Source organism: Denticeps clupeoides, chromosome 5 (genome assembly GCF_900700375.1).
Source record: "Denticeps clupeoides chromosome 5, fDenClu1.1, whole genome shotgun sequence".
Lineage (NCBI taxonomy): Eukaryota > Metazoa > Chordata > Actinopteri > Clupeiformes > Denticipitidae > Denticeps > Denticeps clupeoides.
Window position 1 is genome coordinate 32,855,564 of NC_041711.1, and position 72,089 is coordinate 32,927,652.

Sequence of the window (72,089 nt, forward strand, 5' to 3'; positions counted from 1 at the left end):
CCCCAAAACGTGGCGCCGCTCGCGCTTTTTACCGACAAAAAAAAAAAAAGTCGAAACGTGTAAACAGCACAGGCGACAGGTGCTGACGTCACAATGGACGCCCGGGGGGGACAATAATAATAATAATAAAAAAACCAACGATCTGCGCCCTATTATTTCTGTCACAGTGCTGGGCGGCGTGTCTCCTCCAAAACAAAAGCACGCGTCCCTCTCGCTGGTGCTCCTGGCCGGGTGGGAGTGGGAGTGGGAGCGAAATTTACCCACCGTGGATCGTGTTTTCTTGTCCTGTGTGTGCGTGTGTGTGTGGTTTTTTTTTTTTCATTTTCGTTTTCAGTATAAATAATTAAAAATAAAGAGATAGAAACGAAGGGAAAAAAAGGGGGACAGTTCATTGTACCGGCGTCTGGACCCCGTGGTGGGGCGGCGTGTCCCCGTACACATCCTCGGTCCCCGGCAGCGCGCCGCCGGGAGGCGTCATGCGTTTCTCTTTCTGTCTCCTGTTACAAAACCAAACCCGGACCACCTCCTTCTCCAGCTGCAAGCTGTCCGCCAGCGACGTAATCTCCGAGGCGGCGGGTTTGGGACACTTGAGGAAATGGCTCTCCAGAGCCCCCTTGACGGTCACCTCGATGGAGGTGCGCTTTTTCCTCTTCCTCCCCTGCGCCGCGATCTTGTCCAAGCTCGTGGGGCTGCCGGACGTGGAGTCGGCCTCCTCCAGCCACTTGTTCAACAAGGGCTTGAGCTTGCACATGTTCTTGAAGCTGAGCTGCAGGGCCTCGAACCTGCAGATGGTGGTCTGGGAGAAGACGTTTCCGTACAGCGTGCCCAGCGCCAGCCCCACGTCCGCCTGCGTGAAGCCCAGCTTGATCCTCCGCTGCTTGAACTGCTTGGCGAACTGCTCCAGGTCGTCGGAGGTCGGCGTGTCCTCGTCCGAGTGGTCGTGGTGGCCCTGGTGCTGCTGCTGGTGCTGCTGCTGCTGCTGCTGGTGCTGCTGCTGCTGCGTGGACGCCGCGTGTCCGTGGTCGCTGAGGTGCGGGCTGTGGTGCTCCTCGTGCGCCTCGCGCAGGCCGTGGTGGTGCATCCCCTGCCCCCCGCCCGGGACCAGGCCGTTCACGCCGAAGCCGGGCTGCGGGTACACGCCGGACGCCGCCATGCCGCTCCTCCACGCCCGCGCGTCGTGGTGGTTCCCGTGCGCCTGGTGCACCAGGTGCGGCGGCCGCGACGGCGGGTGCTGCAGAGCCCCGGGGCCGTGCATCTCGTCCCGGGCGCCGGCCGGGACCACGGGCTTGATGTCCTGCTCGCCGAGGGGACCGGGCGACCAGGCGGCCGCCTCCCCGTGCGACAGCGCCGTGATCCACTGGTGTGCGTGGCTGAGCGGGTGGCCGCCGCTCTGCAGCGGGTAGTCGCCCTGCAACAGGCTCTGCGCCTCCCGGTACGCCGCGGCTTGCTGCATGCCGCCGCTCTCCGCGCCGGAGCTGAGGATGCTGTAGTGATTGGATGCTGCGGTCGCCATGACTCCCGGAGCCGGACTGATGGCGCTTATTGAAGAAAGCGCGCATTTGACACTTACTCTTTCGCCACGGGCTCTCCGCCAAGCGGACGCGGCGGAGCGCACCTGAGCTCCGCCCCCCGGCGCCGCTGATTGGCCGCGGCGGCTTGACGGACGGCGCCGATTGGCCGCCGCCGCTTCTTAACGGACGCCAGCCCCCCTTCCCCCGAACAGAACCGGGAGTTCTGCGGCACGTCGGAGGCGCGGGGACGCGGCGGGTCGCGCCTCTTTTTTTAATTTTTTTATTCTATTTCTGAGATAGAACGCGGCGTCGGGGTTTGCGCTCGGAAAACGAGATTCGGACGAGGCGCCGGGCCCTCGGGGAACATACTAGAGACTTGGATCCTCTGAGAAAGTAACTAGGTGTCCTGTAAGTACAATTTGGCCCCACAGTTCACCACGTTATCCCGAGAGTGCAGCACAATGGAACTAATACTGCTTTCTAGCAACTAATTACATTTTTATAAACCTAATATGTAATAAACACGAAGGGTTCATCTGAATTATTGTTTTTTGGGGGTCTGTTTTTTTTTTATTGAATACCGAACAATATGAATATGGAAATTAGTTATGCGCTTTCGAAGTGATGAGGTCGTTCGAAACGATATGAGTACACTAAAGACAGTGAAAACTGGGTGTGAAATGTAGCTTTAATTTATAGTAAAATAACCCTGTGATACTTTTAAAATCGTATAATAATCATGTTCTTGTTTTGAATGAAGCATTATATGAAATAGCTCGGAAAAAAGAATCCCTTTTAAAACTAGTGGGCGCGGCGACAGAGCCCGAACTGTGATGACGTCACTGCCCGAGGCTCATTCGAAGTTCATCCTGAGTTAAAACTGCGTGTACGAGTTTATGGGCCTCCGGCCTGTTCACCTCACGTGGCCCGTGACAATTATTATTCTGCGTTTAAAAAACCCACAAAACCCATGATGATCCAGGTCCAGACATTCATCTAGTTTTCGTAGATTGAGTGGCATTAATACATTTTTTTTCATTTTCATATTATTTTTTATTGAATAACATAAAATCTTCACAAACACACACAACCCCAAATTGAATATGATAAAGTAAGATGTAACAGTAGAGTAATGGGGAAGACCGCCACTCCCAGGTCCAGCCGTGCAGGTGTCACAGGCGGCCCAGCTGTCGTCCCTCCCATGGATGTGACATTCCCCCTCAGCACCGCCGGTTGCCATAGCGAGGAGCAGCTCTGCCCCCCCCCACCCCCCGCTCCTTATATCTAAAGAGCCATTTAGAACGGCGCTCACGGCGGACAAAGGCCCGGGGCGCGACTGTGGCCGGGGGGGGGGTCACTCTGTTAAACACTCAGTGCGGTAAATAACAGGAGAAAAAGTTCCGAGTGACACGCCACGGGGTTACAGAAAGGTTTTTATAGATAATCAGAAAAAACCCGAAGACAAAACAGATCATCGTGTGTTCGTGACATGCAAATTAAAAGAACGATTTTATGGGCCGTTTTAACAGCGTGCACGTAAAAAAAAAAGCGCGTTACGTAACGATGCTACTGCGCAGGCCCAACACTACGCCACGTAACTACAGGGCTACAGGAATGACATCTCGAAGAACAAAGTGAAACTTCCAAATGAAGTTTTACCCCCCCCCCCCCCCCTTCCCCCTCTCGTCCAATGTTCCGTAACGAATAACGGTCGCTGCGCCCAGTCACGTGAACAAAGGAAACTGGCCTATCAGAGGCCGGGGGGGGGGCGGCGGTCAGGAAAGCGTCGTTGTGGCGTAACACCGAAACCAGCCAAATCAAAAGAACATTTGCGGCAATTAGGGCCGTAATTCGCGGAATTACCACGTCGCCACAGCGGCTTTATCGAGTCGTGTTGGGGGACGAGGCGCGCGCATTACTTTAATGGCGTAATATGCAAACTACGGCTCGTCCAATTACATGGCTTAACAACGCATAAATGATGCGGGGCTTGTTATTTGGGCCGCGGACCCCCATCCACCTCCGAGCTCCAGGAGCCGCTGCCAAACTACATTTAAGGGAATAAAAATTAATGACGGAGAATCTGAGCGTTAAATTAACAGTAATTATATGACCCGCATGCTGTAAAGATTCCATTTTTTATGCTCTAATTAGGTAACTGTCTCCTCATACATCAGCGCAGTTCCCAGTGCGGGCGGTCATGTTCAAATACTGATGCAAAGTAATTAATTCCATTTCGGAAAGACACGCTTTAAGTAACGGAGCAGCAGAAGGGGGCTCGGATTGAGGAGGCGGCTTCCGGCCTTTCAGCCCTGGAGCCTCGGACCCTGCGCCGTTGGACATGCGCCGTTGTGCTGTAGATCGTCTGTATGTCCGACGCAGCCTTGCTTCATGTTCACGCACATGTTCGCCTCGACAAGCTAGGAGAGGAAACCTACTGCGGGTCGGCCTTAAATGAAAAAAGAGTGACGTCACCACGCGACGTAAACGTAACGTGAGTGTATATGCATGTATATTTGTGTGTGTGTGTGTGTATATATATCTATATCTATCTATCTATCTATCTATCTATCTATCTATCTATCTATCTATCTATCTATATATATATATATACATACACACATACACACTCACGTTACATTTACGTCGTGACGTCACAATATATATATGCACACACACACATACACACACATACTCACGTTACATTTACGTCGTGACGTCACACACACTATATATATATATATATATATATACACACACACACACACACATACACACACACGCACACACAGACATACAGACACATATACTAACTATATAAATAAGTTATATCTAAGCGAAATAAAATGTTATAAAGAAGGAACCCGCACTTTGGTGGACAGGTCCCCTCCTCCATCTGGCTTCTGGAGATCTAAAGAAGTCCTGACACTCCGAGTCGCCTCGCTTTTGTCGGCCTCCGTAATGAGTGTGTATGTGTGTGTGTGTGTGGAGGGTTCGGGGGTGGCTGGGTGGGACGCTTGAGGTACAGGGACACCCCCCTCCCCCCTCTAGATCTGGCCAAGGAGGCCTTGCACTCAGAATGGCGTTTCAATGCAATTAGTCCGCACAAAAGCTTCGTTAAATTTGCACCCCTCTGAAAGTTGGCCGCCATTGTGGCTGAAGAGACCACCCCGGTGAATAAAAAAGGAGAGGTGGGCGTTGGAGGATTACTTTAAATTCCATCGAGCAGAGCTGACCGAAGGGAAGCACTCTGGGGGTGACCCGACAGGTCTCCCCCACACCAGGCGTCTGGTTTCGGGGACCCACTTCGCAGCGCAGCAACAGCGCCGCCTCGGTTACCCCGTGATCCGCGGGGTTCGACCCGGTCGTTCGCTCTCAATAAAAGTCGGAGAATTCGCAGAACACGCCCCGCCCCGCCCCGCCCCGCCCCGCCCCTCTGCGCAGAGCGACGTGCGCGCTCCCGCGGCCCCATCGCTCATGTGCGGCTCGATTAGCCCCACGTGCCTCGTTCCTCAAACGCGGGAGGCGAGCAGATGGCGGGAGACGCGCCGCGTTACGAGTCTGCGGCGGAATGTAACGCGCGTCTAATTGAAACATCAATATTGCTGCGTCGATACGGGGGGGTGGGGTGGGGGTGTGGGGTGTCGGGGTCCTGTGGGGAACTTTATCCAGGACACACACATACACACACAGACATATATATACACACAGACACATGCACACACACAGACACACACACACCCGCACACACACACATACACACAGACCTATATATACACACAGACATATGCACACACGCATACACACACAGACATATATATATATATATATATATATATATATATACACACACACACACACACACACACACAGACAGACAGACATATATATACACAGACACATGCACACACACAGACACACACACACACCCGCACACACACACATACACACAGACCTATATATACACACAGACACATGCACACACACAGACACACACACACACCCGCACACACACATACACACAGACCTATATATACACACAGACACATGCACACACGCATACACACACACAGACATATATATGTGTATATATATATATATATACACACACACACACACACACACACACACACACACACACAGACATATATATATATATATACACAGACACATACATACACATATACACAGACACACTCACACCCGCACACACACACATACACACAGACATATATATACACACAGACACATGCACACACGCACACACACACACACACACACAGACATATATATATATATATATATATATATATACACACACACACACAGACACATACATACACATATACACAGACACACACACACTCACATACACAGACACACACACACACACAGCAATTAAAATGGATCTATACACATTGTCTGACGGAAATAGTCATCATTTTCTTTAATTTTCATTTAGGTTCCCGAAAGTCCTACACAGTTGACCCTCTATGTTTTGTTGTTGTTTGTTTGCTGCTGTGAAAAGTGATGCAGTTTCATGTGTATATCTTTTTTTTTTTTTGTTAATAATTTTTATTGGTAAATTCCAGACACCGTGTGATTTATTTCCTGCTGACTGGTGAGCCAGAGCATGTGAACGCATGTACAATTTACATGAAATTTCAATAAATAGAAGGCAAAACATACATAAAACATACAAATTCAATCTCACGATGTTTAACCCGATAGCAGTTCGGCTGCTTACGTGACATTTCTGGCCAGCATTTGGCTAATTATCTGTGCGCCTGTCTGCGCATGTTTAGTAGCTGAAGGCACATTTTGTGATTGTCCTGCAGGGGTCTGCTGTGATGGGCGAAACTCACGAGAGACGACGGTTGTCGGTCAAATCTGAGCAAAGGCCACAGCGACTGGACAGAATGTCGAATTCACACAGGCTGGCCGAATTTGCGTTAAACGTGGTGATTGAAACGTGGTGAAATCCTAAAGGGGCTGCAGTATGAAGCACATTTTACTCAAATCACTCGGCTGAAAAAAAAAAAAAAAAAAAAAACGTGGCTTCTGTTTACTTTTGCATATTTAATAAATGGACGTTTTGCACTATTGCATAACTTGAATGTGCTACATTTTGCACTGAGGCACTTTACATCATAAAGAAATAGCACGAGAGCACTTGAATTAAATAGCGAAGCCTCCGCCCTGTCCAAGTTGCACCTCGCAGACCTCAGGCCCGTCCTTCCTCTGGAAGCCCTGCAGAGTCCAGGAGAGGAGGGGGAACATGAAGAGGGCCGTTAATCAGAACGAACCAATCGACGCACATCAGTTCTGAGTTCTTGGCATCACCGCAGCATGCCAACACGTAACTGTACCGCAACAGGGAGTGGGACAGAACACACGCTAACTCGCAGGGACCGACTCTCCCACTGAGACCCGTACAGGAGTCAGCCACGTCCCACACTATCCCGGAGATTATTCCAGAGTTTCGGCTTGAGCGAGGCACTAATATGTTGCCCTGATAAAAAAACCACACAGATCTGGGTGAAGTGCTGTGCTCGGTACACGAGTGTAAACACACTCACACACACTCACACACACCCACCAACCGGCCTCTGTTCACTTTCGTCCAGGAAGGACATAAAATATTTCCCCTTTTCCAATTCATCTGAGATGTTTATTTCCCACAGACTCCCCACTGCGAAGGCCCTCCCCCACCCCACGTCTACCCCCCCCCCCCCCCCCACCTCTATACTCCATGACAGCCCCCCATCACCCCTTACTTACAATGGATCAAACAAAGGACATCATTTGTTGGCCAAGTCTTTTCTGAGCCCCTCTCTCAGCTCTGCATACCAATCCAATACAGCCCAAGGAAAAAGAAAGAAAGAAAGGAAGAAAGGAAGGAAGGAAGGAAGAAAAAAACCTGAGCTCTGCGCCTGCACCGGGGTTGGAAGGTCTGTTTGCCTCTCCGTCAAGCATCGATTTATCCTTCTCTCCAATTTATTTCTCCTCCACGCTTCTGCGATCCATACGGATGTGCCTCTGGGGGAGCAGGCGGAGGAGAGACGCGTTCTTCCCGAGCCAACACACCCTAACACTGATAAACCTCCCCTCGAACACAGACCAATATGTACCCAACACATCAGCCGCAGAGGCTACAGCTTCCAGCAACCTCACCCATGCAATGGGCCGTCTCATTGCCCTCAGCGTGGAGGTTGCATGTTCTCTTCATCTTCAAGCTCTGGCCAACCGGTGGACTGAGAGACACTTTCATCCTGTGGTGAGGATGGATGTGTGTTTACATGAATGTTCACCTGATGTTGAAGGTAAAAAAAAACCCTGTTCACCCACAAGTGTCTGTTGAGGTAAGTCTCTATCAATACTATTCTTCTTCACCATCATGGTGGATGGGGCTCATTCAGTCGTTCCCCAGATGATCCACTGAACTGAGGTCTGGGATTTGACTGGCTTGGGCAGAACATTAACCTTTTCCAGCATTGATTTTGTGGGAGTTTCAGGTCACCGTCCTGTTGGAACATGAATCTTCCTTCAACTCCCTTTGCTCTTCCAGATCTCGGCAAGTGTTTTTTTTTTTTTTTTTTTCCAGTTCCATCAGTTTCTCCTCGTCCTTGATTTTCTGCCGTTAAAAAAAAGCATCCGTAAGGCATGATGCCCCTGCTGCCGTGTTCACAGTTGGGACAGGGCTCTCAGTGTTATATGCTGAGTTAGGTCTGCACAAAGCAGACCAGCAAGTTCAATTTTGGACTCATCAGACCGTGGAGTCTTCAAACTGCTGAGTCTCCAATATGCCTGTGGGCACCAGCCAAGGTGTGATATGGTTTTCATTTTTTTTTTATTAAAAACAAAGGCTGCACGTCCATGCAAGTCAGATTTATTTGCTGCGCGTGCTGCTGTTGCCTCATCCACGCTTTTGTCCATTTTGTCCATTGTCCAAGACATCGACCCCCGGCGGCAGATTCCTGTCATGGGCAGATTGAATTGAGCCGATTTTCTTATAACACGACCCTGATTCGACCTTATGTCCTTCTGAAAGGTTCCTCAGTCTTCATGGTGCAGTCTCCGGGTGGTAATTGTGAAATGATGTGAAATGCACCAGCCCCACAAATACATCCCCATAAATTAATTCCATAACGCAATCCCGAAATCAGCACACTTTCTGTCAGATATACTAATATTTCTGAATATTGGCAATGAATCCCAATTATCGTTAATGTCCAGTTTATGTTACTACATGTAATAGATTGAAAACGGTCATTCATTCAAAATTAAGATGCTTTTCAGGAACATAAAAAACATGCCAAAAAACAACTTTACTTTGAGCATATAAGAAGTTTAGGTTTTCTTGAATTAAATAATGCTGTAGTATGTCCATATTGTATTAAGTTTTTTTCAATTGTTCACTCCTATTCATCGCACAGGAGTTGAATGCGAGCGGGTTTTCATTTAGTTCCGGCTGAACCCTGGCCTTGCGTGATCATCATCATTCTTGACAGGCCTGCAAAGCTAAACTGAGGACGGGGACAGAAGGTACCAGCAAGACACTAGGTTGTAATTTCATTTAAAGTTCCCTCGGCTGCCGAAGCGCCTGCGGCGGTGAGATCACTGCCACTGAGGGAGGCTGAGGGCCACATTCATGTCCCTCACATGGCTTAAATAACAGAGCTGTGGTGACTGGTGGCACGTGGGACGTGTGGGACACCTGAAGTTGATCAATGCAGATTTGTCCAGGGGAAATTGAAATCCATAGGAAATTAGACGACGTCAATGATTTATTGGAATACTAAATCACTCAGCGTGATCCGCGCTGTCGCGTGCCTTCCGCGGGCGCGGGGCGGGGATTCCTCGGCCCTTCTCCCTCCATCCGCAAAACCCTCTGGACGGTGTCCTGGGTACCTGTCCCACAGGTATGGCCTGTCGCCCGGGAGACGCTGAGAGGTCCCCATGGAAACGAAACTCTGTGGGGAGGCCCTGTGTGGGGCTCATTGGAGAGGAGAGGCAGGAAACAGAATGGAGGTTGAATGTGTGTGTGTGTGTGTGTGTGTGTATCTTTAAGCAGAAGCAGAACGTCTGTGTCTAAGATAGACAAAAGCTGCAATAGGTAGTTTTGGCAATGTGCTTTCCGTGATAAAGCGAGTGCAAGAGAAAAAAGGACGTGGTGAGAGTTGCAGGGGACTGAAAGGAGAAAGACGGAGTGAGACAAAGAGAAGAGAGTTCAAACTCAGTTAAATAATAGGTTGGCCATTCGCGGGACCCACCATTCCATCCATACTTGTTTTGTCCAGATTTAATTGCTTTTTTTCTTCAAGACCAGAACTGGAGGACAAAAAAAAAAAAAAAAAAAAAAGACAACAAACCACACAAATATGGCACAGGCAGCAGCTAATGGAGAGGGTGTAATTGTGAATGGAGGTATTCATCTGGCGATGCGGCTGGTAAATTGCGGCAGACAATGCCGGCGAGAGGATGCTCAGATCGCCGCTCAGAGACTGAGGAGTAATTGCTCCTCCGCAGAGACGGAGAGAAGAAATGAGAGAGGAAAGGAGGGGACGGGAGGAGGGCAGATCGGGGATGGGGAAGGAGATGGGGGAGTGGGAGACAATCTTGTGGGAAGAGGCGGAGAGGGAGAAGGAGATGGGGGAGGAGGATGGTGGGTTGTATAGGAGCTGAAACAGCATCTCAGTACTGATGGGTTCACTGTACACAAATACTCACGCTCGGTACCGGCAGCTATGCCGTGTCACAGAGGTCATGACCCGACATCCAGTCAACAAATGAGCAGGTTCAGGCTTCTAGAGTATATTGAAGTCATGATATCAGACGTGCAGTTCATGATACAGCTGCACTGGAATGCTGCAATCAATTAGATTTATTACATTTGTGCAAATATTATTACAAATGGTAGCTTTCTGGGTTTTCTTCCGAACGAACATATTTCAAAACTGTATGTCACACAGTTGGATAAATGATCCAGTTTATATAACTTCGTTATAATTTATTTGCTTGTGTACAATCCCAGTTACATATAATCCAACACACACCCACACACCCACACAAATAGCATAACACACCAATCAGCACAACAGCACTCCCATCACAGAGGAACATCGGGCAACAACAACTCACATCATCACAACTACATCATCGCCACAATTCAGCTCTCCTTCAGAACAAACGGCTACACAGCAGAACCACACAGAACCACACAGAGGAACAGGGAACGTGTGATTGTCTCCAAGGTCTACAGAATGACATGAGCTGCTCCTTGATCCGGCGAGGTTGAGCCCCCCACCCCCCCCCCCACACACACACACACGCACACACACACTCTTCATGTAGATGTGTTGACCTATTGTGTTGATTTCCATAAACTGCAATAACGGAGCAGACAGTCACGCGCTGATTACGGTTCTGTCTGACTGTAGCTGTAAGAAACCTGCAGGGGCACTTGGGGATGTGAGCTGCCACCCTGTCACACTTGGAAGTGAGTGAATGTGTGCGCGAGTGGGCGTGCATGAGGAAATAAGGACAGATAGGAGAGGTGAAACAATTTAAGAGTTTGTCACACTGTACCAGCACAGCGAGCACGCACACTCACATGCACACACTCACACTCACACACGAGTCAGATAGGGTCAGGCAGTAATTGCACATCACCCCCTCTTCCTCACCCAGCAGTGACCTCAGTGGGACTCTGCCTACACCCTGAACGTGTGATGCTCCAGCAGATTGAAAAAGAGCAGGAGACGCTCTGTTTTTTATTCACTGCTGGTAGAACAAAGGTCACCACATGACTTTTTTGCTCCAATGTACAGTCAGTAATGCTTCTGATTGGTTGAGCAGGACCTAAGACATGATCAAGCGCTCAGTAACAGCACACCGCTGGGATTACCTCACTGGAACTCTACATACATGCATCACAAGGTACTTTAATGTCGCTTCTGCCGATATGTTGCTAGGCAACCGTACCCTGGTAATGATCTTAATTACATGCCTAAAGAATTGTTGGAATTATCACAATTGAATACTGTTTATTGGCTATTAGTGTATTTAATTGTGCTTATATCACAACGGTTTGAAAATGGCAATATACCTCTTGAGACCAATGATGGGTTAATGCTGTCATATAAAAAAAAGGCTTATGCTATAATAATAATAATAATAATAATAATAATAACAATAATACTATTGATATTTATTGTAATGTGTTTTGTGCCTCAGCCTGACCTGTGAGGGTTATGGGGGCTTATAACGCCGATCACCGGTTCCTCCCCCAGTCCTTCATACACTGCAGCGTGGGTTGAGTTCTGAGCCACAGATTAAATTTAATCTCAGCCTAATCCCAACTCTCAAAGAGTCGGTGTGGCAGCCTTGGCTTCTCACAACTGGGTGATGAAAAGCATATTTACCTCGGACGTACTCTTCTTTTTAGAGGATTTAAGAGTATATTTTTGGTGATCTGGGTGTGTTGTGCAGCAGCAGCAGCAGCAGCAGCGTGGCAGGGAGAGGAATCGCAGCGAGGCAGGAACATCGATTTGTTTTCGGTAAATAAACAGCTGGACGGCGGAGGCGGATCGATACCCTCGCCCGCCGCCGCCGCCACCGCGAAGATGGCCTCTTGTTGAGTAAATGCGGTTCACTTCCTACAGGCCTAGATTTGCCTGGGTATTTATGAATGATTATTAATTATGGGCAGGTCTGCGGTGTCTGGATATGCATCAGGATACATGCAGCATCTGTTTGTCAAGTAAATGGCGCGTATGATGTCTGCTGAGAAAACGAGGCCGGCGAGGCCATCCATTGCGAACCGGCCGCAGAGAGGCGCGGAGGCGCTTTCATAAGCGCGCAGGAGCGACAGATTCATCGAGGGAGATTATGGGAGATGGATGGTGGTGTGGAGGGAGAGTGAGATTAAGAGAAGGAGAGATTGCGGGAGATATATGGCGGCGGAATGAGAGAAATTACAATAAGAAAGGAGCGATAGGAGAGGGGCGAGCGGGAGATAGCGGGGCGTGCCAGAGCTCTTGCTGTGTGTACATATGTAAAACAGCGGGAACTCAGCAGTGTGTGTGACTCTGGCGCCGGCTCATCCCGGCTCCTCCGCACTTCCTCCAGACCATCAATCATTCACAACGGGCCCGTGATGGCCCTGTCCCCTTGCGGAGAGCCCTGTCCCCACGGGGGGGGCACCGCACCCCAACTCTTCCGCCGACCGAGGTTCACGTTCGGCTGCCTAACAACCAGAAAGAAATACCCACACACGGGTGTTCGGATCGCTTGATCTCCCACAACTCATTATGCATGGAGATCTATGCAAATGTATGCACCTCCTCAAATCCACCTTGGGCCAGTTTGTGTGTGTGTGTACAGGAGTGTGTGTGAGCAGGTTGTGCATGGGCCACGCATGTGTGTGTGTTCGTTGTCTGTGATCCCCGTACCGCTGGATGTTGTTGGTATTTCTCTGGTCCGCTGGGGTTGAGTGCGAGGCTCCAGATGTGCTGCTGTGGAGGTGTGTTTGTGTAAATATGTGATCTGTCACTCACACACTGGCCAGGTGGCTGCTGCAGGCCCTGCATTTCCTCTACCATGGGGAAAAAGGTCCCCAATCCCCAGAGAGCGAAGCCCCCGATCCCTGGCGGTGTGCTGAGGCCTGCTCACCGGGCGTGGGTGGCAGCTAGGGACGGTGTGGGTGGTCAGTGGCTGCTGATCAGTAGGAGGGGGGAGCTTCACTGCTAAGCAAAGTAGTCTTGACAACCCAGTTAGTTAATAACACAGTAATAAAACAATTATACAATGTGAACTACATCTACAGTGACAAAAATTAGTAACAGAATAAGTTGAGCTGTCTGTGGTGCTGATTCGTGGGGTGTTAAAGGAAAAATGTATTTATAGGAAAACATCTGAGGAGTTTTTTTTCCAGTGTCACTGCAGTCAAAAAAAAAGTTGTCGTGAAATCACTATTTACATTTACAGCATTCATCAGACGCCCTTATCCAGAACGACTTACAATCAGTAGTTACAGGGACAGTCCCCCCCTGGAGACACTCAGGGTTAAGTGTCTTGCTCAGGGACACGATGGTAGTAGTGGGGCAGTGTGGCCTAGCGGTTAAGGAAGCGGCCCCGTAATCAGAAGGTTGCCGGTTCGAAGGTGCCACTGAGGTGCCACTGAGCAAAGCACCGTCCCCACACACTGCTCCTCGGGCCCTTGTCATGGCTGCCCACTGCTCACTCAGGGTGATGGGTTAAATACAGAGGACAAATTTCACTGTGTGCACCGTGTGCTGTGCTGCTGTGTATCACATGTGACAATCACTTCACTTTCGGTAGTAAGTGGGATTTGAACCTGGGTCTTCTGGTTCATAGGCGAGTGTCTAACCCACTAGGCCACTACCTATTTCCATCTAATGTGTTTATTTATTTTGATCTTTGAAGTGATTGCCATTGTGAAGCACAGCCAGTACAACACACGGTGGCACAACGAAATGCGTCCTCTGCATTTAACCATCACCCTTGGTGAGCAGTGGGCAGCCATGCAAGGTGCCCGGGGAGCAGTGTGTGGGGACGGTACTTGGCTCAGTGGAACCTCAGTGGCACCTTTGCGGGTCAGGATTTGAACCTTACGATTACGGTTTGGCTTCCAATACCCGCTAGGTCACCACTGCCCCTGGTGCTTATGATGCTCATGTTAATGCAGGACCGAGACTAGTTCTCAAGGTGGATATCATACCCGACGCTGAAAGGTGGATTCTGGTTCTGATTCACACCCATGTACTCTCCTCTAGCCGTATCCTTCGCCGTGGTGGACCGTCAGTTGGCTCCTGTTGCTTATTTTGATGCTCCAATTCAATCCTGGCTCTTTTGCTGCATCACTCTCTGACAATTGTCATCATGACAAATCAATAAAAAAAACCTCTCCACCTGCTGGGGTCGGCCCCCTTGCTGTCCTTGAGTGAAAGCCTGCCTACCACTGGTGAAGTGTGACTAGTCAGTCTCTGAGTCAATTCGGCTCTAATTGCTTCACCTCGTTTTTGAGTACGGTAGCTGTTGATCATTTGCCATTAGTAATGAGGTAAGATCTTCTTCTCTGCCGAACGACTCTGTGGTGAAGAGGGTCTTTGTGTTAATGGGGATATCACCCGCCGATCGGCGTGCCGCTAATGACGGCTGTATACTGAGCAGCGCTGCTAAAGACGGCGCATCCCGCATTATCCACGGCTTCAGCATTGGCGCAGTGTTTTCCAGCTCGCCGTGTGAAAGTGTTACCGCGCGGCGTCTCTGACTCTGTTAATGAGTGTCTCTGGTGTGTCGGAGTGGTGTGCGCATTCTGCCTGTGACACGCTGGGCCGCTGTAATTGGTCACAAAGGGGACAGTAAATCTGTAGGAGGGGGCTGGGGGGTGGGATGTGTCCCTTTCATCTCTCCAGCTTTGAGACCCTCTAAACCGCCAACTGTTTACAAGGCCCCATTTCCATTTATCTCCTCCCTACACACACACACACACACACACACACACACACACACACTGTTTGGCCTTGTCCCCAGTATTACTGTTCTTGGATCCATGTGACTGGGAGTGTTGCTGCTCATTGGGGAATAAGCAGTATTGTAAAATTTATCACATTTTTTTTTGCAGTTATTAAGTATGTTGTTTTAGTTTAGACCAAAATAAGAACTTAAGGACACAGAAAGGAATGCATGCATTTCTCTCTCTGTGTGTGTGTGTGTGTGTGTGTGTGTATCACGTCTTTATAGACATTTCAGAGGTCAGAGGCGGCCCGTTTTGGGTACGAGCCCAAGCCCCGAACCCGCGGATCAGTAAAACCAGACCCAGCACGGGATTATCCCTCCTCTGCCATTAAGCACGAGGAGCTGTGAATTGATTCCCACACTGAACACATGAGGACTGCAGCGGGCCAGAGCACAGGAATGAAAAGGAGAGAAAGAGAAGGTGGGGGTAGAAAAAGGGGCACGGGGATGAGGGGGTTGAGCCTTGAAAAGAGATTACCGTTCTGTGGCTGAAAGAGTGATGAGTAATGGCTGGGGCGCAAGAAAACAAAGAGGATGGAGTGAGAAAAGAACAAAAAAAAAGAGGAAAAGAGAAAGAACACAAAAGAAAATTAAACAACAGAGGAATGGAACGGCAGCTGTCAACACAAGACAGTTAAAGGGCTCCAACAGCAGGGTGGAAGAGTAAGGATCAATCAGCCAATACATGTTCCTAAATTAAAACTTTGAAAATGCTGTTCTGTTCTACTCTGTAATTTGGTGACCACATCAACAATAAAATAAATGATCTTATGGGGATACAATGTGTGGGATACAATGTGATTACAATGTGATTTCACCGATTTGCATATTAGGGACTGGCCCTGCTGCAGGAGACCGAATGCACATTGAGAAATGAAAATTTAGAACTGGACCTGGACAGTGCAGGTTCCTCGAGGCTCTTCTCTCCAGTGCTGCAATGTCATCATGGTCCACGTCCTCAGGCTGACGGTTGAGGTGTCGTGGTGGCCGGAGCCCAGCAGCATGCAGCATGTGCCAGATGGAGAGGTGAGCTGGATGGGGAGGTCACCGTGTCAAACACTGGCGATATTGACAGTCACCTGGTGGCACGGAGAATATGCAAGATCACAGGGACTCACCCAAACCAAAAGTTTTGTGTTGGGTAAATATGTTATTTTGGAAAAATTAATAGAGCTTTTTATATACATTTAAATAAATATAAATAGGAGAGATCATATTTGCACTTTATGCAAAACGAGTGTGTTGGGGGTGTAGACAGGAACATCATGACAGGAACATCATGCTGCACAGTTGGTGGTGTGGTGTATGTGTTGAGAATGTCACAGATCTCCAAGTGACTTGTATTACTGTAAAAACCAATACATCACTCATGTTTACTGCAGGTTTCCATGGAAACATATACATCTTGCAGAAATGCATGACAAATTTGCGCTCTTAAACCCCACGCCTACTTTGTAACACACAAACACACAAATGCACCCTTATGGCCACACAAAACAGGCATGTAAAGCCAGAGCTAGATGCTGAGTGTTTGACGTCTGCCCTGCATGTTCCAGAGCTCTGACCTTCCTGGTCTCCCTGCTGCAGCTCTCTCACCAGATGAGGACACTTATACACCCCCTGCCAGCAGCTCTCTGGATAATAAGGGGGTCACATAGTATTCCATCGGAATAGTATGTGACCCCTATCGGACGCTGGCCAGCGGTGGTCCTACAGTAATCTTCACAGATGCAGAGCATCTGCACATCTTACCTGAGAAGGGTCTTTTGTTGGGACTGGAGCTGCAGAGACTGCTGCACCTGCAACCTTGCAGCCAAAGCCAAAACTGCAAGTGAGAGAGAGAGAGAGAGAGAGAAAGAGAGCACAAGAGTGAAAAGACCTTTTTGAGGTAAAGGTGAAACAAGGACAGAGCAACATAAAAACCCTACCAAGATGATCAAATGCCACACAAATGACACAATCCAAGAAAGTGCAGTGTTTGAGGGTGAGTTTGACTGAGAACCAGTGAATGTTTATGACAGCGAGTGTATTTTTCTGTATGATTACAGCGAGTGATTGACTTTTTATGAGAGTGAGATTGTATGGGGGAGAACCAGTGAGTGAGTGATGTCAGTGTGTGAGTGAGTGACAGGGTGAGCATATATGAATGAGTCCGTATGAGAGGGAGCCAGAGAGTTTGTGCAAGAGTGAGTGTGCCGGCATGGAGTCTGGAGTCTGGGTGCTTGTATGAGATTGAGTGAATGAGTCTATATGAGCGAATGTGTGAGTGTGTATGAGGGGAAGTCCATTTCTATAACAAAAGAGGGTCTTAGCAGTTGTAGTGTATTCGTATATATATGTGTGTTTGTGTGCCTTCTCATGCTAGCTGTTTATTTCCCTCCCTGCTGCCTCCACGTCTGGGTTGTTAAAGGGCTCCTGAGCTCTCCAGCCACTCTAATGGACCCATATGAAGAGGCAACAAGTCATTTACAGGGATGATGTTGTCCTCTGACACAGCCACGTCCTATTATGTGCAGCAGAAAGGGGCGGGTTTGCGCTCCTATGACTGCTTTGAGAATTGATTTTAAGCAATGTACCATCGCAGACACTGTAATCAAGCACCATTATTCACTCTTAAGTAAAGTGCAGCGCGCACGGGGATACAAAGCCATGACTTCAGTTCAACTAAGCTTCTGCTAGCTGCCTGTCCTCCACATGCGAAAACACTCATGTAACAAACCACCTACATTCTCTTCTAAACAGATGCAAGAGAATTAGCTAGATGTAACAATTCAAGTGGATAAATAACGTGTGGCGGTAAAATGGCGCCTGACGGCTACAAAAAAGGGTGATTTTAAAGCCATTCGGTGAAGAAGCCCTTGAATGGCATCATCAAGACTCATGACCTCCCCTCACCAATCACACACCCCTTCAAATGTAAAGGAAGCAGAATAAAACGCTATTCATGCACGGCACAAAGACAGAGCTTCTGACAGGTACCACATTCTTACCGGTCTGCCCTCTCACATGTTCCCTCCTCCAACTCTTCATTAGGGATTCTGCTTATATGACGCTCTGATACAGTCAGTACTTACAGGGACAGTCCTCTCTAAGAGTCTAATTCAGGAACGCAACGGGAGTAAGTGGTGTTCAAATCTTCAATTTAGACACACATTACACCTGATATTGGACTAAAGTACTCCCTTAAAGGCATAGGCTTGGAAAGTGTGTGGTGTTGAAATGTAGCTTGTAACAGGCTAATGCTTATAGGGGACGTTAAAAACCGAGTCTGTTTCCGGAATAACCATTTAGCTATAAATTTTGTCTCAGACTAAAGTTTAATCTGTGTGAGAAACTGCTCCCTTAAGTTTTATTCTTGTTACAAATCCAAATGAAAAACTGAGCTGTTCGGTGCTGCAACTGTTCAAATTTTTGGCCACACACACGTCCTTCTTCCTACACACACAGAATGAAATAATTATGTCAATTACCTTTTGCCTTTTTCTTGCAAAAATCGTAGAATTATTTAACCATTTTTTTTTAATCAGGCTAAAGCACTGTCTACTGTACCGTACTCTTGACGTTTATAAGAGACATTTAATCAGATCCCTGCCATCAGAAGATGGTATCAAATCCAAATTCACATTCAGAGGAGAGGCAGAGCAGAGGCCGATTTTATTGGGACATTGTTGTTTCTTCCCAGGACGACTGGGGATGGGGGAAGGAGGGCGTTCTTCAATCTTTAGTAGTCCGACAGTGACATAGAGTTTTACGGTGCGTTCTGCTGGCCCGCCTAATAAAACTCTAAGCATTAGAGAGCAGACCTTGTCACCTCCATCCCGTTAGTGATTAAATATAGCCTACCTTTCACACCCAGCACCAGAACCCTGCACTGTGAGCCATTAAACGCATGGCTCCAGCAGATCGATACTGTTGGCCCCGGCTTGACAGCTGTAAATCTGCATGCCTATCTGATGGGGAAAAAGCTGCAGGATACAAGATTGCCTCGCCACTACAAAGATGATGAAAATAGTGTTTTATGTGTCCTGCTATGGCTCCACAACAAGCCTGCTTTTTTTTTTTCCTCCCCTGAAAGGGTATATTCACAAAACAGCATGGGCACTTTTCTAGCAATAAGTGTAAAATGAGTTTTCCTGCAATCGAAAAATTGCAGGGAAATTACGTGCCAGCAAAACAATGATCAGTAAAGTAAGGTTAATGCCTTTATGCTTATAAACTCGTGATTGCTAATAAACTCGCTAATAGCAACAAGACAATACATGTGCACTTTGCATATTAAGCGTGAATCTGTTTGAAGTATATTTAGGGGCGTATTTATCACAATAAAAACCACACGGTGACTAACTACACAGAATCGCAACAGACAGAACTCGGCGTCGGCGCTGAACCCCGCTGCTACCCCCCCCCATCACATCCATCACCATAAACCGAGTGAAGGCAGGAGCGGTGAGCCCACGCTGGATCTCTCCCCATTTCCCACACAGCCGGGAGAGCCCCGCGCCCGCGCCCAGCCACGCTGGCCGCTGAGTGACAGGCGATCCGCTGTCTGCGCCCAGCGTGGCGCTTGTAAAGCCCGGGCCCCCTGCCTTCCCGAGCGCCGCATCTGCGGCCCCTGCGTTTTTCTTCGGCCCCCATTCACACTCGAGCTGACCAATGCTTTAGGGGAGAAAAGGGGGAGAGAGAAAAGAGGGGGTCCCTCTCGCTTCTTTTCTTTCAGGGCCGCGCCACTGGCACCTCCCACCACCCCCTCAACCTCTCTTCTTCTCTCTTTGGGCCTTTTTTTGTAACTGTCTGGAGACCCTTTCACTTTTTGTCCCCCCGTGACCTCCCCTGGACCACATTCGAGGCTGTTATGCACACCATCTGCTTGTGGCAGGGCTTGCAGGCCCGCTCTCCTGTAGCTGCTCGGAGTTAAAGCCTCTCGGCTGCTCCGCTGACAGAATCGGACCAAATCTGGGCGAGGCAGACAAGGCGATCTTCGTCAGATCCAGCTTCGGCCGGTTGATCGGGGACTGGCGTGGCGCAGGCGTCCCCCCCGCCCGTCCGCAGTGGTACGTCCTGCTAATTCCCTGATAGAAGTCTCTCTAAAGAGCTACTCAAGCCGCACTAAGCAGCTGCCTGTGAGTTAGGTCATTTTCCCAGGGGCAGGAGAGTGGGCATTGGCAGGACCTCAAAAAAGGACACCATCTGTTCCCCCGACTGAAAAGGTTGGTGACACCTTCTGTGGTACCAACAACCCCCTAATTAAGAGGAGAGGAATGCAAGAGCAACCCGCGATCCCATTGGCCAATCGGTCTTCACCATTGCCCCGGTGACAAGCGGAGACTATTTTTCATCCTCTGGCTCTCCACATCTGTGCACGGGGCAGGGAGCTACAGAGCTGTCCACACAGGGCCATACGTCTCTCAAACAGGGGGCTCCTATTGGGGTGTGGGTGGGTTTGTGAAGTCGTCACTTATGCACCCCGACAACCAAAATATTACATTTAAACCAAAATATGAGGATGGTGCAGAGACAGAACTGCACCAATTCCCTTCTTCTTTTTTCTTAAAGCGTATTTCGAGTAATCACCGCTCGTTCTTTTGAGTGCCTTGAAATAAAATGCATCAAGGCACTCAGGAAAAAAAAAAAAAAAAAAGGATTACAGCAAAATACACAGGTGATAGACACCATTAAAGTTATTATAAACACGAATCCCTCTTAATGGGGAAGATAGGAGGATTTACGCTGTAAAGTGTGTGTGGGCGGAGGACTGACGGAGGCGCGAATGGCAGCAGTGTGTTCCGTTACACCTCGCGCCGGTGCTCCCCACGAGAGAGGCGGCGAGGAGCCCCGGCGTGGTAACTGCACTCCGCCCGCTTACTGACGGACGCCTGTGCAGGTAAAAAGGTCAGAGGTCACTTTTACAAACCCCCACACCACAGCTGTGCCTCGATCAACACGCTTAACCCCGATTCGCTCCAGCGGTACTGGACCTGTATTTAGCGAATGTAAGTCGCCCTGGATTAGGGCCGATGTGAGTGTGACGAAGGTACCTGTCTGTGTGTCTGAAGCTGTAGTTGCTGCCACTGTTTAAAAATACATATTTGCTCTTTTTAATATGTAATGTAATATGTAATTTACCATCTGACCTCCACAACTCATACAAAATGCAGCAGCACAACTGATCTTCAACCTTCCCAAGTTCTCCCACACCACCCCTCTGCTACGTTCCCTCCACTGGCTCCCAGTAGCTGCACGCATCAGGTTCAATATACTGATGCTGGCCTACAAAGCCAAACATGGAGTAGCACCATCCTACCTCACAGCCCTTATTACACCTCACACTGCACCTGGTATACTCCGAGCCTCCAGTACTGCTCGCCTGGTCCCTCCATCTCTGAAGGTAGAAGGAAGACGCTCATCTAGACTCTTCTCCATCTTGGCCCCTCGGTGGTGGAATGAACTTCCCCTCGAGGTCAGAACAGCTCAGTCACTGAGCACCTTCACACGGCAGCTCAAGACCTTCCTCTTTAGAGAATATTTAGATGAACTTGTAACGTTCTTACTGTCTAACTTATGTACAGAATCTACAACAGAGTGAATAAAAAGATTGTATTCATAGTTGGGGGTCCTAGTGAACCTGAACTGAACACTTCATCGATGGTAACATGGAAGCACGTTGTAAGTCGCTCTGGACAAGGGCGTCTGCCACATGCCTTAAATATAAATGTAAATCTAAATGTAATTTGACACATACATACAGAATTAAACAACCCTGTGCCAATATGAAAAAAAAACCCATGCTAATGCTGTTTCAAGGACAAGTGTGCACTCATCTGTATTTTTACAGTGTATTATGTAAAAGAAATGCATATTGTCGAATCTGCCTAAATCGGTGTTTACCGGGGAGACGGGTGAGCCAGTGGTGTAACAGCATGGAGATCATAGAAAGGTCCGACACACCAGCACATTCCTCACCAGTCTAACACTGGTCGAGACCACTAAATTCTCCTGCAATGTAGTTCTATGCTCAGAAGATTTTTTTTTCCCCAAAACGTAACTAATTAGGATAATTAAGTAATTAAGACAAGAGATCTTAATTAAGTATGCACACACTGGGACCTTCAAGGCTTTGGCACATTTTCCTTTGTTGGTTTTAAATCCCTAAATATAAGGCAAGCAACATATGAATTTATTTTGCTCAAATATTTGTCTTTTGTGCACGGGCAAATCTGTGGCTATTCGGATATGATCTATTTAACGACTAATCACATTTAAAACCGAGAACTCCCTCGGAATGGACTTTTGGAGTAAATCACTCTATTTGACAGATCACCTTCAATCAGCCACAAGCTGGCAGAATGGAAACACCGCCGAAATGTCAAAGCAAATTACGGCGGGAAGAGTAAAAAGCTTAATGAAAAAGCTGGCGGGAGAAAATGACAGGTCTGGCGAGGGCCGGGATATGCCGGAGACGCGGCCGACCCGCACCTTCCGGAGCGCCGGGAGGGCAGGCCTTAAAACAATTCCACGTTGCGGTGTCTGTCACTCACCGGGCCTCAGGGTTCACCCCGAAAGATTATCTCTCCTTCATAGGCTTTTGTCCCTTTTTTCATCCTACATATGCTGTTCCCAGTTACACGAACAGTAAAAAAACTCATTTAAAAAACGAGACAGCTAGCACGTCGAAACATGCTCAACACCCCCCACCCGCCCCGGAAAGTCTTATTTGACAGATGCAATACAGCAACACATGCAAATGGTGATAATTACAGATTTTTTGACATATTTAGACCAGTAAGTTGATTTCTTTCGGTAATTTCGGTGACACACTCTGACCAAATCGGCCCATTTTAACCCTCGCAGTCTCAGTACCCCACTGACGAGCCCTGGACACGGCGCCCACAGCTCCACCAGACACCGCATTTGCATCAAACAGCATGTAGTGATGGCCTTTAAGGTTAATCACGGGATCTAATTGGATTACATGACTTTCCACTGGCCCACAGCGTTCCAGGGTCCCGTTCCACAACACCGAAGATTCATGATCTTCTTCACCCGGGCACCTCTTAGGTAAGCTCGGACATTGTTATTGGGTCATTTTTCAGCAACTCTCGGCCTTATTACTCACACAACTCTAGGGCAACCATACATCGCAGATTCTGTGTCAGCTAATTGTGCAGTAACATAAATTAACTTGAGATGAAAAAAGGAACTTTATTTATGAATTTCTTGGATTTCTTTACCCCCCCAGCGAAACATCAAAATTGCTACTTTGCATGAATTATACATTAGTGGAGGCTGAGAACACGGGTGCTCTCTCTCTCTCTCTCTCTCTCTCTCTCTATCTCCCCTGCAGCAGTGAAGGGGGTGGGATGTTGGAGGGGGACGAGGGGGTGACGCGTCCGCCCGTCCGTGCGTTGGCTCTTCTCCCCCCAGCTACCCCCCCCTCGCTGTGGGGGCCCCGCCCCCTGCAGGAAGTGCAGCGTTCCACTTCCTCTATCCCTCTGGGCAAAGCAGCGTGTCACTGAGACCCCAGTCAGCCAGCCCACTTTACACTGCTCCCGTCAATCACACCCATGCACACATATGCTCCGAAATTCACATTAACACACACACACACACACACACACATTCTTCTGCAATCGCATTTTTTAGCATTTTCCTTCATCTAAGGACTCACTCACATTCTGTCTCTTCTACACACACACACACACACATTTTGTTCTCCCGCACAGTGGGCAAGAGACAACAGAACAGCTGACTGCCCTTTTGTTTACCCAACACCATCCAATTCAGTACAAACAACCAATCATGGCACGGGGTCAAAGGTCAACACCACATAGCCACAACAGTCTCATCATATTCCATCTCCCATTAAGCCTCATTAAGCTTCATTAGAGCCAGCTCCGTTTTCAGAGGCTCCTCACAGCCCAACAAACGGCAGATAAAGGAAGCGTCTTTCCTCAGACTTCACACAGACAAACAGACGCGTTGCTGAAACGCCATCATTTATGAATTTCATTGTTCTGAAAGAATGGATCTATATCTCGTGCCTTGATTCTTCTGAGCTGGAAGCAGAGTGGCCGCTGTGACTGAGACGCAGCTTTAATTAGCTCAGCTCTCCCCAGTAAAACCTACACCATCCACAAGCTCGGGGATTGGCTGGGGAAGAAGAGGAGGAAGACGGAGATTTCTTTCATTCATTTATCTGCCCCGGAGAGCAACTGGGAGGCGAGCCGCGGGCAAGTTTGCAACCACACCAGGGCGCCCTTCCACACCTTCAGGAGATGAGATATGGCCTCGCAGAAACGTCTGGGTGATGTCGACCTCCATGTCACCAGATCCTGAGCTTAAACATGCTCAGATCCATTTACATTTACATTTACAGCATTTACCAGACGCCCTTATCCAGAGCGACTTACAATCAGTAGTTACAGGGACAGTCTCCCTAGAGCAACTTAGGGTTAAGTGTCTTGCTCAGGGACACAGTGGTACTAAGTGGGATTTGAACCTCTGTCTCCTGGTTCACAGGCAAGTGTCTTACCCACTAGGCTACTACCACCCATGATCCTGCAGCCTTACCTCACAATCACAATATTTCTCACCACGTCCAGGAATACAGAGACACCGTCTAACTGTCTAACTGTCTTTCAACATTAACGATATGGACAGAGAGCCTTTCGAAATGAATGAAACGTATTCAACTCACGATTCGTCATACATAGAAAATGTGCATATGCTTGTGATCAGATGTCACATCAAATACACCAAGACATAATAACTATAACAACTTATGCATATGCATAATGACCAGTTAGAAAAATAACATAACTGCATACAAAACAGTCATGCCTTGAATTAAGGAAGGAGATAAGGTGATCCAAGATATTCTACTGTCTGTACATTAAGGTTCCTAAAATAGTAAAGAAATATGTATTTTTTCCGGGTAACCATGTTATTGACCGTGCTGCCGTGCACTTATCCGTATGCACACGCGTGCCAGTTGAGAACTTGAGAACTGTTCTCAATGACACCAGAATACAGGACTCCATGAATACCACATTAGGTAGACGGTGGCCCATCACCCAAAATGTCCTGTCATGTGGCCAGAACCTGACCAATAAGGAAGAGCTGTACAGGCCCAGAGATGAGATATACTTCACTGTGTGGATCCCCAGTGCATTCAGACCACTTACCCATCAAAAATATCTGTTGCTGCAATCAGGCCTGCAATGTAATGGTAAAAAAACCCCCCAAAAAAACCCCAGCAGCCCCAGCTCCTGCCGTCTAACAAGAGCGGCTTAGTTTTACCTGTGAGGACACAGATGCAGCACTTGCCTGGGTGGAAACGCAGCCATCGAAGCGTGAGGTGGGAGAGGGGTGAGCACGGCGCATCAGGATGAGCACGACGCGGCACGTCCTGAGGACCGCTCACGCTGGGCCGACCTGTCACCGCTGAAAATACCCTCTCATCACGCCGTCGCCGACTACAGAGATCCAGGCCTGCAGGTTGCTGAGTGAGGACCAGGCTTTGACACTCCGATGGCTGCTACTGATTATCTCAGTGATACTCAGCGCACACTGTGGTGTCCCCGAAAAACGGCAACAGGACAGAAAGATTAGGAGGTGAAATCTGACCCTTCTTCCAAAAAAACCTCTTCACCCCGCCTGTCAGACTCCAAGCTTGCTCAGTTCATTCTGCTCCGGTGCTGTCAAACTGCACAACATGCGTAGTTCTTATTGCACACACACAGATGAAGTGATGAAAGTGAAGTGATCGTCACTTGTGATACACTGCGGCACAGCACACGGTGCACACAGTGAAATGTGTCCTCTGCATTGAACCCATCACCCTTGGTGAGCAGTGGGCAGCCATGACGGTGCTTTGCTCAGCGGCACCTCAGTGGGATTCGGGATTTGAACCACTGCCCCCTCTCTGTGGCTGATGATATAAATTTACATTTACATTTACAGCATTTATCAGACGCCCTTATCCAGAGCGACTTACAATTGGTAGTTACAGGGACAGTCTCCCTGGAGCAATTTAGGGTTAAGTGTCTTGCTCAGGGACACAATGGTAGTAAGTGGGATTTGAACCCGGGTCTTCTGGTTCATAGGCGAGTGTGTTACCCACTAGGCTACTACCACTACCACATATAAATATATCATCGACATCAAAAATTCAAATCTTATATTATTTTCAGAAGTTCATGCTCTTCGGTTCTATAGAAATGATACGTTAGCAAGTAAAGCAAAGTGTTTGATAAAATACAATCATTTTTTTTTTGGTTTACGTGAAGGGACTGTCAATAAAAAGCGTCAGAGGTGCTTCTGAACCCAGCTCTCCGGTCTGCGGCCCATCTCCGTCTTGGGCTTCCATGTTGCCGCCGAACCCTGTGCTGGCTCCGTTTCAGCCTCCATTTTGGCTCAGTGTCAAGTTGTGCGCTGGCTGCGTTTCAGGCTCCATTGTGGCTCAGTTCCAGGGCTCTCTGCAGCTCAGTTTCACGGCCCTGGGTTGCTGGCAAGCGCCCATGCAGATCTTCGCGCTCACAGCGGAGTCTTTCGTGCGGGGTGGCATTCCTGCTTTGTTTTGCCATCTCCCTCAGTAATTAAAACACCTACAGCGCCTTGCAGTCGACAAATTGGCCACCAAAAGATGGCATGGCGTAAGACAAATGACTGCAGGCACCACAAACCCACAAAACCCAGCCAGGCCTGATGGCATCCGACTGGGTGTGACCCCCCGATAGGTTAAAGACATGTTCGCTTATCAAGCAATCAATTACAGCACACGCACGGTGAATTTCAATACGTCCCCCTCCGGGACAGGACGCCCAGCATACATTTTTAAAAAGAAAATTCCTTTACACAATGGAGAGAATAAAAACATATGATTTCCCTGGCCGCCGCGTCTGAAGAACAATGCGGCGTTTTGTTGTATCTGTGTCAGTTTGTCCTTATCCCCGGCTTGCCGGGACCCTCAGCTGCTCCGCTGTGTTAGTAATTACCATTTCATTAAGAATGACAGTTTCGCGGGTTGAAGCGCCATTTCATCTGGGTCTAGTGGGAGAGGCGCTTGCCAAAGTCTGTGCGTGAACAGCACTTCTCTCACTGCGTCTGCAATTCGCCATTTTGTACTTAGCAGGTAGGCGACAGTCATTAAACTCGGACGGGAAACGGGCGGAGATTTATTCAGGAGTATCTTCTAAATACAGCCACTGACTACAAACCAACCAGGAGGATGAAGAACAGCGACGGGAGGTGCAGACAGGGTGTGTCGGGGACGTCACCGTTCATTTATTAAAAGCCCTGATCTCCATTTCCATCTGACATTAACCTGAAGAGCGGTGACTCTGAAACCAGCATTGAGAACGTGAACTAAATCCCCAAATGATCTCCGATTGACTTGGTGCCATGTGACACGCTCTCCCCGCAGGTTTCCTCCGGGTGCTCCAGTTTACTCCCTCTGTATTTAACCACCACCCTGAGTGAGCAGTGGGCACCATGACAGGCGCCCGGGGAACGCTTTGCTCAGTGGCACCTCAGTGGCCCACTAGGCCACCACTGCTGTACATGTACACTTGGTGAACTGGTGAATGTAAATTGTCCAAAGCTTGTAAATGTGTGACCGTGTGCATGCTGCAGTGACCCAGTGTCCCAGGATGTGCTCAAGCAGCCAGTGATATAAGCGGGTATCACTTTTTTTTCACAGAATTCGTGATCTCGGCTCGAAAAAACACGGTTAATTGCTAGTGTATGAATGCATGGGGTAAAGTGTGTACTAAATACCATTATTTGAGTATTGATTACCATTGTTTTGGTGTGTTTGGGTGAAAATATGTAACTCTCACTGAGTTTATGTGTGTGTGTGTGTGTGTGAGAGAGAGAGTTATAGTGACAGAGCCTTGAGCTTGTTTGCTAGAAAGTGGTGCAGCTCTTCTAATTGCATGTCTGCTCTGAATGATGGGACACTTAATTCTTATACATTCCACACAATTGCTTTCCACCGATGCGGGCCCGGGAGAGCGTGCGGGAATGCAGGCCATATGGAGAGGCGAGTGGGGCGGCGTGGATAGATGGGAACCCCCAGCTCCAGTCAGGGAGATTAAACAGCAGCCCTAATGAAAAGTGTTCCCAATCTCCGTTCTGCACGCTAATAGATAACTGCCAACACGTGTGTCCAGAACAGGTGTGTTTGTAGCACTGCATCCTCACTGTGTGTGTGTGGTGCGTGTGTGTGTGTGTGTGTGTGTGTGTGTGTGCGTGCACGTTTTTACACTGCAAAGAAGAAAACAGTGCGCAGATCAACAACACAATACACAGGAATATACAACACAATGCCTGCAAGTGTTTTCATTTTGTTTTGTTATTGCAGAAAAATCTGGAATATTCAAAGGAATATGTAAATCAGGAAAAAAGCCTGATACTCATACATATTTTATGTAGTTTTAAGGTTAGATTTTACAAATATATTAATATATGGTTATGTGACCGTGCCAATATGGGTTCAACCACACCGGCCAGCAACTAATATGTTCTGCAGGGAGGATTAATTTCGCCAACTTCCCTCATTGCTTTAATTGATATTTATTAGCACCAATTAGAGAGCGACACTTCGGGGGATCTGGTGGCCTGATTCCCGCAGACCCTCTGCCCCTCCGCCCAAAAGACATGGCCCACCCATTCCAGAGTCTTCCAGGCAGACCCTCCCCACCCTGACGTCTGTGTTTGTGTTTCTGTGGCGACGGGTGACCTTTCACCTTTCAGCTAATGAGAGCGATAACAAGGATTAAAGGGGGTGACTGGAAGGTGTCTGAGCGTGGATTTAAACAATTACAGCGCTCAGCCAAAAGCTTTTTCTTCATGACTCAGGAAATTAACATCTCTTTTTCTTTTGCACTCAGTTTTTTTCTTTGTCCAGCATAAAAGAAAAGGCTTATGGAAAATAATGAATTATCCAGTGCCGCATTAACCGGAATGTAAATTGTTCTGCAATTATGTTTTAATGGCCTTTTAAGAGAATGAGTAATTGGGGGTGACATTAGAGGGGCTGATCATACCAACCCAGCGGCCCTACCCCCCCGGCCCGCATGAGCCAGCACACTTCGGTACTGTGTTAGCACGAGGCCGTCTGCGCCACTGAGGAGGCCACACAGGTGAGAGTGACGCAGGCATTGTGACCCCTGACCTATGACCTTATGGCCCTGCACAGCGCTCTGAACCAGTTACGGGGAGATGCGCACCGCTGAAGATCCTGCTAATGAGACCAGGCAGCAACAGAGGCACGGCAGGGGAGAGAGAGAAAGACAGAGAGATGAAAGAAGAGGACGGCTGCAAAGCGTGTCAAGGCTAGTCGCTATTCCATCAGATTTACTCGTAATTTCTCCTCTCCCATAGAACAGAGGCTTCAGCAATATGACGCCCATTTACACTACAGACGTAATGTACCACAGTAATAATCACATCTACACCCGCCGTGACATGATAGCTATTTCACTCTGTCGTAATGCCATAAGCACTGAATAAACGTTCATAAGATCGTTCAAAAGAACTCTCAGTGCCACCAACTGGAGAAGGCAGCAGGCTGACATCCAAAGCGGCTTCTTTAATTCTCTTAAACAAGTTATGTTTCCTCCCCCATTAGAGCTCCTTTTTTTTCGACAGTGCTCACTTTATAAAACTTTATTTACTTGGACACCCAGCGCACACCATCCATTTTCCTTTACCTTTCTGATTCCAGATGCAGGGCAATTTCCACAAACAGAGCAAATCTCATTTGTGGCCCGGAGAACAGGCTTTTCATTCATAGCCATTTACCAGGAGAAAATTAAAAGTTCACCCCGGGCTCAGCCACCGACCTGTTCCTCTGTAGCTCCTCTCCATCTCTTAAGATCTACTAACCAAACAAATGACTGAAAATGGTGAACTAATACTTTTACATTTACAGCATTTACCAGACGCCCTTATCCAGAGCGACTTACAGTCAGTAGTTACAGGGACAGTCCCCCCCAGGAGACACTCAAGTGTCTTGTTCAGGGACACGATGGTAGTAAGTGGGGTTTGAACCTGGGTCTTCTGGTTCATAGGCGAGTGTGTTACCACCACATTTAGTGAAAGTGAAGTGCAGCACAGAACACGGTGCACACAACAAAATGTGTATTTTGCATTTCACCCACCGCCCTTGTTGAGGAGTGCCCTTTGTAATAAGATCAGGTTGATCTGTTCCTAAAACCTGATTGGCTCAATAGACTCAGCACCCTTCACCTGTGATCTACATTGACTTGTATTTTATATTCATGTTTAAAAGAGGTATTGTTGACAAAAATGATGCTTTGACTTCACCAAATGTTTAAATGATCTTCAGTCGTGGTCGGTGAAGGATTTTCTCCAACCACATTATTTTTCCACTGTGACGAAGTTTCTACAAAATCCTTCCAGGTTTTAATAAAAAGGAGTTCTGTACTTTAACAAAAAGTGGAGACCTGTTCTCCACAGTCACCGGATCTGAACCCAATCCAGATGGTTTGGGGTGAGCTGGACCAACAAGTGCTAAACACCTCTGGGAACTCCTTCAAGACTGTTGGAGAAGCATTTCAGGTGACGACCTCTTGAAGCTCATCGAGAGAATGCCAAGAGTGTGTAAAGCAGTAACCAGAGCAAAGAAACTAGAATATAAAACACTTATTTCACCTTTTTTTGTTAAGTACAGAACTCCACATGTGTTCATTCATAGTTTTGATGCCTTCAGTGAGAATCTACCAACGTAAATGGTCATGAAAATAAAGAAAACATGTTGAATGAGAAGGTTTTCAGATCCTTCTTTTTCTTTTTTGGGGTATTTTTCTATCAGTTCAGTTCAATATTGAGTCCCACGGAAGATTCTCACTGGATATTAATCGTTACCCATCTGTACCCATCTGTGGGGCAGTGGTAACCTAATGGTTAAGGAAGTGGCCCCATAATCAGAAGGTTGCCGGTTCGAATCCCGAGCCGCCAAGGTGCCACTGAGGTGCCATTGAGCAAAGCACCGTCCCCACACACTGCTCCCCGGGCGCCTGTCATGGCTGCCCACTGCTCACTCAGGGTGATGGGTTAAATGCAGAGGACACATTTCACTGTGTGCACCGTGTGCTGTGCTGCTGTGTATCACATGTGACAATCACTTCACTTTACTTCAAAATTACCGAAGCTCTGCCTTCCATGAACCGAGGCCACACCTAAACACCTACGACGCGGCGGCGGACAGCAGCACGGTCTCCAGGCCTCCTCACCTGCCGACACGCTGCGCCCGCTGTTTGGCGTTGTAATAACACGCGCCCCGAGATGTGTACAGTGGTTCCTCTGAGCACCCCCTTCCCCAATATTCTCCTAATCTCCTGGTTGGAGGCCGGGCCGTATGCGGCAGCTTTACTTTTATCCTGGGTATTTGTCACGGCAGTAAACTCCAGTCTGTAAAACCTGTCCTGCTTGTGTGTGTGTGTGCGTGTGTGTGTGTGCCTGTTGGGGCTGTGACACCTCCGCGTTCCTGGTGGCGTCATCTCTCAGGGGATGTGTAATAATCTAGAAGATCTCGCGCTATGTGTTCCCCCCGCCGCGCGCCAACCGGGCCGGCAGATGCGGGCAGATATGGGTGGTGCCGTGGAAGACTCCCCCGGCCCTGTGTTCACAGCGCATAAAAAACCGCCATCACCGCCATCACCGCCGTGGCTCTGCTACCCCCCCCGGGCTGCTCTGTCAGCCGTGTCGCTGGGGGGGTACAAGGAGAACTCGGCGTTATGCCGGATCAAAAAATTTACGAGCAATTAAAAGGCCGGCGACGCCGGGCATCCATCAGCCCAGGTGAGGCGCCCGCCGTAAACCACACGCTATATATTTTTATATCTGTTTTCCCTCCAAAGAGGGAAGGTTATGGCAAAATGATGTTTTACGGGCCGCACTTCCAGCCGTGATGTAGACATCATTCATGGAACAGGCCTGGAAGATTCGAGAGGTGAAGAAGGATGGGAGGAAGGTGGAGGAGGAGGAGGAGGAGGTGCTGGCTGGATGTGTTCGTTTCGTTTGCGCTGACAGGTACGTACGGCTTTTTCTTCTTCTTTTTTCTACGACAAGCCGAAGAATCCATGGCTCTGGGAAAGAGCAGCGGCCCCAGACTGAGACGCGCATTGACAGCAGCTCCATTACTCACAGCTCATTCTCGGCCGCCCCCCTCCCGGCCAATCAGCTGCCGGATCTGACCCCCTTCATCTACGTATCGACACTTTACACACACGACGCTCATACGGTGCTGCTGTGGTGCACCGACCACACACTAAAACACACATGCACACATATGGCTGCTGCCGGAAACGCGTGTCCACGTCAAAGTATACAAACACACAGGGTGTGTGCTGAGGAACGCACAATTCATTCAATAAGTGAGTTTCTCTCACTCTCACTCTCACACACATATACAGGCGGATGCATTTGCACAGAACACACAAATATATGCACTCACGACCATACACACGTGCATGCAGAGACACACACATACACACAAAGTGTATTTTCCAATCAATCTCGTGCACATGCATACGCACAAAATGATTCTTCTCACTCCTTCAATCAAACACACACACACACACACACACACACACAGATCCCTATTCCTTTTCTGGCTCACACAGTCTTGGAACCGTTTGGCTGCTTAATTGCATTGTAATGTAGTTTTAATTTGCAAATGGCGGCAATTAATTATTTTGATACGGAGCAAAAATCTAAACATTCTAATAGTTTCTCATGATTCCCGGACCATTTTTCAAAAAAAAAAAAAAGGATTGGAATCTTATCTCATTTTTTATTTCACTTTTTGGATGCTGCTTCACTACTAATGCATTCTCCTTGATATTCACTTGATACCTTTTCAGGAAGCGGAGGATTCCTTTGATCGTTCCTTTTTCCTTTTCTTAATTCCATCTATTTTTCAAAGGTGTAATTACTGTGCTTTCACCTATTCTATCAAACGAGATTACATGAAATTAAGCCTGTTAGTACACGCCATTCTCTCCACGACGTCTTCCTCCTTCCAACCCGTCTCCTCATTTCTAGGTCAGTTGGCAGCGCCGCACGGGCGCCGCTGTTGTGGCTGAGCACATCGTAAACCTTCTCATTTCCACGATCTACACAATCGATGGCGGGAGCGGAATAAAGACGGGCGTGAAGGAGGAATCGGTGACAGGTGTGTGTGTGTGTGTGTGTGTGTGGGTATGACGCCGACTCACAATGACAAGCGTTACACTGTTACAGTCACAAATTCTCCCCAATTCCCCTTCAATTAACTCTCTCGCGCTCTCTCTCTCTACCTATCCTGTCTTTCAACACTTCCTCTGTGTCTTGATCTCTATTTATTTTCCTGTCTTTCCAAGTCTCTATTTCTTTTTTACACCTCTCTTTCTCTCTGCCTGCCTGTCCCTTGTTCTATCTCTCTCACCGCCTCTCTTTCTGTTTCTTTGCCTGTCTCTCTTTCTCTTATTATCTCTTTCCCCCTCTTCTCGCTCTCTCTTTTGTCTTTCTCTCGGTCTGTTTTTTTCTTTCTTGATTTTTCTATGCCCTTCTGTCTCTCTCTTCCTCCGTCTTTCTGTTGCTCTGTCTGTGAATTCACAAACATCACGCCGTGCCCAGCAACAGCCAATAAATTATGAGTGACAAGTAGCTGGACCAATAAAAGCGCGGCCATATTTTATGTGTCGTAAATCTGGCTCCAGATTGTGCCGGCGTGTGGTGGCTGACATGTTTATCGCCGCCGCGAGATGTGGAGCTGGGGGTCGGCCTCCGACATCAGCGTTTCTGGAGCTCACAGTCGATGGAGGTCAGACAGAAGGGATGCTGGGATACTTAGCCAATCTCCTTTCAACGTCAACTGTCACTCCTCTGCAGCCAAGCTGTCCCTCCTTAAACCACTGCCATCTGTCCTTCGAGGCGCAGAACCTTCCGGAACGTTTCAGAGGGCCTCTGCCCGGTCGCCCCCCATAAACACAACCTTTCCCGTCAGTGCCTTCGCCAACCCAACACCAGTCCATAACCCCAACCCTTCAAAATCCCATATGCACCCAGAGCATATGCTCGTCTTCAGGATCACCACTAATTACGGGAGGAAAGTCACAGTGGCGTCATTGTAATAGGAACGCAATAGAATCAGACTGAAGACACACAGAGAAGCAAAGAGCAGGGACTTCACTGGACTGAAATGCTTCCACGAAATGCAAATATTTCCATCAGTGGCTCCCCACTAATCTCTTTTCACGTTGACCCTTATCTGCTGATAATAAGACAAAAGATGACCGACTTTTATTGTACTTGTCCAGACCTGTGAGACGACACCACTTTTTCAGAGGTGTTTGGTTATTTGGACAGAGAAGTCCAATTTCACTCCTGAGTCTGAGGCAAATCCACCCAGAATTCATCTGTGCAATTGTCCTGAATTGTCCCGATGGAGACCCACTGATGGAGATGGAGGGCACAAAATATTGCACTAAGGAGACTGATAGTGTACAAGTAGTGGAACAACAGTGTGTTGAAACGGTCTCAGTTTAAGGTGACAGTTCTTAGTCGGGCCCATTTTTACTCCTCTCATCGGGATGTGGAGTGCGGAGCAGGAAAGGCCAATTTGAGAGGAGGAACAGGTTGGGCCAGCAGCCTGCCAAGCATGGAGACTTCTCATGCTCTGCATTTTAAGAGCAAAAGGCCTTACACTGTGTGTTTTAATACATGCTGGATTTTATTCTTGTTTGATTTAAGTTGTTTCACACTCGCTCACAGCGTGCAGGTTCAGCACTCTGGTCACCAGTGGTGCTCTTAAATGTGCTCAGTAGACAGAGTTTGACTGGAGTTGATTGCCCAAAGACCTTCTCTTAGCAACTGCTTCATTTATCCAAACCCATTTTAAGGTGAAAGCAGAATAAATGTCAACCTTGAGAATTTTTATTTTTTTGCATTTCCCTGAAAGTGTCCAAGTTCAGAGGTGGACAAAAACCCAATAATTAAATCCTTATGACTTTCACACTAAATAGACTAACTAATAGACACAAAAAAAAACCCTCCAGCCAAATACACATAAGATCACCCCTGTGCCACGTCAGCATAAAAGGTCATTGCAAGCATTGACCAAAGAGCTGTCGCCACCTCACAGATCCCGTCTCAACAGCCAACAATTCACGCATGCAGCGTATTCCCACCGGCTAATTACTCCTATCTGTGCACAGAGACGCTGCGAGCGGGCTGCCACCAGCCATCAGTGACATCCGCCCAGACTGGCAGATTTCAGGAAGTGTCTGCTGCTCCTCACCACTGAACCACTGTAATCTGAATAATCAATTACTTCAGTGTGGGAGACTGATTACAATGCAGTTTACAATGCAGCATAAAAATTAAAAAATGAAAAGGGAAATGGCAGAGGACACTGAGAGACGTGCAGGACTCTTTGGTTATGGAAACATATCAAGTTAGTGAAATTGTGGTAAAAGGGTTGTGAAATGGTTTGTGCATTACATAATCGCTCTTGCTGTTTCTGCTTGTCTGCAATAAATAAGAATGCAATTGCGTGTGCATGCACACCTAATAAAAAAATATTTCTGCACAAAACAGGTTGATTCAGAATAGGTGGAGTGGTTCATTTCAAGCGTGAAAGGAGCTGACTTCTGTCCCGCAGCAGTAAGGATCCTGCTGGGATCGGTGGGGTCTGGGGGTCATCGCCGTGTCACCTATCAGATGCTGGCTGCCTCAGATCAGGACTGTCTGACAACAGAAAATTACAGAATTAAAACCAGAACGGTCCAGCTGTAAAATTACACAATTCATTATGAAAACAAAAAAGTATTAAAATGGACACAATTTTAAATCTGGAGAGATAAGCAACAGTCTGACCGAGTGTGTGAAATTGTAGATCCAATAATATTTCAGTCCTAATTATTGCTAGGGTACAGAAAGGGAAATATGGGAAGATGCATTTATTATTAATATTAATTTGACTTATTTTCATTTCTTACAAATTCTTTGCAAATTGATTGCATGGTTATTTTATTTGTTTTATTTTATTCACTGGCACTTATGAATAAGTCCATTGATTGATAATGTCAGCAATATATTTTCACATGGCCTTCAATGAAAACATTTAACAAATAAAACTACGCTGAGACTAATTAATTCATGTCTAATTAAGCCAACATCAAGATTTCTTTTTCAAATGAAAACTGTACCATAGTTACACCATCTGAGTGAAACACCAGTTCAGCTTTTCCACTATCTCCCTCTGACGCCACCCCCTCTTAACAGTAGCCATTACAGCCAATTCCAAGGCCATAATGAAGCTGAAAAAAACCACCAGTTTAACTCAGAACATTCATAGCGTAACAAAGGAACACAGGAATGAATGAGGCACGTACTTTTTTTTAAGAGGAACCTGAACACAGCAGACCCAAGTGTCATGTCATGCAATACACTAACGGAATCCAATTAGGACCCTTACACTGTAGACAGAGCTGGTAGATATTAGTTCAGTTTTTGTATAACAAAAGACTAAAGGCTAGCAAAGTAGGGCCCACCACGCTTCAGAATATGTAAAGTCTAAAGGAAATTGGCTTTTCCCTTTATCCACTCATTATTGCTTGCAGGGAGAATGACTTGAATGAAGTTTAGACAAAGGTGGACCACCCATCCCTAATATTATTTTTGACAGCTAGGTGCAGAAGGACCACCTAATATATATATATATATATATATATATATATATATATATATATATAATTTTTTTCTTTTTTCAGAAGGGCCTGAAGAAAAGACTTCATCTCCTCTCCATTAAAGTGTCGAGCTTCTATAAAACACCACCAGCGGTACGCCCACTTGGTTTGGACCCGTTCAGTATTTGCCACCTAAGCCTCTCCGTGCTCCGCCACTGCTGTGGTAATTGTCCATTTTAAGAGTACTTTGTGTTCCAATTGACAATATGAGGAGAGTGGCGTGAATGGACGCGCAAGCGCTCATGACCTTGAGGAAATTGCACTGCGAGCAAGAGCATGAAAGACTACAAAGAAAAAACACACACACACACAATTTCACCAACCATAATGAGCATCAGATCCTAAATATGAATATGGAAGAGCGACTTCAGCACAGTGCCATTCCCCAGCATTCCCTAACATTTCCTGACATTCCCATCACGTCCGTCCAAAAAGCGCCCCATTGCTGTCATTAGGAAACTAAAGCCAAGCACAAAGCAAGTCAGCTCTGAAAACAAAGCGATTGTTACGTGGCCCTAGTGCAGCTAATAAGGAAGGAAAGAAAAAGACCACAATTATTTAAAGCGCTCAGTTTCAAACGTGTACTCTTGAACCGCTGCTCGCCGGGTATATTAGACATCGGCCAGAGTACGTGGCTCTCCTGCTCCCATTAAAGCCGGAACCCCCCCACCCCTCCAGCGAAATCAGAGAAAAGCTCCTGGCCCCAGCTGATTTGCATAAAGCAAACAAAATTAAATTTGCTTTGCTAAATCAAAGCTTGTATGGTATTCCAAGCTGCTCTCTCTGGGACAAATTACTTCAAACGGCCTCCTTTGTATCATAACAGAATAACAAAAAATTATATATATATATATATATATATATGAAGCCAATCAGCTCCTCTGGAAAGACCCTCGACGCGGGAATTAATTATTGAACGCTGGCGCAAGTTGTTCTGTCTCACGGCTCTTCGCGACACAGATCTATTTATTTGCAAAAGGCATTTTTATGTGGAAAGTACACTCTTGGCCAAGGACCTTGTTTCCCTTTGTCCTCCTGTGCTCTACAAGTCGTCTTCTCGCCGCGTCCCGCGTCCGTGCAGGGCCGTCCCGTCAATGGGGGCCCGCCGGTCTGATGTAATCCATCAGCTGCATGATAGCCCGGATCGATGCCGCGCCCTCCTGCCGCTCCTCTGTTTAGCTGTGCCACTCTGACTCCATGTTCAACACGGCCGGGGAAGAGGGAGAGTGTGTGTGTAAAACAGCGGCACTTTTAGATGAAACAGATAACATTGCACACGTGTGTGTGTGTGTGTGTGTGTGTGTGTATGTGGTACATTAGTGCATAAAGCTACAGCAATATACCCACCAACATTAGTGTGATGCCAACATGACGTGTCTGTGTGTAAAAGAACTGCAGTGAAAGTGACAACCTTCGTTGCATGGTGTAAAGTGAAGTGATTGTCACATGTGATACACAGCACACAGTGAAATTTGTCCTCTGCATTTAACCCATCACCTTGAGTGAACAGTGGGCAGCCATGACAGGCGCCCAGGGTGTGTGTGTATGTGTGTGCTCGTGCTGGTGTCTAAAGGAGCAGATGCATTTAGGACAACCTTGGAGAGCACAGCCTATGTGCCTGTGTCCTGTCCTGTAAACAAGGCTGTCCAATAGACTGTGTGTGTGTATTTTGTCTGATGTTCATGATTTACAGGCTTTGTGTAGCTTCACTGTTTTCATTTGTTTTTATGTTTGCTTACTGTATAAATGTGTGTGTGTTTGTGTGCAGAAAACACAGAGCACAGGAGTGTGTGTCTACAGCTGCTGTTATTGTGTTTCCAATTAAAGTGAACTGCAGGCCAGATCAATGCAGACTGTGAGCTGAAATGAGCAGTGCGGAGGCAGAGAGGTGGGCGAGCAAGAGTGTGCCCACCAATATCTTAGCGTGCTCGCGCACACACACACACACACACACACACACACACACACACACACACACACACACACACACACACACACACACACACACACACACAGATGCACAGGCTGCCAGAGAAGGCCACAAGGACAGCCTGTCCCTCCCTGAAAGGAGAAGGGTGTACAGAGTGTGCAGACACACACACACACACACACACACACACATAACACATGCAGACACATCTTTTTCCCACCTATGTTCTCACTTACATACACACACACACACACAAAGGCTTTCAGAGTCTTATTCAAATAGTTACCTTCTCTCCCTGACACACACACACACACACACACAGATGGATGGAAATGCCATCAGAACTGCACACAGATTAGCACCAGAGTGCACTGTACTGAATCACACAAGACTGTGTGCATATGGTGGCGTCTATAGCCAGAAGGAAGACAACAGAGAAGGAGTGAAAGAGAGCGAGCAGGAGAGAGAGAGAGAGAGAGAGAAAGAGAGCACTTTTATCTGCCTGTGAATCTCATCTCACTGCACATGGGTCCTACACAGACTCTCCGCTCTGTCGGCAGATGCAACCATGCAACTCATGACAGAGTGCGAGGGGAGAGAGAGAGAGAGAGAGGGAGAGTTGAGGAAGTGATGAGCCCATCACACACCTTGCAGCACCGCTCACTTCACACACACTTCCTGTCAACATGCAAATACAAAACTCTACACCACACAATGATCAGCCATAGCAACAAGGAACAGGTGACGGAACAGAAAGATTTGAATGCTAATGCATGATGAGTCAATGGAGCACGCGTGTGCAAAGACAGCAACACCAGCAAAACCCGCACAGATCTAGAGCTCGGCAGCATGTCTGATTTTCAATCAGGCAAAGAGGCCACATGTCACCCTGCCGGCTACCCACTGATGCCTGAATCAAATTCAGATTGCACCTACCTACCTGAACTCAATCATAAAGGCTAAGCCTCCATCCAGACCATCGGAACGCCGCCTGGCTGTAGCAAGCCAACACACGAGAATCCGTCAGGGTGAAAGGAATTTCCAACCACCATCATGGCAGCTAGACGAAGGCGCCTCGCCTCTTAACACCCCATTAACAATATACTTGCACGATGTATTATGCATGGTCTTTTGAAAGGACGTGCATTTTGCTTTGGATAAAAGCATTTGATTAATAAACCTGATATCATCATGTAATAATCAAAAATTGTAACCCTGCGTTTAAATTGATTTTCTTAACAAGTATCCATATTATTAATTGGGTTACAGCCAAAAACTTTACGGTCCCAGCGCTGGAAAAGCAGGCTGTTCTATCGAAGAGGAAGAGAGTCACACATAACTGCTGCCTCCCGCGGTGCACAGCACCAACTACGTGAAAATGACCTTTATTTCCCATAAACACCGTTTGCCTCAAAATCCTTTCTGTAGGAAGAAAAGCTCGGGCGCGACGTTCTCGATTCCACTTCCAACTATCAATATCGTCTGAAATTTCAATTAGGGCGTGCAAACTTCTGACATACACAACGCCCATGGAGCGAGAGAGAGCCTGAAGGATTTCATCCCCCCACCGCCCTCTCTCTCGCTCAGCCTCTCGGAAAGACACTCTCATTAACTACACAAATCAGTGTGCCACTGATGGAGTGTATTTAAAGGAAATCACGAGCATGCAGTTATTGGATGGGGCCTAATTGATAAACCCATTAGTAACACTTGTGGAGATAACAGATAGGGGGAATGTAAGCATGGCCACAATCGCTCCAAATGGGCTCACTTAGGCTTAAAGTATGGGCATTAAAAGATGGTGAATGAACGTGGAGAGTTCCCCCAGACTATCCTGCCCCTCCAGGTGTGCTGCTGGAGCACTATGGGTAGACTATCAGAGGGGCGCAGATGGAGGGGCTCTTTTCAGCGTCTCTCCGTCACTCATTAGTCATTAGAGGTTGTTGTTTATGCCGGTGCGCCGCTGACACGCCGTCACGCCGCTTTAAGTGTGAACGCTGCCGCCGCGGCCGCCGAGTGGGGTGAGCGTTTCCAGACGGATAATAACTCACCTGAGCGCGTGATGCAAATGCGGTTTGCGCAGGGCGCATTTGAGCAGACCTGCTCGGTGTTTATAGAGGCATTATACACAGCGCCGGGAGGAGGAAGGAGGAGGCTTGATGTATCTCCGAGGTAAGAGCTTCGCGGAACACACCAGTGGCCCTCATTTGTAAATTCGCGTCTCAGGGATTGGCTGGGCTCGACGCGGTGTTAAAAACGATTAGGGAGGCAGCGCAGGCTGCGTGCGTCGCATCTCGAATGAGATTTCCAGCGTGATTAGCAGAGTCCCTAAAGAGCATCCGCACCGGCGCCGCGGCTCGCTGACAGAATGATTGCTTCCTGGAAGAAAAGAGGGCAAGACAGAGAGGGTGGAGGTGATAGAGATGGTGATGGAGATGGAGCACGGAGGCAGGGGAACGGGGATGGATTAAAAGGATCTGTCGGCCTGTGTCCATGCAGCCAGCGTCGCCGTGGAGATCTGAGGCGTCCTCGGCACTGACCACAGGGGTTAATGACAGATAATCCCGCCGCAGATTCCCCGGTAATGACCCGGAAGGAGAGCGCCGCTCGACTCATGTGAATGAGGTGGAGAAGTTGGGAACTGGGCTACTGTGATATAATACAAATAAATGAGAGGGGGGGGGGGGGGGCATGTGTATTAAATCGCATGTGCGATTCCGGATTATTAATATGTACTTCTCTGATTTCAATAAATTCTCCCTCACTACACATAAAAGCTTGTTTGCATCCACATGGACATTTACAGCCTCATCCAGAGCTTTCATGTCACCATCAGTTCTGGTTCACTAGGACCCCAACTATGAATGCAATCATTCTATTCACTCTGTTGTACTTTTTCCTACATAAATCAGATTATAAGACTTTACAAGTTAGTCTAAATATCGTCTAAGGAGGAAGGTCTAAAGGTGCCATTTGAAAATTGAGTCGGGAAACATCCGGCTGTCCATCAGCCCATCCTGGGACTGCACTAAATTTGCTTATATGTGTTTCATAGTGTATATCCCCATGTATGACAAATATAACCTTATTTTAATCATAGTTAACACTGTAATTTATCTAAAATTTTATGACTGCTGTAAGCTGTAAGGATAAGCACATGCACATGCATTTATCGGAATCATTGTAATTCTAATACAATTAAAATTCAAAAATTGATTTGAGCGCAATTAACATTGTACCCCTAGTTCTTTAGATTTGTAATATTTTCAAAACATACAGAAACTAAATTATTAGTTAATATGAATTAGTATCATATTAATACAGTACTCTCCATAAAATACAGAGACTAGAGATCTTATTCAGAAGTTCCAGCGACTGTGAGAAGACGTACGGAACGTTATGCAATGTTCCAGGTTCCCCATTAGCGGGGCAGGGGGGCCGCAGCCGGCCAGGCAACTTCAGCCGAGCAGATGGATGTGGCAGGGGAGGCACTCTGCTAATGCGCCCGGCCTGATGTATATCATTCCTGCCTCCGCGGGTCACGCTGGCCCTTTAACAGCAGGGCCCGGGGGACCCGCTGCTCCATTATACGGCCAGGCGGCGCAGGCAGGAGCGGCGCAGGGTGACAGGTTAGCTGTTAGAGTCCAGCCCCACTTCCCATCAATAACGGCTGCAGCAGCGGCCCAGGGCCATGCAGCGGCTCAGAGAGGGGACACACAGTGATGCACGCACATGCGGGCGTGCAAACACGCACTTTCTCACACACGCCTCTGCACAAACTTACGGTCACTGTCTCTCCTGGTAACACCTACAAAGTACAGCATACAGACACCAGATATTCCAGGACCACAAAGGGAGAGACCAAAAAAGACAAAGACACCGAGTGAGAGGGACAGAGATAAAAAGAAATCGCAGACTCGGGCCAGAGCGCTAACAAAATGTTATTCTAATTTTTCGGTGCCTCATTAGCATGTTCTACAGGTGTCGTCTCTCTTATGCTAATGATCCAACTGAGGGGTGAATAACAATATTTCCAATTCTAATTTCCCCTTCTCCAAAAAGAGAGGCTCTCACTTCTCTCTCTTCGGTGTCCCCAGCTCGGTGTACAGTTGCCCCGATGGCCAGCGATGCCCACGGAACATCATTAGGAGCTCCTCGCGCAGAACAAAAGCAGGAACGCAGCTGCCTGCTTGTTGCCTCATCAATAGCCGCCTCTTCACAGGGCGCTTAATGCAGCTCCCCAACAATGGCTTCAGCAGATGTCAAACAAGTGTGACCAGAACGGGGTGCCCTGAGGAACATGCCAGCATGATATAGATGCAGGACCTGTGCCATGAAGTAACGCCAGCGTACACCCCCCACAAACGAGGGCCGGGACACATGTGGCCATTACTGACCTCTCATTTCAGAACGGATGGTAGGCGGAGCCTCCAGATGTGTCAGGAGTGGGACGCGGTCTTCAAACGCGGCCTACACACCTTACTTGTCTCTGCAGTCCCATCTTCAAAATGCACAAATTTTAATAGATTTGAAATGCCTTGACAGGACGCTTTGTAATAAACTTGACATTTGTGATGGTAATCAAAAGATGCAGATGCATTTCTGGCGATAAAAAAAGTCAAAATAATCCTAATAATTATTATCATACAATTACTTCAAATGTCCTAGCGCACCAATCACCGTGTTCTGAAGCTTATTGGCCTCAATCTTTAGAAATATTTACGTCATGGCATCAATTCCGATGGCAGAATCTGCTCAGTAGAGACGAGACTCTGATTCAGGTACACCCCGCAATGCGGGTACACTTCTCGTGATTCACGCGTTCTTTTCTTTCTTCTTTTCTTGGTCTGTTTGGCAAAAAGGGTTTTGCTCGACGCTGTCGACAGTGTGTCAATCTTGAGTCACGTACAATGTCGAGAGAGCAGAATCCATACAACGATGTGTTATGACATTGTTAATGTACATGTGTTATGCCTGTAGAACCAAAGATACGAACAAGTGGAAGAATAAAAAAAAAAAAATTTGGCTTCGGCTGCTATTGTTAGGATGTGGGTTGGCATGTAGTTTGAAAAAATATTTTTTAAAAAATCAGTGGTGACACAAACATGTATGCGTAAAATGGCGGCAGGGAAAGTGTGTTCCTGGTGAGGGCTGTGACTCACTTGGCCTCGAGCACAAGGGCCAGCCCTCCAGAAGAGATGGGGGCAGTGCTGGAAGTGGCAGGGACGTGTGTGACACGGGGCCAGCACCATCGCCTTTAACACACAGACACACACAGGATCATGCGGAATCCACAGGAGAGGTCACAGCAGAGCACGCGCTCTCAGACCTGAAGGACCTGTGCAGTTTGAAGGTGTATTTATACAACGTCACACACACACACACACACACACGCACCGCCGCACCTCACTGCGGTAATTGGATCCCTTTGAGAGTGTGAGCACTGCTGAGCTGCGGCGGCGTCTAACACTGATGCGCGCTCACAACCAGAGAGCAGACGTGTCACCTTCACCTCTCTCCCCCTCCCCCCAGAGCGGGGTTCTGCACATCAACACCTCTGTCGCTCCGCCGCTTCACCCCCAATTAACACCGGCGTGTGTGCATCGTCCACGGGCCGACACTGCCTGACCGCCGCTGCCGCCCAGGTCAACCACCAGGCCTCTATAAATATCACACCAGAGGGTCTTCCGTATCGAGAGTAAAGCAGGAAGCTACACACACACACATCGTAGCTACTGTAACCTCAATAACACACACACACACACACACACACACACACACATCGTAGCTACTGTAACCTCTATAACACACACACACACACACACACACACACATCGTAGCTACTGTAACCTCAATAACACACACACACACACACACACATCGTAGCTACTGTAACCTCAATAACACACACACACAAAGGGGTGCTCATTTGAATAACTGAACAACATGCCATAATGTATCACAATGCAGCACAAGAATTATATTGATTATTTCTAAAATGTTTTACATTGACTCAATTGTACATTTGTACGTTTTACAATGAAATACAATGTATATTTTACACACTGATATTATACATCACTCTCAAAAGGCATTTCAGAACAAGTGAAAGTGAAATTGAAGTGATTGTTCTTGATTGTAATTGAACTCCCACTTCCTTACCTGCTATAGGCCACCACGGGCCCCATAAAGAACCATAAAGTCTCAAGGTTCAAGGGCTCTCACTGAGCACAAAGCGGACTTGGTCAGTGTGGACACCATTGACATCAGGAAAGTCGTGACGGAACAGATGCTGCTGATGTAGCTGTCCACACTACAGTGATGTGGAGGTGTCAACGGACTAAATTCCATACCAGCACTTGATTTGTGGCCAGGCTACGGAATGTCACGATATGAACCATGTCCATTAGCAAACCAGGAGAAGGATTCCTATCTTCTTCTAGTTGACGAATCGTGTTTAAGCACGTTTGTGAAAGAACTGTGGTAGGATGTGTCATTGGTTTTCACATAGACGTGTTGAGTCAATGCAGCTCAACAACCTGCTGTCAACAAATGCAATTTTAAGCAGTTCCAAGATTCATGTAACGTTACAAAAGGTGTCCAACCGCAGGCATATGGAGCCCCACCTGGTGTGGGTTTTTTTAACAAAATCTTTATCAACAAAATATCTTTGTCTAGGAAGCTTTATGATGTGACGGACACAAGATCAGGCACGACGTAAATTCTGGTCATGTGATGATAGCGATAGCTTAGTATTTTAAGGATAACATGACGTGATGATAATTTTAAAACCACTTTAAAAAAGCACTTTAAAACCACAAAGGAGCTGACCAAAGTGCGGTACATTAAAATTGCCAGGGACAGGACAGACATGGACAAAATGTTCAGTAAAAATACAAAAATTAATAAATTGAATAAAAAGAGAAAATGTAGCAATTTAAATTAAACAAGAGGTGGAATAACACTGCATAAGAACACCGTATTAGAACCACCTCACACTGGGTTAAAAGCCAGGGTGTAAAAGTGAGTTTTTAAACGGGATTTAAACGCAGTAATTGATGGCGCCTGCCTGACACTCATTGGTAGGTCATTCCATAGACGTGGGGCGGCCACCGCAAAGGCCCTGTCACCTCTCAGCTTGTAATGTGACCTAAGGACAGACAATGTTCTCTGGTCTGAAGACCTGAGAGAACGGGGTGGAGTGTAGGAATGCAGTAGGTCTGCCAAACAGGCTGGAGCCGAGCCATTCAGTGATTTAAAAACAATTTTTTTTTTAAAAAATGGACTCTAAAACAGAGAGGGAACCAGTGTAGTGAGGCTAAGATCGGGGTTAAGTGATCTCGCCTGTTTGTACCAGTGAGAAGTTTTGTAGTAAATGAAGGAGAGCTAAAGATGTCTGGCTGATCCCAAAAAGGTATGATTTACAGAAGTCAAAGTGGGTCGTAATGAAAGCGGGAATCCATGTTTCGTTTGGAAAGGACGGGCAGAAAAAAAGCCCGATTTTACAATATTGTTAACCTGTGCATCCATTTTTAGAATTGGGTCCATTTTAACACCTGGGATTGCAATCAATGATTTTTCACAAGGGGCCGGGGAAGCGAGGTCAATACGGGGGTCACCAATACCTAAGAGCATACATTTCGTCTTACTCTCATTTAAAGCCATCCACCTCTTGACATCAGTCAGACAGTAGAGAAGAGGATGGATAGAGCACCCCTCTTAAGAGCACCTACGCTTAAGGGGAAAGTAGACTTGACAAACATGTGCGGTGACAAAATATATCCTGTAATATTGTTGAAGAATAAAAACAAGCCTAAATGTGATATCTACAAATTTGACTTTTCATTTTTGTTGAGGAAAATTAGACAAAGCGTGTTATTATTATGCAGTATTTCTGTCTCCTGTGTCCCCCATCTGGTGACATTACATCTTCAATCCCCAATCGAGCATTATTTCGACTTCAGACTACTTTTTACAAAGAATTGGAAAACAAAACAGATTGCGGCCAATGGAATGGATGTAGAGTATTCTACTATCACTTTATTACTATACTATTACTGTCACAATAATTTAATAATTAGATAACCTTGTTGGGGCAGTGGTGGCCTAGCGGTTAAGGAAGCGGCCCCGTAATCAGAAGGTTGCCGGTTCGAATCCCGATCCGCCAAGGTGCCACCGAGCAAAGCACCGTCCCCACACACTGCTCCCCGGGCGCCTCTCATGGTCAAAAGTAGAGGACACATTTTGTTGTGTCACCTTGTGTTGTGCTGTAGTGTTTTACAATGACAATCAGTTCATTTTCACTGACACCATTTCCAGGTGTTTCTTCCTTTCTTTTTATTCTCTCTCTCCAAGAGTTTTTTCCTGGAGTCTTTCCTTGTGTGCAGAAGGGTCCAGTGTCAGGGGTGTCAACTGTAGGGCCTGTCAAAGCCTTACATGTGATTATGGGCTCTATAAGAAATAAATGTTGTTATATTGACTAAAAAGACTAAAACAAAGTTTTCATAAAATTTTGACTAAAAATTTATACTTCTGAGTAAAATGCTCAGACTTCTGTCGACTGTCCCAAAGACAAAACTAAAACTAAAATTAAGACCGGCCACCAAAAACAACTATAGCTCCACTACAGTCACTACTCATCCTGACATGTGTAGGGTTATATACAATAATTGTGTTGATAAGAGCTCTTTAAATTCAGTCACAGTACTGCAGGCCGCCTGAGCTCCGCCCATTCCAGCACCAGATTCATGAAGGGTCTGATAAGTACCTGATCCACTGAAGCTAGCAGGAGGAAAGCCATTTAAAACTACTGCAGTGTGCTTCTCCTAATGAATCTGGTCCTTTTCTAGACGGCTCTCCTGTATTTTAATGTTCTTTTAGAAAGGCAAATGTTAGGGCCTGGTTTGGGAAACGGTTCCTATAAATCAGATGAAAATTGGTGAATTAAAACCTGCGTCACAATCATTTCCCCCCTAGCCTGACCATGGCATAATTCTCCCTGTTTCTCCCCGAGGAGTGATTTATGTACTGATCTGAAATAAAAAAAGTCCACTTAATCCACACTAGAATCATGGGTGCTGGGGCCTATTGTGGGTCATTTGGTGCAAGGCAAGGACTCCTCCTGGGTGAGGCACAAGCCAGAAACCTGGCTTAAAGGGAAAAAAATCCTACCATGTTTTAAAAAAAGCTTTAAATCTTCCTCTTCTATACGACCTGAGAGCCTGCTCTGGCCACCACATTGGCCTGATTTGTTTAAAATTTCTACAAAATGATGATGCAGAGTTTAAGAATATGTTGATCTGTCTGGTTGAAGCCTTAATTTTTTTAGTTTTTAAGAATTGCAGTTGAATTTTAAAGGTTAGTGTCATGATCCGGACCGGCAGGGGTTGACTCGGAGTTTCATGTTCGTCTCGTGTAATGTTCCCTGATCGTGTTCACCTGGTCTATATTTATATAATTGTATAAAACTATCCTGTTCGTGTCTGTTCGCCGTCGGGTCATTGTGCGTGTTAATGTTCCCCTGTCTCGTGTGTAGTTTGTATTAAACCCCTGTCCTGTGATCGTGCGAATGCGTCCTCCTTCACCGCCATGTCCAGCCCACCCGTGACAGTTAGTTTCAATCCTTGCTTCTCAAGCCCCTCATTTGAGAACCTTTCCAATCCAAACAGATTCATTTTGACAATGTGTCCAAGAAGAACTGGTACCTAAAAAAACACATTTTGTATGTTTTTTTTCTTCTACCTTTGAGAACAGCAATCCACATTTACACATTTGCATTTGTAGAAAAGTTAATATAGAGTATGCAATGCAATGCAAAAAAAATGAATGCAAGGTGCACAACTGGGACAAAGCGTTGGAAGCAAAGAGTTCTGAGCATTCGGTGCTGTGAGAGGGAGAACCCAGATACGGTGGGTTCCCCAGCGACCCCAGAAGAGATCCAGAGAACACACAGCTGCTGCTGCACACGTTCTGTTCAATAAACATCACAGTCAAGGACTTGAAAGCAGTACGCCACAGGAGATACAAGTGGTATTTTAGTCTATGGAAAAGTAATAAGAAGCCGATCTCAGTTCTCCAAAATGGCGGAAGGAGCACCATCTCCAACAGCCCAACTGCACTTCCTCACGTGTTCAGTTCTGTCATTTACAATCATTCTGTCTGTGTCACTCTTCTTTCCCCTCTCATTTGAAATGTCATTGTCCTTATTGCATGGTTGGACTGTTGTGAAAATGTTTAGTTATGCAACACTAGTCTGCATCCAGCTGCCTACAATACAGTGCACACTCACAAATACACACACACACACCCACACACACACATGTTTGTATTAGACAACCAATGGTAATAACTGTGTAACAAATGTGTTACAAAATTGTAACTTTATGAAAAAAAACTTTCATAAGATGTAAAAATAAAATATAAAAAATTATTGTGAACATCAAGGGTGGGACCAACAAATTAGAAACATATATAGTAATAGCGGCTTTGGTGATGGATTATTGATATGCTGGTTTGCAGTATCACTGTACTAATTGTTAATTTGGACATTTACATTTACAGCATTTACCAGACGTCCTTATCCAGAGCGACTTACAATCAGTAGTTACAGGGACAGTCACCCTGGAGACACTCAGGGTTAAGTGTCTTGCTCAGGGACACGATGGTAGCAAGTGGGGTTTGAATCTGGGTCTTCTGGTTCATAGGCGAGTGTGTTACCCACTAGGCTACTACCACCCCATTTAGTGAAAGTGAAGTGATTGCAGCACAGCACATGGTGCACACAACAAAATGTGTATTTTGCATTTTGCCCATCGCCCTTGTTGAGGAGTGCTCTTTGTAACCTTTCTTCAGTTGTAGTTAGAGAGTTTATCGGGCTGATTTAAAGTCTGTATTTGTAAAATGAATAGAAAACCAGGTCCAAAAAAATGAATTTAGATTCAAAGTCAGTGTTATGTCTGCCAACAATAACTGATCAATAACTGGGAGAGGTGTGTGGGGACTGTGCTTTACTCAGTGTGTGGGGACTGTGCTATGTGTCCCCTTCCTTGCACACTAGGCCACCTGCATGTAAGAAACTCTGCTTTTTACAGCAGAAGAATAAATGGAGGAACTAGAGGTAATTTTCACAAAAAAAAGGACATTTTCCTTGATTGTTTCAAAAATTGCAGTAACGCATCTTAAGTTAAAAACTGTCCTTTAAATGTCCATAGACGTTTAAATGTATCGAGTATCACAGAGTCAACAGTGGACAACATATCAGTATTTAATCCTGTCACAGAATTTTCTGCAATTCCCAACCTCGGTGTACATTCGTTTTTCACCGGCACACTTACACACACACAAGGGAAGTAAAGCACCCACCCATTGTCTACATCCAGCAGTAGCATGGGACGATGGGACAAGCAAGGAGCACAGGGCCCTACCATCACACAGGGCGTGCAACATAGCAGATATTACAGAAATCCCTCCTCCAACACCCTGTACACATGCCTTCTCAGCACAGAGGCGAAACCAATCAAGCAACGCGGCTGTGAGTTCCGCCCCACTCGTACCCGTCTGCACAGTAACAGAGAACCGGTCTCCGCAGTGACGGCTTTCATGTAGGAACAAGACAGGAGTAGCACCCCATCACATGTACAACATCTCCCCATCACCCCGGCACTCGCCCGGTAGGAGGGGCTGTTTATTTGCGCAGCCAATTGAACCTTTTTGTGTAAAACCGAAAGTTGTTCTGTCGGCTTTGATCTGAACAATGGCGGCAGGATTATAAATGGCAGATATGAAGGAAGTGTCTGACAGGCGTCTGGCAGCCTGATGTTCCGCCGGTGATTGGACCAAGGAGTCTGCGTACAAAGGCTCGATCGCTTCTTTAATGTTACCCGGCTCCTACGTCCCCGGTGTTTATCACAAACTCAATAAGAGGAGGGGGTATCGAGGGAGGATATGTTTAATACAGTATATCTCAGTGATTATTATTATTATTTTTATTCCACAGACTGTAAGCACTTTAAATCCTACCTATGAAAACGGGGGTTGATTTTCTCAGGATTCATATAAAGAGCCAATCGGTAGTTATCGCGCCCTGAATGAAAATAATTCTACTTCCTCATTATGGATTATTTTAACCCACGCCCATCAATATGTCACATGCACAAACATCATTAAAGATTGTGATACTCTCTCGTTTTAACTATTTATCTGTGTAAACTATTGAAAAAATGACACCCATCTATTATCTTACAAATGTTGTTTAATAATATATGTATAATAATATATGTAATATACTGTTCAGTCAGAAAATATGAATGTTGTCTTCTCATCTCCTCTCTCTGATTGTATGGAAGGTGGCTTGCTGCAGCGAAAGAAAGACAGGACAGGGGCCTTTGTCCTGGGTAGGTTACTATAGTAACGTGTTGAGGGGGACGCAACCCAGGCTCCACCGCGGGACGACCCCTCTCTCTTCTGGCGAATTTCCCCAGTTCACCTCCATCACCTCAGCCTTCTCTTTTCCCCCTTCCTCCGCCGCTCTCCCCATTTCACAGCTGACTTGCTGCAGCTGCCTGCCGCTGGTGCGCTCGCCGCCTCGCTAACCCGGGGAGCGCTGTGATGTGGTGAAACTCGGTGTGAAACAAGCTTATCTAAATGACCTGCATCTCCCGCCTTGGCGCCTCGGTCGCCCGCTCGCAGGTGGGCCGGCGGACGGCCGCTTACCGCAGAGAACAAATTGCATTCTCTCCCAGAAGGAAACCTATGTGTCCCCGCCACCCCCTTCCTCTGCTTGGCTCTGAAGACGTACAGTGTTGTTTTGCATTTTATCACGGCGCCAGGAGGTTCAGACTCCATATAAATTCTTCCGGGCCAAATCCATGTGAAAATGACGACTAAATGATCAACAGAGTAACTGGCCAAAAAAAGCTGTGCTGGCTGAATACTGGCAATATTCTCATACATCTTTCCAGTAATGTATTCTGTCACAGTAATCTATTCAGAATATTTAAAGAAAGCCTTCAAAAACTTTTTGTTCCCAAAGTGCACCATCATGTGCTTATTTCCTAATGGTAAAGATTTCTGGGCGGGGAATGTCTTACATTTTGTGTATCAGCATTGACATGAACAAAATCTTCAAGGTGAAAATGTATTTTTTAGTTGACTGTCATGCACATCCACATTTGAGGGCAAGAAGTAGATTTCTTTTTTCATACTGCAACAGATGTATTCTAAGTATTCTAAATGTAGCATGGACAGTACATTTTTGTATTCTAAATACGTATCCCTGTAGCAGCCCTGTCAATTATTGTTGGCAGACGTAACACTGACTTTGAATCTAAATTCATTTTTTTAGGACCTGGTTTTCTATCCATTTAACAAATACAGACTTTAAACCCCCCAACTACAACTAAAGGAAGGTTAGAAAGAGCAGAGATCAGTGATTGGAAGAAAACCCTGGCAAATGAAATGGGGTGGTAGTAGCCTAGTGGGTAACACACCCACCTATGAACCAGAAGACCCGGGTTCAAATCCCACCTACTACCATTGTGTCCCTGAGCAAGACACTTAACCCTAAATTGCTCCAGGGGGAGACTGTCCCTGTAACTACTGATTGTAAGTCAGTCTGGATAAGGGCGTCTGATAAATGCTGTAAATGTAAAATGTAAAAATGATCTTGAACTCTAGGGATGACCTTGGTTTTTTTTTAAATGGATGTTTGTACCACTGCATGTTCTAATAATGCATCCACTGGCTTAAGCAAATTCATCTAACATTCATGATAACTGAGGAGAAGATGGGTAGACCATGCAAACCCCTGTGTAAAGAAGACCTGGGCCTGGACCCGAAGCACGTCTTAAGAGGCAGTAATCTTAATCCACCAAAAGTAATATGATGTGTCGTGTGTCTCGGTGGTGTGCGCTAATTCCCATTTCACCTTCCAGTCCAAACAGAAAGTCATCAGTTGTAGTGAAATGCAGCTCCTGCCTTGGTGGATACCGTGGTAACAGTATCAGGGTAATTGTGTTCACTCCTGTAGACTGGAGCTGGGTGTCATGTGGCATTATCTCGATGGTAATGACGCTGTGCCGCCGCGCGGCACAAATCCTGCCCACTCACGCCGCCGCAGCGGTAGCACCAACGGTTAATGAAGAGCTCAACACCTCAGATCAGCCAACACTGCTAACAGCTACACACCGTGGAGTGTGTAGCACCACTACTGTCATATTATCAAACCGCTGTAGCTGTCACAGGCCACAGAGAAAACACACACACACACACATATATATATATATATATACATACTGTACAACCATACCTTTAATAAACCCTCACACAGTAGGACCACAAAGGGAAAGCAGTCTTTCATTTCTTCGAATTTGTGCGGTTCCGCAAGTGGGTGTGAAATCTAATGATCCATGTTATCCTGAGGCGATTTGGGAAAATGCATTTCATTTTCTGATGAACTACTGTCATTGCATTATGTGGAACGAGTGTATTAAATTAGGCTGATATTTAGACACACAACATGTTTGCTTTCCAATTAACTCCGCTGATCTTTGGTTAATGCAGTCGACACTAATAGCTTCCGTAGAGCAGAAAGGGTCGATATATAATCTATGTTACCTTGATCAACTCGGTCAGCTGCAACTAGTTTCTATACAGAACACTGATTACCAACGTACGCTCAACGGCTTATTTATTATCGTCACCAATCCGGACCTTCCCGGGCTCTCCGGTCCCATGTTCTCCTGACCGGGGTTTTACGTTTGGCTTCGTCTTGTGCTCCCTGACTACCTTGACTGTGCTCCCTGACTACCTTCTCATATTTAATCAGCAGTATAAATGTATTCCTGCCATTTCCAGGGCTTTTTCAGCCATTTGTCATTTTCATGTGTGTTTCATGTGTTGGCCCACACGCCCTGATAATTTATATTACACACTGGGTTTATGAGTGTTTGTATTCTGCTTTATTATTATTATCCATGCAGTAAAAAAATGCTGTAATCGGCATCAGGACAAATGTGCATTCATATCAGACATACGAACAACACAAACGCAAACTTGCACAGATTATAACGTGCTTCAGACGGGACACACACTCTCACACACAGCAGCCGGCGAGAGCAGCGCTGTAAGTGAGCACCGCGAAGCTCCTCTTGCAGATGGAGAGACACAGTTAAGGAGGTGATGAATACAGATGCCTTGATCCTGCCTGACCCAGCCTGAGGCGAGTGGAGCAGCACCACTCAGGCTTTTTACCGCTGCCTCCATTCACCAGGAGGGCCTGTGGGTCACACACACACACACACACACACACACACACACACACAGACACACAAATATATACATAAATACTTGCATGTGCACACACACACAAGCACAAATGCAGAGGCAGGCATTCAGCATCGACTCAACGGGTGATTCATGCACATCCCTCGAGCTGAGGGACGGATGAGCCGCGCACATGAATATCTGAAGGTCCCGCCATCCAATCTGGGACGGGGAAAAATCAAACTTCCACTGGAGGTCTGCGGCGGTGCACGAATGCAAAAAATGTGGATAACGAGACTCACGAACACCATAGAAAAAAAAACTATATTAAAAAACCCGGATCTCTGAGCTGGTAGGGAGGGGAGGAGAGAGACTAGAATTACTGGCACAATTACCAGCAGCCTGGATTTTAATCTGGAGTTTAAACTTCCTCTCTGTTCTAATCCTTCAGGCCATTTCTACCTCTCCCTCTCTCGCTCCCTGGCACACGATCCAGCTCTAGCAGAGCAACTTCTTGCCCCCCCACGCCTCCCGCTAATTAATCAACAAGCTTTTTTAGAAGGCCGAGGCGGACATGGAGACCGCAGGATAATTAGGGATCTTTGTTCAAGGGCCGGCTGTGAGAGGCGGGTGAGAGACCCGCAGATAGAGGGAGAGAGAGAAGGGGAGAGGGAGCAGGAAAGAGGGAGAACGCTGGGCAGAAGTGGCACATTAGTATTCAGACCACTCCATGTGGCCCTGTAGGCAGCCTGCCTAGCCCGTGCCCCTCTCTGCCAGCCACGGGGGGGGAAGTTATACGCCCAGGCCACCAAGGATCCACACCGCCCCTACCAGAGAGGCAGCCAGGTCTCTCCAGGGTACGGCCTCTCCTCTGCCCCACCGCATAAACCAAACAGCATTAACCTCAACTGAGATATTCTGTTATTCAGAGTCAGGGTGGGCAGTGGCGGGGGCCATAATGAAACAGGTGGGAAGGAAGGGTGGCACAGATCCCACCTCGGCAGGGCCGCGGTTGGCTTACGATTCATCTTTTAGCGTTGGTCCAAGAAGATGAGCGCAAAAATGACAGGAGACATTCGACTGATGACTGTCACAATGCATCATAATTTCATTTAACAGATGAAACACTTCCTTTATTAATTTCTATTAACTGTGCAAAAAGTATGTTCATATTCGAGCACTACAGCATACATTTTCTGAGCATTTTTGGCCGCGTCATGTGAACTATCCCTAAAAAGAACATTTCAACCGGGTTTGAATGGTCCCACATCCAGTACTCCAGTACTGCTTGCCTGGTCCCTCCATCTCTGAAGATAAAAGGAAAACATTCATCTAGACTCTTCTCCGTCTTGGCCCCTCGGTGGTGGAATGAACTTCCAGCTCAGTCACTGAGCACCTTCACACGGCAGCTCAAGACCTTCCTCTTTAAATAATATTTAGATTAAATTGTAATTTTCTTGTTGTCGAACTTTGTGTACAGAATCTACAACAGAGTGAATAAAATAGATGTATTCATAGTTGGGGTCCTAGTGAACCGGAATTGATCTCTTCATCGATGGTAACTTGAAAGCACGTTGTAAGTCGCTCTGGACAAGGGCGTCTGCCAAATGCCGTAAATGTAAATGTAATGAAATGTTTATGTATCTGTTGATGATGCACCATTGCATCTCTATTTATAAATGTTCAGTTGGATTTGGAATGATTTACACCACTTTCATAATATGCATTGTTGCTTGTTTCACCAAGGTGACTCAATCCGTGCCAAGAAGAAGCCCCAGAATTGCGATCTACACTGATTTATTCTGGATTTTTTCTTTATCACCCATCGGAACACACTGCCCCTGCTCACTATACTGTATACCCAGCACCCAACCCTGGGAGAGGAGTGATAATAATATTAGAGGCAGCACTGTGCTCTGACTCTGTAATAAGACTAGAGGCAGCCGTGGTGGTGACAGTGACACACAAACACATCCCAGCCCCCTCTGCACCAGAGTTGGAAGTGACAAGAAGAAAAAAAAAAAACTGATTTCACAAATGCATGGATCTTCCTGTTGAATATAATAATAATGAATTTCACACAATAAATTGATTTAATTCATATAGAGGCAAACTCTAAACAGCCACAGATGGGCCACAAATTCATTTGTGTCATCACCAAACAGTTGATGGTTATGGAACTGATGAAATAATGTGATGCCGCTTCAGTCCCCAGACCTCAACCCAACTAAACCCCTATGATGGAGTCTGGAGCTACATCTCCACCACTATCGTCACAAGACAGCATGAAAAAAGATCTTTCAGAACAATGATGTCAATCTGCTTTCTTTTCTGTCATCCATCTATGTATTCAAACTAACATCCATTGGCCGACAACTAACACACACAGCAAACCATCTACTTCTGCTAGGAGAACTGAGTCTGGGTAAAAATGCCAGTCACCCACCTCACGCTCTCTTCACCCTTCTCTTCTCTGGTAAACGTCCTCGGATCATCTCCGCCCACACCAGCCACTTCAAACAGTTCCTTTCCTCAAGCCATCGGCACCGTAAACGGTCGGTGACCTGTTAACACACTTATTATGCTCGAAGCATCATTAGCATTATTATTCTACGCTAATCATTACACTACACCGTACTGTACTGTCATCTGTAATTATGCTGCATATTATTACCACTGATCACACTCTGAACCACGTCGAATTTGCCAGTATTCACTACCTACTTTTTTTTTTTTTCCCCCGACATGTACTGAGCTAACGTCCCTTCTTCACTGTCAGTACATGCCCAACGTTTTGTATTGAATTGTAGTGTAGTTTGCATGGTACCAGTCAGATTTATTTCTCTATTGTCAATAGTTTGCACTAGTTTGTATGTGAAAGTGAAGCGATGGTCATTGTGATACAATGCAGCACAGCACACGGTGACACAACAAAATGTGACCTCAGAATATTAACCCATCACCCTTGGTGAGCAGTGGGCAGCCATGACAGGCGTCCGGGGAGCAGCGTGTGGGGACAGTACTTTGCTCAGTGGCACCTTGGCGGCTCGGGATTCGAACCGGCAACCTTCTGATTACGGGGCCACTTCCTTAACCGCTAGGACACCACTGGCCCACCAATGTCTTGTACTTCACTGCTATCAGAACATAAATATTTTTTTTAAACGTGAAAATTAAATTTTTTGGGGGGAGTTATGTCAATAAATGAATGAATAAATGAATGAATGACCAATACATAAAGATTGCACGATTCATGATCAGCAAACATCCGTTGCAATCAAATCACAATAAACACCCCCTCCTTCTGAAAGCCTTCCCTTACCCCCAATCTGCATTCAGGGCACCGCGGTGAGCAGCCGTGTCGGACACGTCCCCCCACTTTAGCGGTGGGCCAGATTACACGCGGCCCCCACGCCGCCCTGCACACGCGCAGCCACTTCACCGCTACACAGGTCACAGCCCAGCCTTCACTTTTACTCGGCTAATTGTATTCACGGCGGACGGTGTTGACAAATTCATTTTGAAATCCATTAGTCTCACAGCGTTGCTTAAACGATGCGCCCATTAATGTCCATTGCTTTAATATCCCTGATTCACATTCTAATGCCCCTCTGATAAATCAGTTTATCTGCGACACCTTCCATGCGCCGTGAAGAGCGGAAATTAGGGGATTATTAACTATCTCCAGTGTTCGGCCTGGGTGTGCGTGCGCGTGTGTGAGGAAGGTGAATGCGGAACATCTAAAGGAAAAATGAGTGAAGAATCATAGATGGGGCATAAAAAAAATGTCAAAATATGCGTCAATAGGTTTATAGATCTACTTGGACATCTTCCACTATGTCCCTCACACACGTGGGTCACACCGCCAATCAGCCATCAGATCATGTGCCACTGCCAGACCTCACAGACATGACCCGGCAAATGAAACTTTTCAGTGTGTTTAATATATATTGTGTGTGTGTGTGTGTGTGTAATTGGTATTGTATGGTAGGCTGGGTGGGTGCGACGAGTTAATGGAGTGAGGTGTGTGTCCTTGGCGTTGTGGTGCGTTGGCGTGTGTGGTGTAATTACGCCTCCGTTTGCCGCAGCGCGCTCTCTTAATTAAGCGCGAGAGGGGGCCGGAGCAGCTGGCGGGAGGCGCAGGGGCCAGGGAACATCTGCAGGGGGCCGCGGCGCACCGCTCCACACGCCGCTGCCACCAACACACACTTTTTAGCCCAGCCACGCTCACACACACACACACACACACACAATCCCAAGGGAGCATGGCTCTGCACATACACACACGCCGCCGCCATAACCAGCACTGCCACTGTCGCCATGGCAACCCGTGCCCGGCCATGTCACCCAGTTTGGGGAGGGAGAAGGCAGGCGTAAGAGAAGGAACGCGTCTTACATTCATATTTCATGATCTTCTCAGACCCGCCACCGTCACAGCGTGAGGAGGGGTGTGTTCGGCGCCGCCGCTGCCCGCTCTCCTGGTCCAGAGCGGGTCACGCAGCTATTGACTGGTTTATATTACCTGCAGCATGCATATGGCACACTGGGGTAAATGAAAAAGTACCTTCACCCCCCTTGGGACTGTGGGATGGGCCTCTAATAAGGTTATACTGAAACACACACACACACAGCTGTCAATCAGAAGCAGTCAATCAAATTTTTGTGAGGCTGTGTGATATTAATGTGCTGCTGGTGGCTGATGGGATAGACTGTATATTCCCCTCTTCATTCTTTGCACTTCAGTGTTTCTGAGAAGCTTTCAAAGGAGGTGACAGGAAGCTGAAAACTTCTCCAGCATCACAGTCCGAGTGGTGTGTGGCTCAGTAGATCCGGTCTTCAGGTCGGATGCTATGCGCTTTCATCAGGTTCTGGCCTTCAGCGCTGGTTCTTCCCTCCTATGGAACTTGGCGAGCTGCTCAGACGGCCGCTCAGAGCCCTGGGTGGTAGGCGTTGTTCTGGCACTCCAACTGTCACGTCCAGGCCAAGCAAGGTGCCGATTGGCAAGACAGGCCTCAGTGTTCAGGACTGTGGGAGTTTCAGTACTCCTACGACTGAGTGAGGATACCAGTGTACACACACACACACACACACACACACACACATATATATATATATATATATATATATGTGTGTGTGTGTGTGTGTGTGTGTGTAATATATATATATATATGTGACATGAGATTTATATTCATTAATCGATAACATCGTTTCTCTGCCTGGAACACACACTATTGATCCAGCCTTAGGGCTGGGAGAACACGCTTGACCTTCAACCCCACAAAACCATAACATCCCTCCATAAACCCGACCCTGTCCGTTTCAGACAGGCCCCACCTTAACATCCCTGCTTGGGTCAAAATAAAACATATAAGCTCCATACAGAACAGCCGATATATATATAATATACATGCGATATGTACAATGAAACTTTTTCATTAAGGCATCATTCAAATTCCATGCTAATTACCACCACATAATAATCACACAAACTTTAATCTCCGCACATTATGCACTGTAACAAATGCATTCAGCTAAACATTTGCTCCATTTTTATTAACAAACCAAAGTGCATGATTATTTATTCAAAAGCCCTCAAAAACAGATAATGATGATGATGATAATAATAATAATAATAATAACAACAACATCAAGGCTGCGGCTGCAGTAATCTGTGCTGCGCTTCCAACCAGATCCTCCATTAATGATTGACTGCGTCCGGCTCCAGCGATGGGATCAAATGCTGTGTCTGTTAAATAATGTAGTGGGCGGCGGGCCGCCGTCACGGTCCCGCGTGGGTGAGACTCGGAGAGAGGGTGTGAGGATATTTACACAACCCCACAGCAGCCGACACACTTACTGCCAGAGCTGTGTACGTGTGCGCAGGCGAGTGTGTTCGCGCCATCAATGCGTGTCAGTCATCAATAATGCAGCCCCCACCGGCTCTATCCTCATCAAAGCCGCGACGCCGCTTCTGTTCCACATAATTCGCAGGCAGCATTGCAGACACAAGGCAAAAAAATGACAACAGAACAACCCGACACTAATGACCTTCACACCAATCAGAGCGGAGAGTCGGGCAGAGACCTGGTACCTGACACGCATGCATGTGTGTATGCACACACACACACACACACACACATGCACACCCATGCCCAGGGCAGCGTTTTGCTTTGTCACAATCATGCACCTTCAGAGCACCGCGACACCACGCTGCTAAAATAAGGCGGCGGATTCATATCAACACTCGGTGTCACAGCCCAGCCTGGGAAGAAAAAACAAAAAAACACCTAAAATAATCCCTAGTTTTGTTCCGGAGTTCAAAGATAATGAAGGGAATTTTGTGGAATTGTTTTCCATTTTGCCACCATGGTTTTGTATTCCTTTTGAATGAGACCACAAGGGCAAAATGCAATAAACAGTCATCTGTTTTTTCGGAGAGGTAATACACACACACACACACACACATGCACACACACCCTCCCTTTAAAGAGAAGTGCGGCCGTGTCGGGCTGGAGTGATGGAAGTGTCAGCGTCTGCATCTCTTCCTTTCAGGGAGCTGTTAATGAACAGTGTGAATGGGAGCAAAAGCTGCAGCTCAATCCTCTAATTGCCTTAAAAGATCTTCATGCAATTTGCCCTGTCAACAAAGATTGTGTGCGTGTGTGTGTGTGTGTGTGTGTGTGTGTGTGTGTGTGTGTGTGTGTGTGTGTGCACCTAAGACAGAAAGGGGCTGAGAATATGTGGGGGAGAAGAGACCACCTTTGAAACTGATGAGAGGAGTGGGCACACATGAGAATGCAAACCTCTCACCTACACACACACACACACACACACACACACACACACACACACACATATGCATGTATCTTCACACGTTCACACCGAAAATGTATGTGAAGATTCATGACTATAACGAGTAACATATTGAGGAGAGAGAACCAGAAGAGACATTTGGGGTAAGCTGGTACTAAGTACTTTATTGTAATAAGACTAAACCTGACTTGACCCCCACATTTGTATGCATTTTTAAATGTTTTTTCTTTCAAAACACATTTGGTGAATTTCATGAGCACGTTTATATTAAGATACAGTGAAGGATACACACACACAAATACGCAAATTAGCCCTCCTTCTTAAACACACACACACACACATGCCCAGACACACACAGTCTGACAGCAGGGAGCTACAGTGAGGCGCAGATCTCATTAAAACAAAAAGCCTGCTGAGTGCTTTAAATGGCATTAAAACACAGAGTGGTTCTGAGCTCTTCGGTGCTGCTGTCCAGACGTGCTGCTGCACCATGTCGGGGCCCGAGGTCCCTCTCTTAACACCCTCTTAGAACGCGACGTGCGGCCCGCAGCGAACATGACCGATGAGCCGGGAACCCTGGGATTTTCCCGCTAACACAAACATCTACAGATATCGGCAACGTGTCATGCGCCAGTGGCACATCTGTGCATATATAATTATCACGCTTGATTTAAGAGCAACATGCTAACAGCGAGTCAACATCGGTGTCAATGTGGCCCGGTCAATACAGTGGGTCAGTGTCACCATCCGGCCTTGCAAGACCGGGAGAGAGGGTAGAGGTGGGGTCCCTCCCTATCCATCAGTGTCCACAGCAGGGTGGAGGCAGTCAGAGGGCTGCGGTCTTCCCCGGGTCAGCTGCGGTGTAAATGGCCGTGTGGAAATAGGACGGGGGGGTCGGGGCCCAGAACCAGAGGAAGGGCCGGTCCCAGGAGGGTCCCCAGCTGTCAATATTGTAGGCGACTGGGGAGCCACGGTCAGGGGACGGGGTAGGACCCAGGTCAACACCAATGCCAATAACTGCAGCTGGTATTGAGCTGGTTGGCCTCCAGACCCCCCGACAAGATCTGTCATTAACCCCTCCAATCCCGGAGCCACCAAAAAAGCTCTTAAAAAATAAATATGGTAGCATGTAATCTGCCATGATGACATACAGTGAGTAGCCATGAAGTAAAGAAGTGTCATTTACATGGCTTTAATGTTCCCTGTATGATTTGTATGACTGGTTTGGTACAGTATGAATATTACTGAATATATCTGATTCACAACAGATAAAATATACACTTTTTATATCATTATTATGAATAAAATAATAAAATATAACTGTCAGTAGAGCAGTCACAGTTAAATGTTTTATTTAAAATGTTGCATATTGCAAGTTTTTGATGACTTCTTGATCCAAGTACTCTGAACACATTCCAAAATATGTTAATATGGTCTCAGATTTGGTTCATTTTAACCCTTCACCCCATCTAGGACCCTACTGCATTAAATACCTGTACTTGCATTTGTGGGTTACTGAATTATGTACCTGTAGTAACATTGGAAGGTTACTGAATTCAATACCTGTAGATACATTGGTGGGTTACTGAATTACTTACCTGTAGTTACATTGGTGGGTTACTGAATTAATTATCTGTAGTTACATAGGTTGAATACTGTATTAATTACCTCTAGTTAAATTGGGGGGTTATTGAATTAATTAACTGTATTTAAATTGGTGGGTTACTGAATTCATTACCTGTAGATACATTGGTGGGTTACTGAATTACTTACCTGTAGTTACATTGGTTGGTTACTGAATTAATTATCTGTAGTTACATTGATTGGTTACTGTATTAATTATCTCTAGTTAAATTGGTGGATTACTGAATTAATTAACTGTAGTTAATTTGGTAGGCTACTGAATTAATTAACTGTATTTACATTGGTGGGTTACTGAATTAATTAACTGTAGTTACATTGGTTGGTTAGTGAATTACTTACCTGTAGTTAAATTAGTTGGTTACTGTATTAATTACCTCTAGTTACATTGGTGGATTACTGAATTAATTAACTGTAGTTAATTTGGTAGGCTACTGAATTAATTAACTGTATTTACATTGGTGGGTTACTGCATTCTGAATTGGTGAATTCTACATTGGTGGGTTACTGAATTACTTACCTGTAGTTACATTGGTTGGCGAAGTTAATTAATTAACTCTAGTTAAATTGGTGGGTTACTGAATTAATTAACTGTATTTAAATTGGTGGGTTAATGAATTAATTACCTGTAGATACATTGGTGGGTTACTGAATTAATTAACTGTAGTTACATTGGTGGGTTAATGAATTCATTATCTGTAAATACATTGGTGGGTTACTGAATTACTTACCTGTAGTTACATTGGTTGATTACTGAATTAATTAACTGTAATTACATTGGTGGGTTATGAATTCATTACCTGTAGATACATTGGTGGGTTACTGAATTACTTACCTGTAGTTACATTGATTGGTTACTGTATTGATTACCTCTAGTTAAATTGGTGGGTTACTGAATTACTTACCTGTAGTTACATTGGTTGGCTACTGTATTAATTAACTCTAGTTAAATTGCTGGGTTACTGAATTAATTAACTGTATTTAAATTTGTGGGATAATGAATTCATTACCTGTAGTTACATTCATGGGTTACTGAATTAATTACCTCTAGTTAAATCGTGGGTTACTGAATAACTGTAGTTAAATTGGTGGGTTACTGAATTAATTACCTGTAGTTACATGTGTGGGTTACTGACTTAATACTCTGTAGTTGCACAGGAAGGTCTACACAGACATTCCATTATTCCATGTAGTTACTAAATTAATAACCTGTAGTTACTAAGTAAAGAGCTGCTTCTGTTTGAGTGTTACTGTGTTATGGTAATGTAGGTGACTTTAAAAAGTAGTGAAACAAAGGGGACTATTTCATGTGCTCTGTCTGTCTGTGCTGCGTGGTGATGAGATGAGACTAGCTGTCGCTTCAAGCTGTCATGACGGACAGCATACTGAGCGTTTGGAGCAGGAACAGTTTTTTCTCCCCTCCATCTTTTCTTTTTTTGCCATCATAGCTGCTATCAGACGTACGGGCACACACCAGCGCGGCGTAAAGCGGCGAGAAAATAATTACCCTCTGCCACAGCCAGCTGGTTTGTTCATAAACACGCAATTATGATTTCACGGCGGTCCATTAAATACAGCCGACTCCAGGGCAAAAGCGCCGCCATCCCAGGATCACTACAAACATCCTTAAACACTCGTGGCCGAGTAATACCTTCAGCAGGCCAATGCTGTTTTCTGATTTGCTTGGCAACTTTTCAATAAGAAATCAATTAAAGCTTAATCCTGTCTGGGGCCACCGCGGGGCAGACTACGTGTGGAGCATTTAAGTGAAGTGATTGTCACATATGATACACAGCAACACAGCACACAGTGCACACAGTGAAATTTGTCCTCTGCATTTAACCATCACCCTGAGTGAGCAGTGGGCAGCCATGGCAGGTGCCCGGGGAGCAGTGTGTGGGGACGGTGCTTTGCTCAGTGGCACCTCAGTGGCACCTTGGCGGATCGGGATTCGAACCGGCAGCCTTCTGATTACAGGGTCGCTCCCTTAACCGCTAGGCCACCGCTAGGCCACCACTACCCCACATGCGGTTTTTATTATGACCAGCCAGACAGACGGGTCACTCACCCTCAACTAACCTGAACGTTTATTCTGCACTTTTACAAGTAATATCAAAGCAGAAGATGATGGGTTATGATTATGATGGCCCAAATGTGAAAAAGTGATTGTCATTGTGAAACACTGCAGCACAGCACACAGTGACACAACGAAATTTGTCCTTTGCTTTTAACCCATCACCCTGAGTGAGCAGTGGGCAGCCATGACCGGCGCCTGGGGAGCAGTGTGTGGGGACGGTGCTTTGCTCAGTGGCACCTCAGTGGCACTTTGGCGAGTCGGGATTTGAACCGTCAGCCCTTATCCAAAACGATTTACAACGTGCTTTCATGTAACATCCGTGAAAATGAGAAGACGGCGTGCTCATCTGTTTCCTGTCCTACTGGCACAATGACAGCATGTGGCAGCGCTGGCAATATTTACATTATACCACTGTTACTAGTACAGTAAACACATCTATTCCTCTCCTCCATCTCAGCCTCTCTTTCACTCTCACTTCATCTCCGTGCTGCTCTTAAGGGTCCATCTCGTTGTGAGCCCTTATTTTCTCTCCGAAGCTCTCCATCTGTGCACAACACCCCACTAGCCCTTCATCTCAACACACTTCATCTCACCTCTGGCTGACAGTCCCGTAAAGATGACATCATAATGAAGTGAGTATAGATGGCCAGTGATTGGAGAAGGGGGATTAACCATGGAGAGAGCAGGGGTCCAGGGTCAAGGGTTGCAGGGTGATGCAGGAGGGGTGTGAGAAGACAAAAAAAGGAACAAAAAATGGAGAGGGGCTTCAGCTGTGAGAAAAATGACCAGGCCTTCTACTGAGGGAATACTGGCAACTGGCTCAATTATTCATTCAATGACTCTCTCTCTCTCTCTCTCTCTCTCTCTCTCACACAAACACGCCAGTTCAGCCTTAAGACGGCCTCTTTTGGGCAGAATCACTCAATGGTTGATTAATCTGAGCAGATATTCTTTGTTTATTTAGGCAGAGATAAAAAAAAAAAACCCACAGGGACCACAATGCCCGGTTTGTTTGGGAAAAGGGGGTTTTACTGCTCCTGTGGGTTCAGCACAATCTGTTTAACACACACACACATGCACACACAAAAGCTAAATCTTCTGCCGCTTGAACCATTACAGGCCGCTGGGTTCTACAAAGGCTTGTGGTCCATATGCTGCGCTCGGAATTCCTCACGCAGCTCTAGCTGGGAAGTCTGCGGTTGGGAAGAGCTCCAGTGGAGGCTTTCTGGCTGCATGTGCTGTCCCTGTTCCTGCCTGGTGTTCTGCGGGGAAGATCCAGGCGTTAAAGGGCCCTGTGCGGAGAGGAAGGCCGCCGCAGGTGCAGTGCCTGTTGTGAGAAATCTCTCCCCAGCTGGAGCGGCGTATCGCGGGAGTTGTTGCTCAGCAGGGACGGGCGGTGCCACCGGGTGCTTTGATTCTCCTGGGGAGAGGAGTGGTGCGGGGTCTGAGCTCCGATCCTTTCTGCTCGGCGCAACTCAGCTGGACACACACACGCGAGCACAAACGCACACAAACAAAAGTGGCCGCCGAGCAGCTGTTTTCCCCACAGCCACCCTGCTTAGGCAAATTAAAAGCTGCCCTCACACCGCCATCCCCGCGGTTCATTAAGCTAACACAATACAGAAGTGATACACCCGACACACGCAGCAGCTCTCCACAGTAAATCCAGCAAATTAAAGATCGCTGGAGATACACCGGCACGACACGCGACTTTATTGGACTCGTGTTAAACACTATCGTGATGGGTTTTAGGGGCTTGAAAACGAAGCACGGTCATTTCTGGGGATAGTAGCAGCACAGTCGCATCGCAACAGGTTTTCACAGTGCATTGAAAAAGCAAGCGCGGAGCGTAAGGAAGTGCTGACTTGGTGGTGAGCTCCTCATCTCACAGCCAACCAGCACGCCAGCGCCGTCCTGTTAATTTGTTCTTATTTACTGAATCACACACTTCATGGAATGTTAGGAAACAAGAGCCCTGTGATAAGCGCTTTTTCTTAGCACCATTAAATTATAGCCCACAGCTTTGACCAAATCAGACATTTCTAATCTCCTGGTTATGGAAACAAATACTGTTCCTGGTACAGTTCATGTGAAAAAATAAAAAAATGCTTGATCTTTGATAATAATACTATAATACCAAATTGTAGTATAAAAAAGGACCTTTAACTTAAAAAATATGGTGAGTGAATTTAGCTGCATCCCCCATAATTGTACTATAAGTGGTTCAGGCTTTATTGAATGTCTTTTAATAAGCTGTCAAATTCAGTCAGCAGTCAGGCAGGAAATATATATTCCTCCTTGTATGCTGTGACCAGTAAAATTTGGTAAATAGGATTTAGTGATCATAAAAACAAATGAATAATAATAAAAAATAGAAAAGCTGACATCAGAATGAAATTCATTATATAAGGCTGAAGTAACTGTTGCGGGATTCTATACCTACATTCAGACTTAGGGATGTAATAATTAACCGTCAAACCTTTATATTATAGTATATTATATTATTAAAATCTTCCAATGGGTTTATGACTAATGAAGAGGTGGTAGTAGCCTAGTGGGTAACACACTCGCCTATGAACCAGAAGACCCGGGTTCGAATCCCACTTACTACCATTGTGTCCCTGAGCAAGACACTTAACCCTAAATTGCTCCAGGGACACTGTCCCTGTAACTACTGATTGTAAATCGCTCTGGATAAGGGCGTCTGGTAAATGCTGTAAATGTAAATGTAATGTTTGTTCAAACTACTGATGCTGGCCTACAAAGCCAAACATGGAGTAGCACCATCCTACCTCACAGCCCTTATTACACCTCGCACTGCACCTCGTATACTCCAAGCCTCCAGTACTGCTCGCCTGGTCCCTCCATCTCTGAAGGTAAAAGGAAGACGCTCTTCTAGACTCTTCTCCGTCTTGGCCCCTCGGTGGTGGAATGAACTTTCCCTCGAGGTCAGAACAGCTCAGTCACTGAGCACCTTCAAACGACAGCTCAAGACCTTCCTCTTTAAAGAATATTTAGATTATATTGTAATTTTCTTATTGTCGAACTTTGTGTACAGAATCTACAACAGAGTGAATTAAATAGATGTATTCATAGTTGGGGTCCTAGTGAACCGGAATTGATCTCTTCATCGATGGTAACTTGAAAGCACGTTGTAAGTCGCTCTGGATAAGGGCATCTGCCAAATGCCATAAATGTAAATGTAAATGAAGAAGCAGATGAATATTCAGGTTTTAAACCAATGCATTGGTGTGAATATATATATATATATACGACGTCCAGCCTCGATGTGGAGTCTCTCTTCCTGACTCTCTCTCAGCGATCGATGTTCTCCTTCAGCCTGGCCTTACTTCAAAGCCCCCCTCTCTCCGGCTGCCCGGCACTGAAGGTCGGCAGATCCACAGGTAACCTTTTCTCTTTCATTACACGTCGTCTCTCCCGGCTCTCCTCTCCCTCAGCTGCCCTCCAAGCCCGCGAGCATCAAAGGCTGCCGGGCCGGTGCCAGCCCCCCTGCCAGGCTCCCCTGAGCCTCCCTGCCAGAGCGAGCGGCCCCCTTCAAGCCTGCTGCTACAGCACTCGACCCCCACCTGCACCACAGCACTCCCCGCCAAGGCTCCCCTCTCAAGGCCGCGTGCTGACTTCACGTAAACAAGCGCTTGTCAGTAGATCTGCAGAGAAGGCGAAACACGGACGTAACCCCACACGCAGGGGGGGTCCAGGCTGTGACGGGGCGTCGCTGGTACGCAGGCCAACGCCCCTTTCATTTGGACACCGGCGTAGTGGTCCCTGTCCCAGGATGGCTGTTGTATACATGTCCTCGATATACCTGGTATTGGAGTGATTTACTCATTTATCCAGGGAAGAGATTACTTTACTTTACTTTACTTTACTTTACTTTACTTTACTTTACTTTATTTAGCAGACGCTTTTATCCAAAGCGACTTACAAGAGGAAGACACCAGCAATTCTCGTTCAATTTCTATAGAGTATCGAGTTTACAAACTAAGAGCCCTGATAAGGCTCAGACTTGTCAGTGAAGAGCATGCTCGGAGATTGTTGGGTGCTAGACTAAGAAAAATTATAATGTATTTATACATTTTGTATTTGTTTGTGCAATGTGTACGCATGTGCGTGTGTAAGTGTTTGATTTGTCTATAATATTTTTGGAATAAGAGGGTTTTCACCTTCTTCTTAAAAGTGGTGATAGTCTCGGCTAGTCGTGTGGAGGAGGGCAGGTTGTTCCACCAGCCAGGGACAACAACGGAGAACAGACATGATTGGAATCGGAGACCCCGTGAAGAAGGATTAGTATCTCATTTAGAAGCAAGCACATACTGACCAAAATACTGACCAAAAACGAAGCCTTACCAAACTCTGATCTTACTAACTGCATATCAGATACAAATATATCTACCATAGGGTAAACTCTACCTCGTCTTGCATTTCACACGAACACCATCAAGACCCACATGCAGCGATCTGTTTTCTTACCCACCCTACAGCATTTCCTGTAGGCCCCAAATGTGACCATGACATATCATGAGTGACAGTGTCAAATGCTTCAGATAAACATTTGAATAATGCAGCACATGATTTCTCCACTGTCTTGTGGGTGGTAGTAGCCTAGTGGGTAACACACTCGCCTATGAACCGGAAGACCCAGGTTCAAATCCCGCGTACTACCATTGTGTCCCTGAGCAAGACACTTAACCCTAAGTTGCTCCAGGGGGGGACTGTCCCCTGAAACTACTGATTGTAAGTCGCTCTGGATAAGGGCGCCTGATAAATGCCGTAAATGTTAATGTAAATGTCTTGAGCGTCGATTATGGCATTAAATTAGATTCCAAATCCTTAGCCTTTAATATTGAAAAATAAAACTAGTTTTTATTTTTGTTTTTTCCAAAACCACTTAAGCCGGCTTTCATTTTGGTTTTGCTCAAACAAACAAGAGCTTTACATCTTCAGTCCAAAAAGTCACCAAGTCTCCAGCTTGGTTAGATCGGAGAACCCCAGGGCGCCTGTCATGGCTGCCCACTGCTCACCAATCATGCATGCTTAAGGGCAGAGGACTCATTTTGTTGGGTCACCGTGTGCTGTGCTGCAGTGTTTCACAATGACAATCACTTCACATTCAAGATGGAGGTCTACAACAGCCTGCAAGAATCAAATGACAATTCTGTCAAAGGCAATTAGTTCATATTGTTGGGAAAAAAGTATATGATACACTGCTGATTTTTCATGTTTTCACTCTTACAAAGAATGGAGAGATCTGTAATTTGAATCATAGCTACACCTCATCTGTGAGAGACGGAATCTAAAAAAAACCCACTGAATGATGTTTAATTATTTATTTTGCATTTTCTTGCATAAGATACGTTTTTTCTTAACACTAGAAAAACTGAACTTAACATTTGGTACAGAAATCATTACAGAGGTCAGACGTTTCCTGTAGCTCTTATCCAGGTTTGTACACATTGCAGTTCCAGACTGGATTTTCAGATCCCTTCATAGATTTTCTATGGGGTTCAGGGTTCTTACGGAGCCCCTCCTTAGTTGCCCTGGCTGTGTGTTTTGGGTCATTGTCATGCTGAAAGACCAGGTTATGAGCCATCTTCAATGCTCTTACTGAAGGAAGGAGCTTTTGCAATACATGGCCCCATCCATCCTCTCCTTAATATGATGCAGTCGTCCTGTCCCATTGGCAGAAAAGCACCCATGGAACATGATGCTTCATGGTTCTTGGCAGTTTACTGATCTTTCTTCATCCTGAAAACAAGGAAAGTGTATAGGGTGGTAGTATCCTAGTGGGTAACCCACTCGCCTATGAACCAGAAGACCCAAGTTCAAACCCCACTTACTACCTTTGTGTCCCTGAGCAAGACACTTAACCCTAAGTTGTTCCAGGGGGGGACTGTCCCTGTAACTACTGATTGTAAGACGCTCTGGATAAGGCCCTCTGATAAATGCTGTAAATGTGTATCGGCGATCTGACCATGTGACCATCTCCCAATCCTCTTTGCATCATCTAGGTGGTCTTTGGCAAACTTCAGATGGGCCTGGACATTTGCTGGCTGGAGCATGGGGACCCTTCTCATCAGCGCACTGTGGTAGTGTTTTGCTGCTTTTTTTCCTGGACTTTTGTAAGTGATGAAACCTGCAGATCTCTCAATTCTTTGAAAGTAGGAAAAAATCAGCAGCGTTTCAAATACTTCTTTTCTGGATTTGTAAAATGCAAGGAATTGCATACATGCACACACACACAATACATACGTAGTGGTGTGAAAAAGTTTTGGCCCCTCCCTGATTTCTTATTAATTTTCCATGTTTGTCATACTTAAATGGACCAGATCATCAAATTGTATTTCATTTAAGTATTATTTGAAGACAACACAAGTAAGCACAAAAGTTGAAGATTTTAGTATTAAGGAACAAAATGAATACCAAACCTACATGGGCCTGAGTGACAAAGTGATTGGCCCCTTAAGCCTAATAACTGGTTGGGCCAAACCTTCTTGGAAAAATTGCAATCAAGTGTTTGCGATAACTTGCAATGAGTCTTTCACAGCGCTGTGGAGGAATTTTGGCCCACTCATCTTTGCAGAATTGTTCTAGTTCACATTGGAGGGTTTACGAGCATGAACCACCTTTTTAAGGTCATGCCACAGCATCTATATAGGATTCAGGTCAGGACTTTGACTAGGCCACTCCAAAGTCTTCATTCTGTTTCTCTTCAGCAAATCAGAGGTAGAATTGCTGGTGTATTTTAGATCATTGTCCTGCTGCACATCCCAAGTTCATTTTAGCTAGAGGTCCTCAGCTTTAGGATTTTTTGGTAGACAGCAGAATTCTTCGTCACATTTATCACAACAAGTATTCCAGGTCCTGAAGCTTCGAAACAGCACCAGACCATCACACAACCACCACCATATTTTACCGTTGGTATGATTCTTCTGATCCTTCTGAAATGCGGCGATAATTTTTACACAAAATGTAATGGGACACAAGTTCCCCTTGGGGATCATCAAAATGGGCCATTTTTAATAATAAAATCCTTCACTTAAAAAACACATTTGGTGTTTACTTGCGTTGAATATTTATTCGTAAATTTAATACATAAAAAATATATATATATATATTAGTCAAACTGTAGCTAAGAAGTACTGACATTCAGATTGTATGTAGTGTTTTTTGTTTTTTTTTACATTGAAAGGAAAATATGTGGCGGCGATGGCGGCTGCAGCCGCACCATGATGCATCAGCCGCTCTGTGCAACAGCATCTCTGACACACGCAAAAACAAATGAAGACCGCCGTGTTCTGACAGACTCCAAAGCAGCGTCTGGGTGACATTAGCTATTGATGCCACGCTGCTATTCTTCCACCTGACACCTCTCCGCAACCGCCTGTCTTTCATTTGGAACAATGGGAGGGTGCTGTTTAAAACCTGCACCGGGATTTCACGCTTTCATATGGCTTCCCCTCCAATAATGGACAGGAGCATGGAAAGTGTCATGTCTCCACCTCCAGTAAAAAAACCTTCACAGCGAGAGACGGTCCCTG

General features: G+C 46.4%; 1 protein-coding gene and 1 long non-coding RNA gene across 2 annotated transcripts; both read right to left on the minus strand.

Moving 5' to 3' along the window:
* Positions 1-296: 296 nt before the first annotated feature.
* Positions 297-1,596, minus strand: pou3f2b (POU class 3 homeobox 2b). Its single transcript, XM_028980497.1, has one exon. It carries the CDS (start codon positions 1,511-1,513, stop codon positions 389-391), a length of 1,125 nt encoding a protein of 374 aa, XP_028836330.1. The 5' UTR covers positions 1,514-1,596; the 3' UTR covers positions 297-388.
* A 4,977-nt stretch (positions 1,597-6,573) lies between these two features.
* LOC114789759 (uncharacterized) lies at positions 6,574-16,879 on the minus strand. The gene is made up of 3 exons (XR_003749717.1): positions 16,806-16,879; positions 15,947-16,132; positions 6,574-6,761 (listed from the first exon to the last, which is right to left on the minus strand). It is a non-coding gene; the product is annotated as an uncharacterized LOC114789759 (long non-coding RNA).
* Between the last annotated feature and the right edge of the window lie 55,210 nt (positions 16,880-72,089).

Bases quoted from the DNA above. Each gene is read 5' to 3' on its own strand.
- pou3f2b (XM_028980497.1), bottom strand. From the start codon at position 1,513: ATGGCGACCGCAGCATCCAATCACTACAGCATCCTCAGCTCCGGCGCG.